This window comes from Malania oleifera, chromosome 1 (genome assembly GCF_029873635.1).
Source record: "Malania oleifera isolate guangnan ecotype guangnan chromosome 1, ASM2987363v1, whole genome shotgun sequence".
NCBI classification, from domain to species: Eukaryota; Viridiplantae; Streptophyta; class Magnoliopsida; order Santalales; family Ximeniaceae; genus Malania; species Malania oleifera.
In genome coordinates, this window is record NC_080417.1 from 72,297,329 (window position 1) to 72,369,417 (window position 72,089).

The 72,089-nt window shown below is 35.6% G+C and overlaps 1 protein-coding gene and 1 non-coding gene across 2 annotated transcripts in view; one reads left to right on the top strand and one right to left on the bottom strand.

The window, feature by feature from the left end:
* LOC131143468 (DNA replication licensing factor MCM7) overlaps positions 1 to 2,804 on the top strand; it is an 8,883-nt gene extending 6,079 nt beyond the window's left edge. Inside the window, exons 13-15 of the mRNA XM_058091792.1 lie at positions 1 to 154; positions 788 to 1,009; positions 2,397 to 2,804. The exon at positions 1 to 154 is cut by the window's left edge and continues 12 nt beyond it. Coding sequence (XP_057947775.1) covers positions 1 to 154; positions 788 to 1,009; positions 2,397 to 2,501 — 481 coding nt within the window. The 3' untranslated portion in view covers positions 2,502 to 2,804. The remainder of the gene's footprint in view (positions 155 to 787; positions 1,010 to 2,396) is intronic.
* A 15,736-nt stretch (positions 2,805 to 18,540) lies between these two features.
* On the bottom strand, positions 18,541 to 18,647 carry LOC131147386 (small nucleolar RNA R71). Its single transcript, XR_009134771.1, has one exon. It is a non-coding gene; the product is annotated as a small nucleolar RNA R71 (small nucleolar RNA).
* Positions 18,648 to 72,089: the final 53,442 nt, after the last annotated feature.

Here is a 72,089-nt window from a genome sequence, read left to right on the forward strand (position 1 = left end):
AGCAGCAAGAAAATTGTCTCCCTGTGTACCAAGGGAACTGGAAGAGTACATTGCTAGTGCATACTCCAGCATCCGGCAAGATGAAGCTAAAACAAATGCTCCTCATTCTTACACAACAGTGAGAACTTTACTGAGCATTCTCCGGATATCAGCTGTAAGTCTATATTTTCATTTATTATCTCACTTTTATTATGTGATGCTACCCTAGTTATTTGTTACTCATTTAGTTATTTGTTCAAAGAGAGAAGGGGTGCCATGGTATCATATTCCACATACATTGCATGGATACTTTTAGACAACAGTTTTATGACTATATTCAATGTTTCAAAGTGCATCAAATACTTGAATAATGTGTATCAATCATGTGTTGTACCTATAACTAACCTTTAGGTATAAATTAGGAAAAAATTTACGAACAAAAGGCACAAGGAGAATATAATACAACTTTTAGCTTGTTTATAAAGAATTGTCGTATCATGTGGCATAGATATATGCAAATGTATCTGCTTCATAGTGCTCAGAAAAGACTTGGCTTGGGCAAAAGCATATGCATGACACCGTCCATGCCTAGATTTTAGATAAGCTCATTTTAATTTTCTGGGTTCCAATTGAGTTCGATATCTGCATTTGCTAGAAAGTGGGTTTTGGTGCTCTCTTAAAGCTTGCTTTTATCGGTTGAATGGATTGTAACAAATTGCCATGCGTAGTATGGTATATTAATTCCATAGTAGATATGATCAACTCATTGGCAGTTGAAACTTTATTTTTCTATTTTTCACTTTTACAGGCACTAGCAAGGCTTCGGTTTTCTGAAACTGTTGCTCAGAGTGACGTGGATGAAGCACTTAGGTTAATGCAGATGTCAAAATTCTCCTTGTACTCAGATGATCGTCAAAGATCTGGCCTGGATGCCATCTCTGATATTTATTCAATCTTAAGAGATGAAGCTGCGAGGACAAACAGAATGGATGTGAGCTATGCTCACGCACTCAATTGGATTTCTAGAAAGGTTAGCTCCCAAAATTGAAAGTTTAATTTTGTTAGTAATATGCTGTTCTATAAGACTAGAGATTAAAACCTTAAAGAATATGCTCATCATTCTGCTGTGCATCTTTTGCGACGAGAATAGAATAATGAAATCTTCATGCAAATTATTAAGATCTTAAATAAAATAATGGAATATATTGGAGAAGGTTTAGAATAAAAAATGATATTTTTCTACAATATTATATGGTAAATTTGTTTTTGGGAAAATATTGGTTGTTTTGTTGAACCAGGATGGTGACCTGTTCTTACAGGTCAGTTGAGTTCAATTTCCAATTTGAGCATACATGTTCAATTCAAATCTGGAAAGGTGGTGCTGATGTTTAGAATTTATTCCTGTCTAGGATGAATGGATGATAATTTGATAAATGCATGTGTGAAGAAAGACTTCCATTATTTCTAATGGATGTTGTCCAATTCTCACCTTGAAAGACTGGCAAGAATAATCCTGCATGCTTGGTCCCAACTTCACGCCATTCCCTTCAATAAATAAATAAGTGAATGAATATACTTGTTTTGCACGTTGGTACTTGAGGCATGATACTATTGCAGATGTACCCTTCTATCCCCTGAATAAAATTGAAGGCCTCAAAAGGTGCCAGTTTATAGGGTATGGTTAGGAATGTCCTGGATTCTGAGCCTTGGGACCCCTAAGATTGTTTCTAAAGAGCCAAGAATTCTGTGGTGGATACATTATTGGTGGTATATGGCCCCATCAAGAAATTGTTAAAAGGCTGAACAACCATGTAATCATTTCTAATTGATTTGTACTACCTGATTTGAGAACTCTATGATTTTTATTTTACTATAACGGATAGGAAGGAATGCAGGATAATATCAATTGGTGAAAGTTCAGTGCTTCTTTCCCAATGCCCCCACTATCTTGTATTTCATTACTTGATCCTCTTGGATATCGAGTCTTTCTCTAACTCATTAGGTAGGCAAGAATGGAATGAAATGCAATCAATTTGATCTTTATATTTTTATGTTGGTCATGTAATTTTTCATTTCACTCCACTCCCAATCTATTTCATTCCATCATACCAAACAAGTTATTATGGTACTAAGCTAAGCACAAGAAAAAAGTTCTTTGGAGACCTAGCATATCATAAAAAGTAGAGACTATTTTGAGGGTAGATATTAAGATGTATTTGACGCTGCTGTGGCTGGAGGAGGCATTTCAGATGCCAAGGCCCATGAAAGCTATGGAAGTTAACTAAAATTTAGATGGAATGAAACTTCCTTTTTAAAAATGTTGCAATGGTGGGGCTGCTTCTAAAGAAAGAGCCATGTTTTTGTTTCTTTGTGTAATGCTACAGCCTAATTGTATTGAGTTATTTACTTGGTAACAGGGATACAGTGAAGCGCAGTTAAAAGAATGCTTGGAGGAATATGCAGCCTTGAATGTGTGGCAGATCCATCCCAACACCTTTGATATCCGATTTATCGATGCATAATAAATTGTAACTTAGTAAACTCCCATGCAGCTGCAATGCCTTCACTGAAACTTGGAGAGTTCTTGATCCGTATATAGTCTCTAAAAAAGATATGCCAGTGGGAGGCTTCCAGGGATATTATGGTTGAATTGAGTCTAAATTGATAATTCTTTTGGGCAATTTGTTTAGTTGTGAATTATGTGTACATTATTTTTAATGTGGTAATTTAGGGGAGATGAGTTTGTTATGATGGGATGTAGGAATGTGGAGCATTGGTTCTGTTGGATGACTAATATGATTATTGAAACTCATGCTACCCTGCAATTGAAATGTTGATTACTGACATGAGAGGATACAGGGTGTTGACTTTCCTCTTTTGCAATACCATTCGAGAGCCTATCTAATGCTCAAAATTATGTTTGGCTCAAGGAATGGCAATTCCTTGTAAGTTTTAATATGGAAATTTTTCAACTTCAAAAGTGAAAGTTGGTGCCACTATGAAGGAAAAAGAAAACATTATTAGTCTATAACTAGGAATTATTTTTTTAATTTTACTGTGGGATTGTCTTTTTACCATCTCACGTTTGATGGAATAATATAAACTATTGTGTTATCATTCCTACTATTGTGTTATTATGATATGAATTCTTATAGATTATTTGTTGGACCGTTTTTCACAAACTATGTGTTGCATTTATATTTTTGAGAGTAGTGAAAAGTGGGTGAGAGTGGGTTGGGTTGTTGCTCGAAAGTAAGGCACTATGTGCGGACGTTGAGGGATAAAATGTTAGTTCAAGAAATTAGGATTAGATTAACAACCTGTAATTTGCTTTCAAGAAAGTAAGTGGGTAGGGGAGAGTTAGAGAAATTGATAAATTAAAATTTAAACTATGGTACACTAGGAAAACATAAATATGGGATAAGAATTATTGTAGGCAAAAACTTAAATGATAGTATTATAGATGTTAAAAGAGTAGGGGTAGGATTATAAAAATCAAGATGGTTTTATGCCAAGAAAAAATAAATGTTATTAGTGCTTATGATCCTTAAGTAGGCTTAGTAGAAAACCTTAAGAGATAATTTTGGAAAGATATGAGTAGTATGATGCAAGGCATATCAGAGATTGAGGAAAATATTCATAAGAGCATATCTGAATGGACATGTTAGAAGGGATAATAAAGGTTATGATACATGGAGGATATGGTTATCGAAATAAAAATGAGTTTGGGAGATGATCTTATATTTTGTTACGTCATATGATTCTATTACAATAAATACTTGCTTTAAGAAGAGAGAAGAACACTTAATATCTTTCGAAGGTGGATCAAATAAAAGTCAAATAGATTTTTTTTTTCATTATAAGGGTGAATAGTTTATCGTGTAAGGATTGTAAAGTTATCCCAAGTGAAAGTTTACCACACAACATAGAGTTTTAGTGTTATATATATGTATTAAAAAATGAAAGAAAAATGATAAAATAAATCAATGTAAGAGAACTAGGTGGTGAAACCTAAAGAGAGAAAAAAATAATAAAATTTAAAAGATAAAATGACCAAAGATAGTGATTGGACTACAGAGGATGGTGTAAACACAAACACTCTTTGAAGTAGAATAATTAGCTTTATTAAAAAAATAATAAAAGAGATTTTAAATGACTTGAGAGGAAGATTCTCAAATAATAAGGAAAGTTGATGGTGGGATCAAGATGTCTAAAAAGCTGTAAAACAAAGAATTTGGTATAAAACACAACAAAAATATAGAATTATGGATAACTTTGAAAAGGATAAAGAAGTGAGAAAAGATGTAAAAAACGTCGTTAGTGAAGTTAAGGATAGATCATTTAGTAATTCGTATGCTAGATTAGATACAAAAGAAGAAGAAAGAGATATATTAAAACTTGTTAGAACTAGAGAAAAAAAGAGTAAAGAGGGTAATGTAAAATGTTTAAAAAGTGAGGATGATATTGTCTTGGTTAAAGAAGAAGACATAAAAGAAAGATAATAGAGTTACTTTAGTGAGAGCTATTTAATGAAAACTAAGTAGAAAACTTAAACTTGGAATTGAAAAATGAGGAAAAGACTAAAAATATGAGATTTATTCTCAAGATGAGAGTTAACGAAGTTAAGTTTGCACTAAAAAAAGATAAAAAATGGAAAAGCTATAGCATATGATAAAATCCACTTGAAGTTTAGAAATACTTAGGTGATAATGGGATTATATGGTTAACTAATTTATTTAACATCATTATAAAACTAAGAAAATGTTAGATGAATGTAGAAAAAACACTTTAATACCTATATACAAAAATAAATGAGATATTCAAAATTGTAATAATTATCGTGGAGTCAAACTTATGAGTTATACAATAAAACTGTGAGAAAGGGTAGTTAAACAGAGATTAAGGCTAGAAATGAGGTCTTAGAAAATCAATTTGATTTTATGTTTGGGACATATACTACTAAAGTTATATATCTTTTATGAAGATTAATAAAAAAGTTTAGGAAAAAGAAGAGGGAGTTGTATATAGTATCTATTGACTTAGAGAAAGTGTATGATAGGATACCTAGGGAAGTTCTATGATAGATTTTAGAAACAAAATGGTGTATGTAGTTGGTTGTAATTTCCAATCACAATAGGTGTACATCAAAGGTATGCTTTGAGGCCCTATTTTTTTGCTTTAATGATAGATGAATTGACTAGGAGTATCCAAAATAACATTCTATGGTGTATGTTGCTTGCATATGATATTATTTAGATGGATGAAAGTAAAGGTGGAGTAGAATCCAAGTTAAAATTATGGAGAGAAGCTTTAAAATCTAGAGGCTTTAAATTTAATTTTAGTAATAGTAGGAGGAATATTAGAAATTATTGTGAAAAACGAATATGACACGAATGGTGTATTCCCAAGAGAGGGAGGTGGGGTGAATTGGGTATTTTAAAATTCCTAGATCAAGTATGTCCTATTTTCAAAATCATAACCAGTATTACACAACCTAAGGTCTTTCTAAACAGACACCAATCCCACAAATAATAATGTATGAAAATATTTGAAATAAATAAAATAATCACAACAAATTAAATATAAGCATACAAGTGCTGAAAGCAAGTAGATAAGGGAAGAGAAAGCGCAGACACAATATTTTTATCGAGGTTTGGCCAACGTCCCCACCTCAAGCCAACCCGCTTGAGGATTCCATTATCTTGGTCACTTAATTGGGCGGAGCAACTCCATTTACAAATTCTCCTTACTGGGCAGAGTCTCCTTAGCTTACTTATAGGGTGAAGCCAAACCATTTCTCCTTACAGGGCAGAGTTTCCTTAGCTCACTTACCGAGTGGAGCCAAATCGGTTCTCCTTACAGAGCGGAGTCTCCCTAACTCACTTAACCAGGCGGAGCCAAACCGGTACACCTCACAGGATGGTGCCTTCCTTTTTCGACGATCACACACACTGGGAATACAAAGATATGAAATGAAATTTTCATACAAATAAAGTGTTTCTCAAATAAGCAAAGATGTACAAGTCGAAGTTCAATGCACTCTTATATAATATGAAATAAAGCTCAATAGAGTATGGTAATTTTCTCAATGAAACTCTTGCAATCTTTGAATAAAATATATATGATGAATACTTCAAAGATTTAACCCCAAGAGATTTTCCCTAAAATGATATTCAAAATATATAGTTCAAGGGAAGCTAGGGTTTTTGCTCCAAAATATTTTTACAATAAAGAAAAGTGAGCTTTAGAATCTTGCAATAGATGTGCACAAAGATTCACAAGCTAGAATAAGTTTCTCCAAAAATATTTACCAAGAAAAATATGTGGGAGAAACTTTAAGCTTACTCTCAAAAAAGATTTAAAAAAATAAAGGCTTGAGTGAGAGTAAATTCTTTTGCATGATACGATAAATGCTCACTAGAAAGATTATTCAACAATCTTCAAGAGCAATAAATTTGCTAATGAAAAAAGTGAGAATATAATCAATGCTCTCTTTCAAAAAAGTTTTCAAAGAATATTGGAAAGAGAGTAAAATCTTGCTTGAATGTAAAGATATGAGAATATAAAGCACAAATAATTTGAGAGGATTTTCAATCTAAGCATTAGTTAATAAAAGAGTTAGGAGGGGCTATTTATAGAGTTTTCCCAAAAGATGATCGTTAGGGACACGCTGGGCATTAATTAATTTTTTAATTACAAATTAATGATGTTTTTGCGCTAAAAAAGTGACCAACTCGAGAGGTCCGGTTGATTGGGGAAGATACTGGTCGACTAGCCTTTAGCCAAGTTCCAAATCTGTGAAGAACGACATGTCGCCGCCAAGATCCAGTCGGTCGGACTTAATAGCCGGCCAAAAAAGGGCAGTCGGCTAGGCTTTAAAAACAAGGTAAAATGCTAAGGCCGGTAAGCTGAGCTTTCATGCTTGATGATGGTCGGTCAGCTGGGGCGTACTCAATATAGGCCAAATGAATGGCTGGTCAACCGAGGCACTTTGGCTTTAATCAAGGTCGGTTAGCTGGGTTATTCAATTCTGGTCAATTTGACCAGGCTGGTCAACTAGGGCTGTAAAGCACCGAGGTTGGCTAGTCGGGCGGGGCCTTTGAAAAATTTAGTTTTGGCCTTTTTTTTTGTCCTTAAAACAATTCAAAAACCTTTGTATGATTTTATCATTTTTAGAAAATGGTTTTTCATGAAAGGTTAAGTCCCCTAAGGTCTATCTATGGTCATTTGAGCTTTTGTATCATACCATGCAAGATATGCATTATTAAAGGACCAAATCTAAATGCATTACAATTTATAAGTAAATATCTTCTCTTCTTTTGCACTTAAATTCTTCATGGAATACACCAGATGATGTATTCTTTAACTCTCTTTTGGATTCCATTTTTCCTTTATCATATGTGCATGCTAAGATATAGATTTGTTCAAACACTAGACGCACACATGAGATACTTGTGCTTTATCAAAATCAACACAGGGATCGGATTTAAAAAGTCAACAATCTCCCCATTTTGATGATGACAAACATATACAAGCAAAATGGGTTTAGTCTGAAAAGGCTAACCCTAACAATATGCATAATTTTAAAAAAAAATAGCTTAAGCATATCAAATATAGAAGATATTTCAAATTAATCATGCAATTAGTTTTAGCAATAAAGCACCGGTACTTGATGCTTGCAGCTCAGATATTTATCCCATTTAAGATTATTTACCTATTTACAAAAATATTTTCTAAATATTTTTCATTTTGCTCAAAAAAATTCTCCCCCTTTTGGTATTAGCAAAAGGGTTAAGATAAGTATAAAACTATATGAGCAAAAAAATCCCTCAGCTTAAGAGAACTCCCCCTCTAAAAATTTTGACTTAAAAACTGGGCATAACAAATAGTCTTATAACTGTTTAAAACATTTGACATGTTTGCACACAAACAATATAACTGGTCATTTAAGAAAAAAAATGACATGATAAATATGGTCAGACTAGAAATATCCACAAACCATTGCAGTCCAAACATCACATAGGACCCGTAAAAGATTGTAATTCAAAGCATACGACATATGATAACTTAATGTAGGTTTGAGCATAAATTTAGTCTAACTATTTCACATGCATTTTCATATATAATCAATGAGCCAACTATGCTATTTTATATATATATATATATATATATATATATATATATATATATATATATAAACAATAAGGTAAGATGTAAAGAATTTTAGTTTTGAAAATATTTCTTGCCATAAAACATTTAAAAATATTTCCCCTTTTGATATCATCAAATAGTTTTGGGGATGATGCTTGCTGAAAAAGAAACTTTAATTCAAAGTTCAAGCAAGCATTAATTTTACTAGTTAAGCATTTAAGAGCATTCCAAAATATAACCAGAAAATCAACCACATAGATCCCAAATATAGCAGAAAATTTTAAAATAGGGATTATATGGCTATGAGCAACTTAGCATTCCAAAATATAACCAGAAAATCAACCACATAGATCCCAAATATAGCAGAAAATTTTAAAATAGGGATTATATGGCTATGAGCAACTTATTTTCCTTTGAAATTTACTGTGAGCAACGAAAAAAAATTTGCTTTAAGCAAGCATGCCACAATAAACTATAAATCTAAGCTAAAAGTAGAGTGAGCATAAGAAATATGATTTTATAAAATCTCCCCCTTTAGATTTGAATACTAGTTTAGATGAAATGAACTACTTATACTAACCAAAGATTAATTTCATTAAGCATGCCAAGCAGTGTAAGCAATCATCTTAAATCTCTTAAACCAACTATACTAAATACTTATCAACCAAATTTCTCATCTGATCAGTATAGTCGTCCTTATAGGCCACAAATGTACATACTGTAATGCTCATAAACTTGAGAACAATCCATATCTATATACAGAGCTTTAAAAGTAGGATATGATGTTTAGGGTTTGCAGAAGAGACTCAATATTCAAAAAGCGAAACATGATGCATATGGGTCCTTTATGCTCTTTCTTTAGAGATAAGATTTAGCTCCCTTGTTAGTTTTCATGCATGCAATTTCTAATCAAGGATGAAGTTCAGTTATCTATTCATTTATCATTCATTCATCCTTTAGAAAAAAAAAAAAAACCTTTAGCATGCATCATCTCATTGTCATTTTTGCCTATGGTTTGGAAAAATCTAACAAAATTTCAGCAGCATGCCATCTATAAATAGAACATATTCCCATCAAGACATGCACTACAACTTGGTTGTTTTCAGCATGTAATTCACTTTAAGCATGCAACAACCTAAAAGTATCTACTAACATACATTTCACAAAATTGCCTCATCCATGCAGTTGACGTTCCAGATAAAGCATGTAATCAAGTAGTTCAATGAGCCCAAAAATAGCTCATGATAAATATAAACCATCCATCAAAGAAATTTAATCATTTAATACATTATGGATAGTAATCTGCAGCCCTGTACTCATAAAGGCATACAAGTATAAACAAAGTAAGGTCATAAGAGCATTTAATTAATATAGTCATGGAAGGGAAATGCTCCCCCTTAGTTATGCACTCTACTTATTATTATCTTATGCTTTTTCCTTCTTTTCACTTTTCAAGCTCTTAGAAAAATGTTCTAAATTTTCAGTGATTTAAACTTGACTATTAATGCCTAGGCTTAGAGGACCAAAAAGTCACAATGAATACCTTCTTAGATGTACTAAGCTTATTTTGCCTTTTTTCTTATGAATTGCATTACGTGAGAGGCTTCAAGTTCGAATGACCTTTAATTTTAACTACTCGTGCATAGGTTTCTTAGACATTTGCATTCTTTTAAAGATTGAAACCTAGTGCATTCTTCTTAGCCATTTGATACCATTCTAGGGAAATGAAGCTGTCCCTACAAAAAAATTTGTTTTTAGTGACGAAACTATTAGTGACAGATTCAATTTCGTCACTAAAAGTGGATATTAGTGACGGATTTGAAATCGTCACTAATAGTTTCGTCATTAAAAATAAAAAAATATCGCGTGAAAATATTTTTCGTGCATAAATTATCCCAGAAAAATATTAACGATAATTTCTACGATATTAGTGACGAATTATATCCATCACTAAAAGATACTTATTAGTGACGAATAAATAACCGTCACTGCTATTATTTATTTCACAATATTAGTGACGAATTTAATGATTCGTCACTATTATCCCCTTATTAGTGACGGATTTGGGAGTCATCACTAATACTTATTTTACTGAAAAAAAATAAAAAAAATTTATTTCACAATATTAGTGATGAATTTGTAGATTTGTCACTATTAGTTGTTGACCTTATTGGTCATATCTCGTTTTGATTATGACAAATAATCTAATATTTAATGGTTGATAAGTTTGTGTGCATGACTAATCGGAAGTATCATATGGTGCAAGAACATGAGCTTAAAGAAGACGAAGACTCAAAATGTTTATTCATTGTAATTTAATCCTTTATTTGGGTATGTAATAGTAACATAGGAACATGGTCTGTAATAATTAATGCTTTACTTGCATGGTAGGATGGATAAGCTTAATACCATAGATGGACCTTAGGGTCGATTGACTGACGCCAGATTTTTGGCGTTAATTCTCAAATGCCTTAGATTAACCTTAGGACCCACAATTCTACATGAAAAAAAATTCCCTATTGTATTAAAAATAAACATCATATGAATAGGGTGAATGTATAAGGGAGTTGGAACTGAAATGCATTAAAAATGCATGTTCGGTTGACCGAACCGGTCAAGCGGTCAACATTTTGACCATAGCTTGGTCGACCGTACTGTACCAAGTTCATATGACTTAGTCGACCGAACTCCCACCAAGTCAACTTTTGACTCCTCGGTCGACCGACCATATTTAAATGGGCAACGCGTTGGCCGATCGAACCCACACGTGGGAGAATCCAATGCCCTGGTCAACCGAACTTCATAATTCAAAATCACATGGTCGACCAAATTGCGCAAAAATGAAAAATTGCCTTTGGGAACCCTAGTCTGCTCGACCGAACTTTCAGTTCAAATTTTACCCGGTCGACCGAACTTGGACACTTGGTCATCTGAACCTCATATTCGGTCGACCGACCCTTTCGGGTTGCTGAATTTTTACCGAGAGTTAAACTGGGTTAATTTTTATTAAACTCACTTAATATTTTTCAAAAATACCCAGCGTGTCCCCAACGGCTATATTTTCTCCCATTTCTATATATAGCCCCTCATTTGCTAAAATTAAGTATGGATTAGGATTTGAGATTAAGAAAAATTCTCTAAAAATATTTTTTCTCCAAATCTCTATATTTTCATATCTCCTCAATCCTAATGCAAAAATCTACCTCCTATACTCATTTAGTTATTTATCTTGAAGGAAGGTAGTATTCTTTATACTCTTTGCATAGGCCAAACTCTCCATAGTTTTATTTGATTACGTGTTGATTTTTGGAGAGCTAACTAAGGTTTTTCCCATAATATTTCTTTCAAAAATATTTGATTGGGAAAAACTCTTGTGTGGCTTAAGATCTTGCATCCTCATTGCAAGTATCATAAGCTTGATTTGTGCTTTGACGATAACATCTATAGCAAGCTTATAAACCCTATTATCTATTGTATTTAATATTTGAGAAATATTTTTTGTGATATCTATTTAGGGTTGTAGAGACTATTTGATTGTTCCCACAAGAAGCATATTAACTTGATATCAAAAGTCTCACTCTCACACACATACATTGATATACATTTTATTGAGAGTTAATACATGAGTTAACAAAATCTCACTTGAGCTTAATATCCTATCATATGTGAGTGCATTATTTGATTGAGCATATTGGTGCAAATCTGCTTAGTGTAAGAAGTACTTTACTTGTATGAAAATTTTTATATTCGTTATATTCCAGGAATGGGCTTGAAGAGGGAGACTAGCCTTGGTAAATAGTCCCAGACTGACTTAGACCCAATTAGGAAAGTTAGGTGCACCATCCTGGTAAGGTGTGTTGGTTGAGGTCAGCCCCTTGAATTGACCTGGTTGTAACCGATGCCGCTCTACCTGTGAAGTGAGATATTAGTGGAATCCTTGGGCTTGCGAGCTAAAGGTAGGAACGTAGGCACAGTTGGCCGAACTCCGATAACATATCATGCGTGTACTTTATATTCTCAGCACTTTATATTTCTGCATTTGTATGTTATAGCGCATGATTTAATTTTCGCATATTATCTGCGCATTTGGGTTTGTATATATAGAAAGACCCTAGGTTGTGAAATACTGTTGCTGAACTAGTTAAACCTAGGAATAAATTTTAAATACCCAATTCAACCCCCCTCTTGGGAATACACCAAAGCTAACATTAGCCCCTTATTAGTGACAGATTCTGGAACTGTCACTAATAGTCCTTTTATTTTTTTTAAAAAAATTTCACAATATTAGTGACAAATTTGAAGATTCGTCTCTATTATCCCTTTATCAGTGACGGATTTGGGAGCCATCACTAATACTTTTTTTATTGAAAAAAAATAAAAAAAATTTATTTTACAATATTAGTGACGAATTTATAGATTCGTCACTATTAGCCCCTTATTAGTGATGGATTTGGGAATCGTCACTAATAGTTCTTTTATATAAAAAAAATAAAAAAATTTATTTCACAATATTAGTGACGAATTTGAAGATTCATCACTATTATCCCCTTATTAGTGACGGATTTGAGAGTCGTCGCTAATACTTCTTTTATTGAAAAAAAAAAAATTATTTCATAATATCATTGACGAATTTGAGATTTGTCACTATTATTCCCTTATTCGCAACGGATTTGAGAACTGTCACTAATACTTCTTTTTTTGAAAAAAAAATTAAAAAAATTTATTTCACAATATTAGTGACAAATTTGAAGATTCGTCACTATTAGCCCTTTATTAGTAACGAATTGGGAACCGTCACTAATACTTCTTTTATTGAAAAAAAATAAAAAAAATTTATTTCACAATATTAATGATGAATTTGAGGATTTGTCACTATTAGCCCCTTATTAGTGACGGATTTGGGAACCGTCACTAATACTTCTTTTATTGAAAAAAAATAAAAAAAATTTATTTTACAATTAGTGACGAATTTGAAGTTTCGTCACTATTATCCCCTTATTAGCGACGAATTTGAGAACCATCACTAATACTTCTTTTATTGAAAATTTTTTTTTTAAAAAATTTCAAAATATTAGTGATGAATTTGAAGATTCGTCACTATTAGCCCCTTATTTCCTGGGTTCCCCCAATCTCTCCCTCATTTCCCTCCTTTCCCTAATCTTTTTCCCTCCGCTCCTTTCGCCCGTCGCCGTTCGCTCCTCCCATCACCGCCACTGCCGCTGTTGTAAATCTCCTCCTAGGTTTTCTTCTTCTTTTTCTTGATCTTCTTTTGCAAACTAGTGTGCGTGTTGTGTGCGTTTGTGCATGTGTGTCGTTCGCCCGTCGCCGTTCACTCCTCCCACCGCCACCATTGCTGCTGTCGTAAAGCTCCTCCTAGGTTTTCTTCTTCTTCTTCTTCTTCTTGATCTTCTTCTGCAAACCAGTGTGTGTATTGTGCGTTTGTGCGTGTGTGTCTGCATGTGTGACCGTGTGCATTTGTGAACCCCCTTGAAATCTGATTCTTAGTATCTAAAGGTTGATAATTGGCTTCAAATTTGTGCAAATTTGCATGTTTGTGGTTATTTAGTTTGATGATAATTTTAGGATTGACTGGGAAAATCTAGAAGTCATTTAAGAATTTCATTGTACATAAAGAATGTTGGGCAACATTGATGCAGTGGATTAGGTAATTGTAATTTTCAAATTTTATTATTTTATATAATTTTTAATAATTATCTGGTAATGGTGGATTTGCACCTAGAAGTAATGGGGCTGGGTTTGGTGATTGTGGTTTTTTATGGTATATTTGTAAGGTGAAGACAGTTATATTACTGGATTATTCTCTCGTTACAAAGTTAAATCATCTCTCATTCTATTGTTCTTTTTTTCAATTCTCTCTCTTGAAATTTCTATTCTTGTTGAATTTGGTCTGTCTAACGATTTGCTTATGGTCATTGTGAATTTTTGATTGTGTGGTTTGGGGAGATAGTGTTTAAATATAAAATTGGATTTGAGTTGGTTTATGATGTCCAAAATTCTCTGCCTTTAGCTATTTTTATTTTTAATTATGAAAGACAACTATTTATGGTGGATTTGAGGGTTATATTTTCTTAAATGTTTTGTAATTTGTGTAGCTGAATTGCTTTTTCTATGTGTTTTTTTTGTTTGAGTATTCTAATTTTATTGATCGAGGGGAGTGATTTTACTAATATTGAGGTTACAAAGATTTGCATTAGTGTGTAATCATTACTCCTATTATTGTTTTTTCCTTGTACAATTCTTCTAAATGCACAAATATGCTTAAACATTAACAAATACATACTTTTATGTATTCTAGATTTATAAAAATACGCATATGATTATTTTCTTGTTTATATTTTCAAAAAATATGTTAAGCACATTGTATTTGTCAAAGTTAAAAATGACAACTATATGCATGTCTATGTTTGAGTTGGCCACAGTTGATCACTTGACGACATCTACACATGTCTCCAATGGTATGAAAGGGGTGAGTTATATACGTCTACCTATTAATTGAATATTTTCTTGTAATGTTATTGTTAGATGAGATTACAATCAAGTCAGTCCAAATCGAGTCGACTTTTAACATACTTTACTTATTTAGTAAATGAGTTTTAAAATTAAATTTATGTTGAACTTTTTTAATAAGTAGGGGTGAATATTTTCTCGTAATGTTATTGTTAAGTATGCCCCTCTGAAAAAAAAATTTGTTTTCAGCATAAATTTTAGGGTTTTGTCTTTCCTGGCCAATGCCTCCGCGAACGAAGCCTCGGGCTGCCTCAAAGCACGGCTACTCGCCACGATGCGCTACCAAGCGGAAGAGGGTCCAGGACCTGCCAAGGGGAGCGTCTTCTTCCAATGGTCGAGCGGCCTTGAGTGAGCATGAATGGATTTCAGATAAGACAAGAGCACCAAGGGTGACTCTTAAGGATGTACAGTTGCCCTCGGCACATTCTAGTGCGCCACCCATTAGAAAGTAGTTTGCGAATGTTATCCCAGGGCTTACAAAGGACATGCCTACTCATCCACTGTTGTTCTATATGATTAGTCCGACCATGTCACATGATGTTGCCGCGAGGCCTCTAGCGCCACCCATTGGAGGATCGGTCCAATATCGTTGGATGTATCCTATTGAGAGGTAAAAATATATTTATTATGCATCCATCCAATATTCGTACTACTTATATTTACTTGTCTAATATTTTGCAGACATGACACCAGGAGATCGTCGTGGCCGACTTCATTCTAGGCTCTCGACTACATCGCATGAGGATGATCCAACATCCTCGAGACCGGTGGAGCACATCAGTCCTGATGCAGCACCGTCATTGTCTGAGCCATCGGGACCTCGACCAAACATGGATACCATAGCTGGGAATGAAATGCAGGGTGAGTTGCCCACCATGATGAGCAGCGTTGGTAAGGTTATGATTAATATTTTTAGATTTAAACTAATGATGGTTATTCACGTGTATGATTAAAATATTGTTCTTATTTTAACTCTTCTTTCAACATCAACATCCACGGTGAGGTCAAGTCGTGGCGTAGCGAAGAGTGTGGTGCTTAAGAAGCACCTCGAAAAGACAAGGTAGCGGATTCGAATTGACATTCTCCAGGCTTCACGGCCCCGCTTGACAATTGGTGCCCAGCATGGACATGGGAGCTCGACATTATATACCGATAGTATGCTCCAGTCACTGCCTTCAGCTGGCCGCAAGTGACTGAGGCGCAACGCATGGTTCTTTACATGCGCATCTTGGTAAGTAATCCCAAACTTTTTTTTTTTTTTACTTTTAATATACTAGCCAAACAACTGTCTAACATTCTAACTGTATTACCTATGCAAGAGGAGTTTGATATGGACATTCTCCACGCAGACCATGTGAAGAAAGTAGTGGACGTGCAACTGTGCAATAAATATAAGACCTATCGTGCCAAAATGGGCAAACATTTTCGGGCGATGGAAGATCAAGTAGAAGCACACCCATACGATAAGATATCCCAAGAGGATTGGGAGGTGGTGTGTCACCATTTCCAAGACCCACACTATCAAGTGATGTGTTTGTATTACAATAACTACTTTTTCACATTGATGTGGCTAATAAAAAGTCATTACATTTTTTTATAAGCTATATGTGAAAAAAATACTGTGAACTGCAGCAAACTCCTTACGACACATTGTGGTGGGTCGAGGTTATTTGTAAATCATAAAAGGGCAATTTCTATATATAAAACTATCTGACCATTGCCTAAATTAATATTAATGATGTTTTATATAATAATGTAGAGTGATCCTGAGACTGGCGCAGAGGAGCCGCTTTCGGATCTTTATCAGAGAACACACCAAAGGTGATCGAGGGAGTGGTGCGAGGGTGCGCAGGGGCAAACATGTAAGTCAAAGAAAATATTTAGTTTATAATTTGATTCAAAAAATTGAAGTTGTATTCTTATTTCTTACTTTTTATCATTTTCATGACTGAAAATAGGAAAAGATGGTCGAGCTGAGGGATGCACCTATTTTAGAGGGGATTCAGCAAATGATGGATTACCAAATAATCGCTCAGGTGCTTGGGGAACAAGCGGGGGGTTGGGTGAAAGGTTTTGGAAGTGGATACATCACCCCAATAGCATCATCTTCTATGGGTGCGATGTCTCGTGCTGAGATGGAATGTGCGCGTCGAGATGCAGAGTCTCAGGCGGAGGAGATGGTTCAGCGGATGCATACGATGGAAATGGAGAACTAGTAATTGAAACACATGGTGTCTAACGTTGAAGTGGTGAACCAGCAATTGAAAGACAAGGTGTCCAACGTTGAAGACACACTCGTAGCAATTCTAAATAGGCAAGCGCAGTTTCGAACAGATGATGCGCCAATATTGACCAGATGATATAGGTGGCTCCTCTCATTAGAAGGTATGTAAAACGTAGTTTAAACTGCATGCTAGTAGTTCTGTTGCTTGTTTAATTCTATTCATATGCTGAATTGTGAATTGTTGGGAGATACTGGAACTGTATTTCTTATGCTGTTAGAACTTGATTTACCTTTTCTACAATTTCATATATGCGTAGACAGACCCTAGGTTGTGTACTACTGCTACTGGCTTAGCTAAACCTAGGAAGAACTTTTGTGACTTGCAGGTTTGGAAAATGTTTAATTTACAGATGGCATGTTGTCGAAAATTTGTTAAATTCCAACGCTTTCTTAACCTCCTCCCAAATAAATCTTCCAAACACTATAGCCTAGAAGTAATATAGAAGCCTCCCAACTCCTTAACTAAAGATCTAACAATATTAAACTCCCAACTTAAGACCCAATTAGGGAAAGGAAGATCAATAACATTCATAAAATCTAGTTAAAATAAAGATCTATATCCATAACAAGTAGGTCTATTGATTTTATGTTGAATTGTGAATTGTTAGGAGATACTGGAACTGTATTGCTTGTGCTGTTAGGACTTAATTTATCTTTTCTGCAATTTCATATATGCACGGACAGACCCTAGGTTGTGTACTACTGTTGCTGGCTTAGCTTAACCTAGGAAGAACTTTTGTGACTTGTAAGTTTGGGAAATGCTCTATTTACAGACAGCATGCTGCCAAAACTTTGTTAATTTCCAATGCTTTCTTAACCTCCTCCCAAATAAATCTTCCAACCACTATAGCCTACAAGTAATATAGGAGCTTCCCAAATCCTTAACTGAAGATCTAACAACATTAAATTCCCAACTTAAGACCCAATTAGGGAAACTAAGATCAAAGGCATGCATAAAATCTAGTCAAAATAAAGATCTTTATCTATGTATGTATGTGTGTGTGTGTATAAATTTAAATATATCATAGTGTTTCAAAGCTTACTTTTTTTTTTGGTTTTTTTTTATGTATGTATGTATGTTTTGTACCACGTATAAGATGCAGTCATTACTGGTTGGATTATTCAATACTGTTTAGTGTAAAGACCCAAGTTTGGAACATATCTCTATGGAAAATGTCCTATTTACAGGGGAAATGCTGTCAAAATTTTTCAAAACTTCTATAATTTTGGAAACATAATTTTATGGACTTTCATGTATATCATTGTCTTTATTTTTGAGTCATAAGGTTGTCTTGAGCACATTGAGCATCTGTATGATGCAAAAATCTTTTGAATGGTATGCTTTTGTGACTTGCAGTTTTGGGAAATGTTCTATTTACAAATGACATACTAGCGAAAATTAAAGAGTTTGAAGAAGTGTGTTCCACATTCATGGATAGAACATGCACTGAAAAAGTAATAAGACTGAAATTGTTTCCATTTTCCTTAAAATACAAGGCAAAGACCTGTTGAATTCCTTAAGACCAAGATCCATAGGGACTTGGCAAGAAATGCAAACTGAGTTTTTAAATAAATTTTTTCCCATGCAGAGAACTAATGCTTTGAAAAAACAAATCATGAATTTTTTCCAAAAGGATGTGGAAACATTTTATTAGTGTTGGGAACGTTTCAAAGACCTATTAAATGCATGTCCTCACCATGGATATGAGAATTGGAGGGTCATCAGTTTTTTCTATGAGGGGTTGCAACCAAAGATGAGGCAATTTGTAGAAACAATGTACAATGGTGAGTTTTTCAATAAAGGGCCCAAAGAAGCTTTTGACTATTTTTATTATTTGGCTAAAAACGCCCAATCCTAGGATGTCTCTGATGTGTATGATAGATCTGAAAAGAAATAATGTATTAGTGGGGGTGGTAAATATCAACTGAAAGAAGCTGATGATTTTAATGCTAGGCTTGCACTGATTTCTAAGAGGTTGGATTCTATTGAGCTTAAGAAGGTAAATGAAATGCATGTTTTACCATCATCTTCTGAAAAATGTAGCATATGTGAGGATCCAGGGCATGTGATTGATGCATATCCAACTATTCTTGCTTTTAACGAAGTTTTTCTTGATCAATCTAACCCAGTGCATATGGTTTCTAAGAATTCTTCTGGACTTTATTCTAATACTTACAATGCAGGTTGGAGAAATCATCCAAATCTCAGCTGGAAAAATGACCAAGTGGGGCCATCTATGTAGGGAACAAGTCAATATACTCCTTATGCACCAGTTAGCCAAGGCTTGGGACCACCTCATTTTCCAAATCAACCACCCCCAATGTAGAGAAGAGGAGTGGAAAACTCCATACAATAGCTAAATGTTAGCTTGCAATAGTTTATACAAAGTCAGAGTTCGATCAACAACTAGAATTCCCAGGCCATCAATGACATCAGAGGGACTCTCACTAGAGTAACCACCACTTTGAGTAACTAGGAGAAAGGAAAATTTCCAGCTCAACCCCAACCCAATCCACAAGGGCACAATCAATCATCTCAGAATACTGGTGAAGGGAGCAATGTGAAATCAGTGAAAGCTATTACAACTTTGAGGAATGGTAAGGTTTTGGGTGACCCTGTCCATAGTGCAGGAAGTTTAGGTAAGAATGCTAATGTAATGACCCAGAAAATTAAGTAAAGTATCGTTGACAAACACAGGGAATTCGTCGATGAGAATATAAGAGGGTCTCATTTATGAGGACATGTCTTGTCAATGAGAAGATACCGAGAAGGGGGTTTTAGCAGTTTGAAATTCGTCGACGAGGGGTTCATGTTCGTCGATGAACTTTCTTTAGGGATCATCGACGAGATGACGTGTCTCATTGATGAATCTGGGTCTATAAGTACTTTTAAAACCAGATTTTCACAAGGAAACCTACGCAGGAAAGCTCTTTCTTTCTTTCTCTCTCTCTCTCTCTCTCTCTCTCTCTCTCCCTCTAAAACGTCCCTCTTCCCTTCTCTCTTTGATCCCAACTTCGTTTCTCGCCAGATAGACGATCTGAGGCCACCGCGACGCTCCTGGGAAAGTTCTCTACAAATTTACTGGAGTGGATCGTTGGTTGAAGTGGTTTGAAATTTATCCCAATCTCAAGGTAAGATATTTTATTTAGTATTTGCCTTTCCCACAGTTATAAGAAATGTAGAATACGTACTGATATTTTGTTCTGGGAGATGTTGTTTTCAGGGTGTGGAGTGGGGAACCCTATAGGTGTAAGGCCAGAATACAGTAGGGGCTTTTCAGAAATTAAGTAAGGGAAATATGCTATGCTAGGGAATTTGTAGAATGTATAACAGAGGATTATGTATGTATATTTTCAAGCATGTTGATTAGTTTATTTTTCTAGAATATCATGAGTATTGTTATTTCAGTGAAATTACTGATATGAAGCATGGGATTTTAATTACGCAGTAGTGTGGCTTGAGTTTATTATAGTTTAATATGTTGATTATGAAATTTTATAGATATCCAATTATACAAGTTTGTTAGTAGAAAGTAAGATTTAAAACAATAACATGATTTCTAAACCAAAACACTTAGACAGATATTACAGATATTTCAAAAAGAAATTACAGATATTATAGACAGATATTACAGATATTTCAGAAAGAAATTACAGATAGTACAGACAGATATTATAGATATTTTAGAAAGAAATTACAGATAATACAGACATATATTACAGATATTTTAGATAGATATTTCAGATATTACAGCTCTGATTTATAGTGTTATGGTTGCTTTAAAATCATGTTAAAAGCTGCAAGATAAGTATATATATATATATATATATATATATATATATATATATATATATATATATATATTAGTATTACACAGTATCAGATCCTTGAGGATATTACAGACAGATACTGACTACAGAGCACGGTACCTTTACTATTACAGATAGAGTGCAACCACATAACTCAGAGAGTATGTGGATTCCGTCTAATCGTGCTAGGAGATATTGCAGTCTCCCCAGCGAGATGGGTTGAGGTGGCCGGTTAGACGACGTTAGATTTGGAGATTGCTCAGAAAGATTGCAGTGGGCTAGATTGGCGGATGATAGAGATATAGATTGACTTGCTTGGTAGGCCAACTAGAGTAAGTCTAGCCTACGGGCCGCACAACCCTATCATGAGGGGTTAAATCATGACATACAGATCCCAGAGTATTAGCAGAAGTTCTTATATACAGATATATCATATAACAGTAGTTTATATTATCATATTAGTAGTATGTACAAATAGTAAACTTAGATACACAATTTTATTTTAAACTACATTGCATGTGTTTTGTACAGTTTATCAGCTTACTCATTTTACAGTATCAGCATTATTTCAAGTATACTATATGTGCAACTCAGCCGCCACACACTAGTAATAGCATATTTCCTCTTACTGAGCATTGTCTTATCCCAGTGACTTACTATTTTTTAGGAGATCTAGCTAGGTGAGCAGATCAGGCTCGCGGGTAGGGATTATCTTGCACTGCCTATACTGGAAGGGTAGGTGTTTTATAATACTAGTGGTTTGGGGTAGATTCCAGGTTTTGGTGATGTCACTAGGAATTTTGTAATATTTACATACACTCTGGGATTTATAGTTTTTTGGTATTATGTATATGACAGTTTACAGTTTCTTGTAAACCGTTGCTTAGATATCTATGACGTACAGAGTTTCCTCAGTGCTCCTTTGAGCCTGAGATATTTTCAGTAGTATTTTAGATAGATGGTATTTATGTTATGTATATATGGAAAAAAAAAATTCATATAAGTAGCAGGTCGTTACAGTTTGGTATTAGAGCCTAGGTTGCTAGGTTCTGTAAAGTTTAGAATGCAGCGGAAACAATACCAGAATGTAGGAAAAGAATTTGAGTTTTATTTTATGGTTTGAATACAGGATTTTCGTGGTGGTTTCAGTGTTTTTCCTTGGGTGACAAGTTCAGGAAAGCCATAGTAAACTACCAACGAGTCATGTGTTTAGGTTATAGGATTGGATTTTGGATTAGGAATAAGGGGAAATTGTTAAAAGAGAGTCTGAAATTTTAGTTGAACATAATAAATTAGATCTGTACAGGAAATAGGATTCTGAAACAGTGTCCTATGTATTTTCAGGATGGGTCCAGGGAGCAGTGGTATAAATGCAGGAAGTGATAGACCAGGACCCTTCAATATGGGAGGTGGAGATACAGATGCATTATTGCGCAGCGTCACCCAACATGTGATGGTTGAGATGGCTAGGAGCGGAGGAGAGCGTGGTTGCACGATTGAGCAGTTTATGCAGATGAAGCATCCATATTTTTCTGGAGGACCTGACCCGATTATAGCTGAAAACTGGGTTCAGGACATTGAGGGATTTTAGCGGTGCTGGCATGTTCAGATGAGCCGAAGGTGTCATTTGTGTCATTCAAACTAACAGGATAGGCAAAACACTGGTGGAGATCAGCGCGGTTGATTGAGGAACAGAGGTCCGATCCAGTGCTAGTGTCGTGGAGTAGATTCAAGGAATTATTCTTCGAGCGATATTTTCCTGCTATCGTTCGGAGCACAAAGGTAGTAGAATTTCTGCATTTAGTTCAGGGGCAGATGATGGTGTCGCAGTATGTTGAACAGATTATTGAGTTATCTCATTTTGCCCCACATTTGGCATCAGATGAGGAGAAGAAAGTGAGGAAGTTTGAAGAGGGCCTGTGGCAAATTTTTTTCGAGCAAGTCATTGGCTTTCGGGCTCAGACATTTGCGGAGGTGGTGGATAGAGCTGCTATTATTGAGAGTGGTATGCAGAGAGGTGCCGTAGACCAGAGTTAGAGGAAGAGGCCCGTGCCTCGGGATTATCAGGCAAGTTCCAGTCAAGGGCCATGAAGAGGAGATCAATATGGAGGTAGCCAGGGCTAGATGACTCGTGGTGTTTATGAGGGTGGATGGGTTATTCCTACCTGTCCTAGATGTGGCCGGAGACAACCAGGTGAATGTAGAATAGGAGAAGATGTCTACTACCGTTGTGGGAGAGCCAGACACAAGTCATGGTCGTGTCAGGGATTGCTAGCTCAGACACCAGCTCCTAGACCGTATTGGGGTGGTTATCCGGCACCCCGCGGAGGCCAGTAGTGGAACACTACACCGGCGAGAGTGTACGCGTTAACGCCGGGTGACGCCGATGCAGCTGGAGACGTAGTTACAGGTACCCTTACTGCTTTTTCATATAAAGACGTTGTTTTATTTAACACAGGTGCCACCCACTCTTTTATTTCATCGGTGTATGCTAATTTAATAGGGTATGAGGCACAATTTTTGGATGTTGTGTTACGCCGACTGGATTAGTGGTGAAAGGTAAGAGGGTACTCAGGAGCTTTCCAATGATCATTTAGGGGAAAATATTGCCAGCCGATCTTGTGATGTTAGATATGTAGGGGTTTGATATAATTCTGGGTATGGATTGGTTGACAGTTAACTATGCTAGTATCGATTGTCACTTAAAAGAAGTGATTTTCAGACCTCCAGGTGAGCAAGAATTCAGATTTCTTGATTCACATGTCCGTTCTTTACCACAACTTGCGTCAGCCATTCAGGTGAGGAAATTGATTCAAGACGGTTGCTAAGGATTCGCTGCCTACATAAAGGAATTACCAAAAGAAGAATTGAAACAAGCTGATATTCCTGTGGTCAGAGAATTCTCAGATGTATTTCCATAAGAATTACCTAGTTTGCCACTAGACTGTGAAGTTGAATTTATTGTGGATCTTTTACCGGGGCAGCACCAGTATCTAAAGCACCTTACCATATGGCTCTAACCAAGTTAAAAGAACTAAAAGATCAATTGCAGGAATTGCTGGATAAAGGTTTCATTAGGCCTAATGTGTCGCCCTAGGGAGCACCAGCTATATTTGTGAAGAAGAAAGATGAGACCATGAGGATGTGTATAGATTAGAGAGAGATAAATAAATTGAAAATTAAGAATAAATATCCTCTTCCCAGGATTGATGATTTGTTTGATAAGCTTCAGAGGTCCCAGTTCTATTCTAAAATTGACCTATGGTCAGGTTATCATCAGGTGAAGGTGAGGGCAGAAAATATTTCAAAGACGACATTTTGAATGAGATATGGGCATTACGAGTCCTTAGTGATGCCATTTGGGTTGACTAATGCACCAGCAGTATTTATTGATTTAATGAACCGAGTTTTCCATCAGTGTTTGGACCAGTTTGTAGTGGTATTCATTGATGATATACTGGTCTACTCGAGAAGTTTTGAGGAGCATGAGCATCACTTGATACTGGTATTGCAAACATTGAGAGAGAGAAAGCTTTAAGCAAAATTCAAGAAATGTCAATTCTGGCTGAGGTAGGTTTCTTTTCTCAGCCATGTGATCTCTGAGGTAGGCATATCAGTTGACCTGAGTAAAATAGAGGCCGTAGTGAATTGGGTAAGGCCAGGGAGTGTCCAAGAAGTTAGAGGTTTTATGAGTTTAGCAAGCTATTACTGACGCTTTGTTAACGATTTCTCTAGTTTATCAAGTTTGTTGACGCGACTTACGAGGAAAAATGTAAGGTTTGAATGGAACGATGACTGTGAGCAGTGCTTTCAGGAGTTGAAATAGAGGTTGGTTATTGCCCAGTGTTGGCTATTCCATCAGGAGAGGATAGGTTTGTGATATACAGTGATGCGTCCATGAAGGGACTTGGGTGCGTATGGATGCAGCATGGCAAGGTTATTGCGTATGCTTTTAGACAGCTTAAAGAATATGAGAAAAACTATCCTGTGCATGATTTGGAGCTAGCTGCAGTGGTGTACGCTCTCAAGATCTGGAGGCATTATCTATATGGTGGAAAGTGCAAAATCTTCACGGATCATAAAAGCTTAAAATACATTTTTACCCAAAAAGAGCTCAATATGAGGCAAAGAAAGTGGCTAGAGCTTTTTAAAGATTATGACTGTACTATTAGCTACCACGCAGGGAAAGCGAATGTGGTAGCAGATGCTCTGAGTAGGAAATCAGTGGAACAAGTACTGGCAGCTATGGAGATTCAGCACTCGATTTTGATGGATCTTGAGAGACTTGGCATAGAGTTAGTAGAGGGTAATCCTTAGACATTTATTTCCAGTCTAGTTGTGCAGCCTACACTATATGAGAAGATTAAGGACGCTCAGGGTGAAGACACGGAGTTAGCAGAAGTGATAACTAGAGTACATGATGGTCAGGGAGAGGAGTTCAGCATCTTTGATGACGGAGCTCTGAGGTTTTGCACCAGGTTGTGTGTGCCTGCAGATGATGATATTAGAAGGACGATTTTGGAAAAGGCTCACAGATCACTATACACAGTTCATTCTGGCAGTACTAAAATGTATAGGGATCTGTGAGAGTATTTCTGGTGGAGTGGAAAGAAAAAAGAAATTGCTGAATTTGTACAACAGTGTTTAACGAGTTAGAAGGTTAAGGCTGAGCACCAGAGACCAGCAGGGCAGTTACAACCACTCATTATTCTAGCGTGAAAGTGGGATCACGTCTCTATGGAGTTTATTACTGAATTACCACCAGTACGACAGAAACTGAATGCGATTTGGGTGATTGTTGATTGTCTGACAAAGATTGCTCATTTCATCCCTATTAGAATTGGTTATTCCATGAACAAATTGGCAGATATATATGTTCAGGAAATAGTTCGTGTCCATGGGGTACTGGTATCCATAGTATCAAATCGAGATCCTTGGTTTCCCTCATGATTTTGGAAAAGTTTTTAGGAGGCTATAGGTACACAGTTAGCATTCAACACCGCATTTCACCCTCATACAGATGGTCAGACTGAGAGGATGATCCTGACATTAGAAGATATGCTTCGGTCATGCGTGCTAGATTTTAGGGGTAGCTGGACTCAGTTTATGCCGTTAGTTGAATTTGCTTATAATAACAGCTATCAGGCTAGCATCAACATGGCACCTTATGAGGCACTATATGGTAGAAGGTGTCGTTCATCTCTTTTATGGGATGAAGTAGGTGAGAGGCAAGTTTTGGGTCCAGAGATAGTACAATAGGCATGTGATAAGGTCCGACTAATTAGAGAAAAAATCAGTACTGCGCAGAGTCAGTAGAAAAGCTATGCAGACACTCACTGCCGGGAGTTAGAGTTTGATGTGGGAGATCGAGTATTCCTGAAGGTAGCTCCTCTGAGACGGGTTATGAGGTTTTGGAAGAAGGGCAAGTTGAGCCCTAGGTATATTGACCCTTTTGAGATACTTAAGAGAGTAGGGTCAGTTGCCTACATGCTAGGTTTGCCACAAGCTTTATCTAGAATATATGACATATTCCATGTAGCTACGCTGAGGAAATACGTCCTAGATGCATCCCACATAATCAGTTATGTAGAAATAGAACTTAAAGATTCATTAGCTTATGAAGAAGCACCAGTACAAATCTTGGGCAAAAAAAGATACAAGAATTGAGTACCAAAGAATTCCATCTAGTAAAAGTTTTGTGGAGAAATCATGCTATAGAGGAAGCTTCTTGGGAGCTCCAGGAATAGATAAGACAAAAATACCCGTAGTTATTCCAAGAGATTTAGTTATAACCAGGTAAATGTAATAAGTTAAGTAATGTTTCTTTTGCAGGTACATGTAATAATTTAGTTAGTAAGTAGTTTTTTTAGTTTTATATGTGTATCTCCAAGAACATAGAATGTAACCATGGTATTCCTCCGCTATAAGTGAGGGTAAGTAATAAATTAAGTAGACTGTTTACTTCTAAGGGATGGTAAATTGTATGGATGGTGTTCGACACAGGAAGTAAATTTTGAGGATGAAATTTTATAAGGAGGGGAGAATGTAATGACTAAGAAAATTAAGCAGAATCTTGTCGATGAACACAAGGAATTCATCGATGAGAATATAAGAGGGTCTCGTCGACGAGGACACGTTTTGTTAACGAGAAGATACCGAGAAGGGGGTTTTAGCAGTATGAAATTTGTCAACGAGGGGTTCATGTTCATTGACGAGATGATGTGTCTCGTCGACGAATTCGGGTCTATAAGTACTTTTAAAACTAGATTTTCACAAGGAAACCTGCGCAGGAAAGCTCTCTCTCTCTCTCTAAAATGTCCCTCTTCCCTTCTCTCTTTGATCCCGACTCTGTTTCTCGCTGGATCGACGATCTGAGGCCACCGCGACGCTCCTGAGAAAGTTCTCTACAAATTTACCAGAGTGCATCGTTGGTTGAAGTGGTTTGAAATTCATCCCAATCTCAGGGTAAGACATTTTATTTAGTATTTGCCTTTCCCACTGTTATAAGAAATGTAGAATACGAAGAAATACTGATATTTTGTTCTGGAAAATGTTGTTTTCAGGGTGTGGAGTGGGGAACACTGCAGGTGTAAGGCCAGAATATAGTAGGGGCTTTTCAGAAATTAAGTGAGGGAAATATGCTATGCTAGGGAATTTGTAGAATGTATAACAGAGGATTATGTATGTATATTTTTAAGCATGTTGATTAGTTTATTTTTCCAGAATATCATGAGTATTGTTATTTCAGTGAAAATACTGATATGAAGCATGAGATTTTAATTACACAGTAGTATGGCTTGAGTTTATTATAGTTTAATATGTTGATTATGAAATTTTATAGATATCCAATTATACAAGTTTATTAGCAGAAAGTAAGATTTATAACAATAACATGATTTCTAAACCAAAACACTTAGACAGATATTACAGATATTTCAGAAAGAAATTACAGATATTATAGACAGATATTACAGATATTTCAGAAAGAAATTACAGATAGTACAGACAGATATTATAGATATTTTAGAAAGAAATTACAGATAATACAGACAGATATTACAGATATTTCAGATATTACAACTCAAATTTATAGTGTTATGGTTGCTTTGAAATCATGTTAAAAGCACCAATATAAGTGTATATATATAAAATAGTATTACACAGTATCAGATCCCTGAGGATATTTCAAACAGATACAGACAGCAGAGCACAATACCATTGGTATTATAGATAGAGTGCAACCACATAACTTAGATAGTATGTGGATTCCATCTAACCACGCTAGAAGAGTTTGCAATCTCCCCTGCGAGCTGGGTTGAGGTGGCCGGTTAGACGATGTTAGATTTGGAGATTGCTCGGAGAGATTGTAGTTGGCTAGATTGGCGGATGATAGAGATATAGATTGACTTGCCTTGTAGGCCAACTAGAGTAAGTCTAGCCTACAGGCTGCACAACCCTGTCATGAGGGGTTAAATCATGACATACAGATCCCAGGGTATTAGCAGAAATTCCTATGTACAAATATATCACACAACAATAGTTTATATTATCATATTAGCAGTATGTATGGTTAGTAAACTCAGATACACAGTTTTATTTTAAACTACATTGCATGTTTTTTGTACAGTATATCAGCTTACTCATTTTACAATATCAGTATTATTTCAAGTATACTATATGTGCAACTCAGCCGTCACACACTAGTAATAGCATATTTCCTCTTATTGAGCATGTCTTATCTTGGTGACTTACTATTTTTCAGGAGATCCAGCTAGACGAGCAGATGAGGCTCGCGGGTAGGGATTATCTTGCACTACCCATACTAGAAGGGTAGGTGTTTAATGATACTAGTGGTTTGGGGTAGATTCCAGGTTTTAGTGATGTCATCGGGTATTTTGTAATATTTACATACATTATGGGATTTATAGTTTTCTGGTATCGTGTATATGACATTTTAGAGAGTCTTGTATACCGTTGCTTACATATGTGTGATGTACAGAGTTTTCTTGGTGTTCCTTTGAGCCTGAGATATTTTCAGTAGTATTTTAGATAGATGGTATATATGTTATGTATATATGGAAAAAAAAATTCATATAAGTAGCAGGTCGTTACAGCTAACCCTCCTCTTGATAGTGGTGAGTCAAGCACTTTAAATTAAAATAATGATGCATATCCCATACCTGCAATGTTTCCACAACGTTTGCTTTCTTTGTGCAAGGATAAACGACATGCTGAAATCTTAGAAACTTTTAAGCAAGTTAGGATTAGCATTCCACTTATTGATGCTATAAAACAAATTCTTGCTTATGCTAAATTTCTAAAGGATTTATGTACTGTGAAACGCGAACTGAATGTGCAGAAAAAGGCTTTCCTCACTGAGCAAGTTAGTGCCATTATTCAAAATCACACACCACCTAAGTACAAGGATCCTGGGTTACCTACCATTTCATGTGTCATTGGAAATTCTAAGATTAGGCAGGCCTTGCTAGACTTAGGTGCGGGGGTTAATTTGCTACCTTATAGTGTGTATGAACAATTAAGGCTAGGGGAATTGAAAACCACATCCATTATTTTTTAGCTTGCTGATAGATCCATAAAAAATTGCTAAGGGTATTGTTGAGGATGTCTTAGTCCAAGTGGATAAATTTTATTACCCTGTGGATTTTGTGGTCTTGGATATGAAAGTGTCATCCCATGCAAATTCTTCACCACATGTGATTTTGGGAAGACCATTTTTAGCAACTTCTAATGCCATAATCAATTGTAGGAGTGGTGTTTTAAAATTGAGTTTTGGGAATATGACTTTAGAACTAAATATCTTCAATTTGTGTAGGCAAACTCAAGAACATGAAAACATTCAAGAAGTCAATTCATTGGAATCCCTAATTGTAGACACTCCTTGGTTAAATTATGATTGTGATGAGCAGTGGGAGGATTTAGAAGACTCCCTTGATTTAATTGAGTCCACTGATCATTTTTTCTCTCTTTGTGCTGTAGGTGATTCAACTTAGATGCAATGGAAGCTCAAATTTGAGCCACTACCGGTAATACAAACCTCAGCACAATCATCCAATGAGAAGACACCAGTGCTAGAATTGAAGCCATTACTGCTGGAGCTAAAATACACCTACCTTGGACCAGAGAACTCATCCATAGTGGTTATTTCTACATTGTTGACCCTTGACCAAGAGAGTAAGTTGTTGAGAATTTTGACACAACACAAATCAGCCATTGGTTGGTCCATTGCCAACATCAAAGGTATAAGTCCTCTCATTTGTACACATAAGATATATTTGGAAGAGGATTAAAAACCCTCTAGAGAGATGCAAAGGAGACTAAACCCCACAATGAAAGAAGTGGTAAAAAAGAAAGTCCTGAAATTGTTAGACATAGGCATCATATATTTAATTGCAGATAATAAATGGGTTAGTCCTATACAAGTTGTTCCAAAAAAAATATGGTATAACTATTGTAGAAAATGATAAGGGAGAATTGGTGCCTATTAGAGAGACCACAGGCTGGAGGATGTGTGTAGATTATAGGAAATTGAATGCCGCCTCTAGGAAGGATCATTTTCCTTTGCCTTTCCTTGACAATGTTTTAGAAAAAGTGGTAGGGCATGAATATTACTAATTTTTTGATGGATTATCCAGTTATTATCAAATAGAAATAGCTCCATAGGACCAAGAGAAGGCTACTTTCACTTGTCCCTTTGGAACTTTTGCCTTCAGGAGAATGCCACTTGGGCTATGCAACGCCCCGACTACATTTCAAAGATGTATGTTAAGTATTTTTAGCAACTTGATTGAGGACAGTATAAAGGTTTTCATGGATGACATTCAGTTTTCGGGAAAGGATTTGATGCATGTTTTTCTAATTTGTAGGTTGTTTTGAAAATAGGTGAAGAAAAGCAATTGTTGTTAAATTTGAAAAAATGCCACTTCATGGTCCAACAAGGAATAGTTTTGGGGCACATTGTATCTTCTCGAGTCATAGAGGTGGGTAAAACTAAAATAAACTTGATTTCAAATTTGCCTGCACCTAAAAATGTGAAAGATATTAGATCATTTTTAGGACATGCTAGTTTTTATAGAAGATTCATAAGGAATTTCAACTTTATCTCTAAACCTCTTTGCAAACTTTTGATGCATGATGTTAAATTTGAATGGACCCAAGAGTGTCAAAATAGTTTTGATGAACTAAAAACATATCTCACCACTGCACCTATCATTCGATCTCTTGACCGATCACTTCCTTTTGAATTAATGTGTGATGCAAGTAACTTTGCTGTGGGGGTTGTTCTTGGACAATGAAAAGATAAACTGCCATATGTCATATACTATGCTAGTAAGACTTTAAATGCTGCACAAAAAACTATTCCACCACAAAAAAAGAACTATTAGCTATAGTATTTGCATTGGATAAGTTTAGATCGTACCTTCTTGGTTCTCCTATCATAATATTCACTGACCATGCAGCTTTGAAATTTCTACCGTCAAAAAAGCACACTAAGCCAAGACTGGTAAGGTGGATACTTTTGCTGCAGGAATTTGATCTCATAATAAAAGATAAAAAGGGAGTGGAAAACGTGGTGGCGGATCACCTTTCTTGGCTTCAACCAGAAGTTTCTGAGAAGTTTTCTTTAATTTCTGATTATTTTCCTAATGAAAAATTATTTGCAGTTGAATCTTTACCATGGTATGTTGATATTGTGAATTTCTTGGTCACAGGGAAAACTCCACCTCGTTGGAATGCTCAGGACATCAGAAGGTTGAAAGATGAAGCTAAGAATTTCTTTTATGATGATCCCTATCTCTTTAAATATTGTTCAGTTCAAATCATTAGGAAGTGTGTGCCTAATAATGAAATTTCTGGTGCCCTAAATATTTGCCATACAGAAGCTTGTGGTGGGCATTTTTCAGTCCACAAAACAATGGCTAAAGCTCTTCAAAGTGGGTTTTATTGGCCAAGTATGTTTAAGGATGCTTTGAGAAGCTTGTGAACATTGTCAAAAATTAGGGGGAATCACTAGGAGAAACATGATTCCTTTGCAACCTATACTAGTGATTGAAATTTTTGATTGTCAGGGTATAGATTTCATGGGACCATTTCCTTCTTCTTATGACTATTTATACATTTTGCTTGCCATTGATTATGTTTCTAAGTGGGTTGAGGTAGTCCCTTACAGAACTAATGATCATCAAGTGGATATAAAATTTTTGAAAGAAAACATTTTTGCAAGGTTTGGCATGCCTAAAGCCATAATAAGTGATCAGGGCATGCACTTTTGCAACAAACATGTTTTAGCTTTATTGAAGAAGTATGGTATCCACCACAAAATCTCTACTGCTTACCACCCTCAAACCAATGGACAAGCTGAATTAGAAAATAGAGAAATTCAAAACATCCTTGAGAAAACATTTGTCCAAGGAACGAATGAAGAACTTCCAAGATAAACACATTCAGCGTAAGACTTTTGAGCCCGACCAACAGGTGTTATTGTACAACTCTTGATTGCACTTGTTTCCTAGTAAGTTAAGGTCTTGTTGGAGTGGGCCTTTTGTGGTAAAGATTGTTTTTCTTCATGGTGCTATAGAGATTACAAATCCTCATAATGGTAACTTTTTTAAGGTTAATGGTCAAAGGCTCAAACCTTTTATCTCCAACTTTGTACTAGAGGAATTTCACTCTACATCTGCTTGATCCCACTTAGTATAGGTTTTTTTTTTTTTTATTTGTATTTTTATTTCTCTCATTGTTTTCTTTTGATCTTTAGTTGTTATTTCTTATTCCCTAGGATTGTGTTCTTTTCAAAGCGGTTCAGGTACTTCTTTTTCCTCTGTCTTGTAATTTTTCCTTTACTGTTTTGCTCGTCTTACAGTTGTTTTGCTTTACTTTTAACTGCTCTCTTGGGTAAATTCTTTCATTTCTCTTGCATCATTGAGGACAATGCTACATTCTACTTGGGGGGTGGAAGAGAATTTACCCTATGGTTTGCATGCTTTAAACATATGTTGGTTTACCTTGGGAAAATATTGTCATAGAGCTCAAAGCATGCTAAATTCCTTAATTGTGAACGTTACATGCCAACATTTTTTTCTTGAGGATATGGAACATGTAGCATGTAGTGCAATCAAAGTTTAAATAAAAAGAGATTTTTATCCATTTCACTTAATTTCATCCTAGGGAAGGAGGCTGAAAGTCTTTCTACACACACTACACAGGTTAGAAAACTTAGAAAGACCACCTTTAGTTCATTTTTGGTTGTTGTACTTTAGTTGTTTGAGACTCTAATGAACCATATCCTAATGGCTTAGAAAAGAAAAGGAAAAAAAGTTTGAAGAAAATGAAAATAAGAAACAACCCAGAGATTAACTGCAAGAAGGAAAAAAGAAAAAAAAAAAAAAAGGGAAGCGATTGTGTATTGGAAAGGGCGACCTATTACCGGGATCCTAACTAAACAAAAAATGGGTACCTTGTACTAGCATGACCTACTATCGGGTTCCTAACTAATCAAGAAAGTGAGTGCCTTTCAAAGTGCAATAGTATGAAAGCCGCCAATACAATGGTTTTGAATTAGAGTAGGACCGGGCGGTTGTCTTAGACTAATTGATTGTGATTGAAATTGTTAATGTCTATTGGTAGTCAATCTTGGAATTCTAGCCTTATTCTCATAACATGTGAGCTTTGTTACTTTTTAGTAACTTGGTTGTTTTACTAAATGGTGTATAAATCTTTCAGTTGAGACTTAACTTGGGTTAATCTATGTCTTGTGTTTCTAAACTCAGTAAGCATATTTCATGGCATGTAATTTTCGTAAGTATTGGAATTTTAGTTGCTACTCCCTTGGTTTGAATGCATTCACATTATTTGCTAGAGGCTAACAAAACGTTAGTTGGGGGGGGGGGTGTGATTATGCGTCAAAGTTGTGTAATTTGGCATTTAAATTCATACATTAAATATTATAATCTCAATTAAATGTCTGATTATGTATATTATTTTAATCATTAGGCTTGGTTGAGATAATTATCCTATTTTTTCCATAAATTTACGGATGTTCGTGTTTTATTATTGTTGGATAATTTTTTGGAAATCAATACCGAACCATGCATGTAAGGAGAGGCTGTGTACGTGAGCCATGTGTGGGTGTGTGCAAACACGTGTTTGCGTCGAAGTGTGCATGCTTGAAGGCCAAATGGTGGGCATGAGGCAACCAAATACACTACAAGAACCGTGGGCCATGTGGACTTGAAATTGGGCTTGCGTGCGTGCTTTTGGAGGCCTATGGCCGTATATGAGTCGAAGAACAAATAGGAGTCAAATTGAAAAAAAATTGAAGAAGGCTTAGTGTAAGTGTGCAAAAAGAATTGTGGGCTAGCTGTAGCCCATGAGATGTGGCAGTGTGTGGATTTTGTGTGAAGAGTAGCTCAGCTGGAAGGAGCCCAAATGAAAACTAACAAAATAAAAAGGGGTGTGGGCTGGGTCCTTGATGTGACTTGGCCATGCAATTCAAAAGGAAAGCCGTGTGTGTGTGCGTGCAAGGAGGCGCTGGGCGTTGGTAGTGGGTAAGTAGCCGTGTGTGTTTTTCTGGCTAGGAGAGAAGGGCGAGAAAGGAAAAGGGAAAAGCAAAAAAAGAGGGAAAGGAGAAAAAAGTGGGGCTAGATTTGAAAAGTAGCGAGGGTTTTTGTAGGTTTTTCTTTAGGTTGTTTTTTAGGGCAGTAGCCAGGAGCTTTGGAGGGGGGGCTCTCCTGGGTTTTTGTGCGGCAGCAAGGGAAACACACAGTAGCCGTAGCTACTGTGTTGGGGTCTCTTTTATGGCATCTCCACTTCTCTCTCTCTCTCTCTCTCTCTCTCTCTCTCTCTCTCTCTCTCTCTCTCTCTCTCTCCCTTCTTGTTTATTTAATGTGTTTTGTTGAGTTATTATTTATGTTTCTTTGTCATTCCCCATAGATATTTTAATGTGTTTTTTGGGTTATTTATTAATTGAGTATTCATATTTTAAGTTATTGTTGGGTTTATCACACTCTTTCTTTTATCTTGTTGCTTTAATGTTGTTTAAGTACATTGGTTGAATAGTTAATGTTATATTCAAATACTAATTTTTACTTTGTTATTGCAGTGATTTATTAGATGAAATGAAGTTCTTATCTTTTAGTTTGTTATTTTAAAAGTTTCAATGTTGAAGTAATTTGTTGTTTTACTTTGTTGTCTTTTATTTTTTTGGTGGAATGGGTTATTGTGGAATCCGTTTGACTTGAAAATTTTGGATTGCAAGCATGAGTGGCTAAGTTTTGTAACTTGGGCTGCGGGTCAATGTCCGTTGTTTTGCATGATTTATTAATTTCCTTTTCATTTTAATGTTAAACTTTTATTTGGCTAAAACCAAAAATTGAAGGCATCCTTGATAAATCGTTGGCTCTTATTTCCTGTTTTTGTTGTTGACGTTAGGCACATCAAAACCTTAATTTAATCTAAGATTTTTGTCAATTAATTTTACCTGAAATTCAGTTGATGCTTAATGAGAGTAATTATTTTCTTTTGTTTGGATGTGGCATATTTACTTGAACTTTAGTATGAAAATTTTATCTTATTAATGCCTTGATTGGATTAACAAGAAGAGGAGTAAAACCGAGGGAATTAGTAAATTGTAGAAGCAAAAGGACGTTGAACTCGTAAGCCAAGTGTTTGGAAAATTCTTTTAGTTAATCTGTTTAGTTTTGGATGCGTTACTAGATTTATATTTTTGATATTTTGATAAAAGTTTAGTCTCATTTTATTTCAAGCACTTCCCACCTTGTTTACTGTTTTCAAAAACATAAAAAAAACCAAAAAGATTTTCACACCACATTTTACAGCAACAAGATTTCACTAAACTTTTACAAATACTTTGATACCCAGTGGTCCCTGTGGAATATGATCCTGGACTCATCCTTGATACAACTTGACACTTCTGCACTTGGAGGCACAACTCAGAACAAGTCATTAGCTATTTAAAATAGTATCATTTTTTTTTTAAAACTTTGTCCAAATGTCAGATTATTTTTCTATCAAATCATTGATACTTATAGTACGTATATGGTCAGAAATCGTATACTAATTTTTTTTTATAATTCTTAATTTGTAGGGTTTGCGGCTATCACAACATCAACATGATGCCACGCCAAGAACATATGGGATTCATGTATGAAACATTCAGAATTTGTATAATGTATTTTTATTTGATTTTGAATTAGAGTTTTTAATAATTTATGAATCTTTTTAATAATTATGGTTTAATGTTATCTATGCGAAAATGTAATTACAGATTTTCACAGGAATAAATGATTAAAAGAATATTAATTTTAAATTATTAGTGACGATTTGAAAATCGTTACTAATAATTGTCTATAGATATTAGTGAAGGATCAAAACCATCACTAATACTATACTATTAATGACGAATTTTGATCCTTCTCTAAAGGCCAAGTATTAGTGACGATTTTGATCCTTCACTAAAGCCCAACTATTAGTGATGAATTTAAAATCGTCACTAATATTATACTATTACTGACGAATTATGATCCTTCACTAAAGACCAAGTATTAGTGACGGTTTTGATCCTTCACTAATACTACACTATTAGTGATGATTTTGAAATTTGTCATTAATACCCCACTATTAGTGTCGAATTTGTGCCGAGCCAATATAGAATTTATAGTGACGGTATTGGGATTTTAGTGACGATTATAATCCGTCACAAATACTACATTATTAGTTACGATTTCAAAATTTGTCACTAATAATTAGTAGTAACGGCAGATATAACAACTAATTTAAAATCGCTACTAATACTAATAAATTCGTTACTAATACTATTAGTGACAGTTTTATGATTATTAGTGACAATTTTGATCCTTCACTAATAACCTTAATTTTTGTAGTGTCTAAATGATTTGATTTCTATTTGAGAACTTATGAAGGGATTTTGAATAAATACTCTTGAAAGTTAAATTACTAACGAGCTTACAAGAGCATCCATGAGAGATTATGGGAGGACAATATTCAAGATATTTATGCTGCTGAATGTGTCCTAACCGATTGGGCAAAGAGCATTTAAGAATATATGAATTTATGAACATGGCTCTTTGGTGATTTCTGATTTTTCATACTTGGCGGGCATCCTCTAGATATGATCATAATTTAGAGCAAGGATACAAACCAATAAAAGGATGAATATTTACCTAATATGATCGTGGTTTGGTAGAGATTTCCTGTGCAGGAGAAGGTGAACCAAGATTAGAGGATTTTTACAAATTAAGCTCAAGGGAAACATTTTAATTTGATAATAAATCTCGAATACCTTAGTGGATGCCTGTAATTTGATTATAACAGGATGACTTTAGATGAGCACTCAAAATATTAGCAATTTATGATCATTAGCGCTTAAGATCGAAGAGATGACTAAATTTAGATTTTGGCCCTAAAGCTCAGGCTTGTGCGATGGACAAAGTATGCGCTTAACTATAGATTTTCATGTTTGTGCATGAGTTAAGAAATAAGAAATATATATGAGGTAAAAATACCTTTGTCCATTTGGAAGTGAATTTTACTCGAGCATGCTTTTGAGATATTGTACATGATAATGATTTATGGTTTTCGCCCAAGAATTATAAGGTTTCAGATGATACAGTCAGTTAAGCTCTCAATTTTTACTTTGAACAAATCAGAGGAATGATATGAAAAATGTGGAGATTAACATCCCATTCAAGTAGAGATTAGCTCATTCCTTTTTAGTTCAAAGGTTGCATGCTATAGCCAATAATTTCATATTTTAACCAAATATTATTGTTAACTTTTTGAGTCCTATCCCTTCTTTGATTATGACAAACAACAACATCTTGTGTTTGTGCTTAGTGCTGAACTGGTTAAATCCTAGAAAAGCACAGATGATGTTGCAATATGGAAGCCTTAAAAACCTCTTACACGATCATATTTCCAAGACGTATTACAAAGTCACCAGAGAGTAGGAGCAGAAGAGTTGTGTAATCTTATAGTGTAATAGTAATTAGGGTTTGGATGTGCATCCATTTCACTTGATTTATATTGAAGCTCATCAAGACCTAGGCTAACCATAGGAACCCTTTAACTGAACAAAAAAACCTTCCATACTTAAACATTTTCTCAAAAGGTTTAAAATATTTTAAAACACAAGACAAGGGCCAAAACTAAAATTTATGAAGGCCCGACCGACTGGCCTTCCACAGTTTATCTGGCTCCGTTGACCAGAACATGTAAAGGGACTGATCTTATAATGGCTCGGAAGGCTGACCCTCACACACCATTTTAGCTCGGCAGACCTGAAGGGCATAAATGTCTTTTACATGGGCTTGATAGACCAATCCTTTTATTGTCAAGCCCAGTCGACCGACCTCTTATTCTGGCTGACAAGTTTGTCATGGCCGGCATGTTGAACTAACGAAGGTTTGTAAAATCGCCTTAGGTTGGCCAACCGAACCTTAGGCCAGCCAATCGAAACTCTTGGGCAGTTAAAATTTTGAGTAAATAACGGCTAGAAAATTCAAATTTTAATATTTGTTTATTGCCCAACGGTCACCTAATGGCCATATTTGAAGTTTGGCTATAAATACAAGCCCAAACCACTTTGCAAATGTTAGAGAGACATACCAAAAAATTCATTTCATTATTCTTTGACTATTCTCCCATTTTATACTATACTTTCAAAGATCAAATCTTACTCTTCCCATATTTCTTTCTTTGAAAAATATTTTTTGAGAAATCTTGGGGTTTATACAAGTTGGCCTTGAGCATCTATTCATTCAATATATTTTTCTTGACAGACCTCTTGTTCTTAAATATTTGAAAGATCAAATCATTTTCTCCAAACACTCATTGTTTTTAAAAATATACTTTCTTGGAGAAAATTTGTTTTGAGTTCTTGAAAGAGACTTAAGCTAGTATTCAACTTCACACATTTGGCTTGAAAGTCCTTATTGATTTTGCGGTCAATTTCAAAGATTGGATTCTCCTATACGCATCATCAATTGAAAATTGTTTGTGGAGAATATCTTTGAGTACATCAATAGTGCTTAAGCAAAATATTAACTCATATATTGTTTACTTGAAAAGCCTCTTGTATTTTTGATTTTATACAAGGTCAAGCTTGAGGAAAAATATTTTCCAAAACTCTCTGGATTTATTTGAAAAATATTCTTGAGAGGCAAATCATATACTCTACAGAGCTTCATTTGTAAATCATTTGAGAGTGCATATAGTACTTAATATTGTACATCATCTGCTTGTTGTAGAAGCATTCCATTTGTACGTAATCTTTTATCATTGTTGTATTCCTGACATGTGATTGGAAGAGGATTGCACTATTTTGCAAAGTGCACCAGATTGGTTCAGACTCGATTAGGAGAACTAGGAGCACCATCCTGTAAGGTGTGGTTGTAGGTAGTGGCTCAGCCCCAAAATTTGAGTTGCGGTTTACCTCGCCGGGTAAGGAGAGGTTGTAACGATGTTGCTTCACCCGATAAGTGAGCAAAGGTAGTGGAATACTCTAAGTAGGTTTGGCTTGAGGAAGAGACGTAGGCACTATTGGCCAAACCTTGATAACATATCTTGTGTCAATTGATTGAGAAATACTGGAACTGTGGTACATGTGTAAATTATTTAAACAGTTATATACATCTGCAAGATTGATAGTTGATTAGACAAGCCATATGTTGGGTTATATTGATTGTGCATATAAAAATAGGACATTTGACCTAGAAAATTTTAAATTTCCACTTCACCCCACTCTTGGGATTACACCTAAAACCACATTTGGTATCAGAACCCGATTGCAATTTGGTATCAGAGCCAGGTTGCAATTAACTTAACCACATTTGAAAAAAGATTGCAATGACTCATTTTGGTGTATCTCAGTTTTGTGAGGGTTGTTCCTTCTCAAGACCTCCATTGTTTTGTGGTGTTGAGTACACTCCTTGGAAATAATGAATGACTATCTTTATTCAATCTATAGACTGGAAGGCTTGGAATGTAATCAAATAGGGGAACTTTGTCCCAATGAAATTTATTAGAAATGTTGGGCTTCCCAAATATTTTGATGAAATGAATAAGCACGATTTAAATTTAATGCAAATTAACTCAAGTGCTATGAATATGCTATATTGTGCTTTGGATGCAAACATTTTTGATGAATTATGACATGTCAAAATGCAAAGGAGATCTAGGAAACACTTGAAAAGAAATATGGAGAAATCAAAAAGGAGGAATCCTATACTCCAAAAGCATTTAGCTCAAATGTTCAAGGAATAGACAAGTGCTTTATTGCTTTAGCCAATGAAGAGGTGATTTCCTCTCCCTCTTCTTCATATTATGCTGATGATTCATTTGCAAAATCGTGTGATATATCTGATATTGAATCATATGATAGTTCTGATAGTGAAAGCATGCCTACTTATGAGGAATTACATAAAGAATATGTTAAAACTCATAAGTCTCTTGTGAAAATACCTAAATGATATTCTGATTTGAAAATTAAGAATATGGCTTCACTAAAGGAGCTAGAATCAAAAGTTCTTGTTATAAAAGAAAGGGATTTCAAAATCATTAGATTAAGTAATAAGAATGCAATGTTAGAAAAAGACCTAAAAGACTTAAGATCCCAAGTTTCTATTAAAAATAAAAAGGATCTTCAAATATCTAAACTTGAATGCAAAGCAAACACAATGACTAAAGAATTCATAAAATTACAAGGTGTTTGCAAAGGATTAAAAGATCTAAAAATTCTCAGCCTAGAAAGAAAACTAGAGGATCAAGCTAAGGTCATTTATAAATTCACTAGGGGCTAAGAAAACTTTGAAAAACTACTAGGCTAAAAAATGACTTTAGGCAAGGAAGGCATAGGACACAATGGCATTGAAAACAAGAAGAGAAAGAACCTATACATGAGATATTTTGTAAAAGAATCAAAGCACTATGCCAGCTCTTCCTCTGGTCCATATATTCACACCACATGTTTCCTTTGTAAAAAGAAGGGGCACATCAAGTTTGATTGTCCTTTCAAAAGAAAAGGTGTAAAACTAAAATAGATTTGGAGAGTCAAAGAAATGTTGGAGTCTAAACTCCAAGAGAAATGGGTACCAAAACAGATCCCATCTTTCCCACCTTAGACTGTATATCTTGAAATCCTGGATAAAACCTTCACTTGGTTTAATAGATACATGAATTTGTTGAAGGGTTCAATTTCTAATGATTGTGCTTAAAGATTAATAGCCAAGTATCCAATATTGGCAACTTACACCACCTTGGCTAAATATGTAAAATAAGAAAAAGGTCAAAATAGGGGTAAACTTAAGAATTACACTGACCTCGATCGACCAGCACTTAAATGAATTAAAAGGCTAGTCGACCGACCCACTATATTTGACCCGTTTAGGGAGCCTCGGTCGACCGACCATCTTAGAACAAAAATGACTTAGCTGACGGATGTCTTAGCTCGGTAGACTGGACTTGAGCGCCAGCTGACCGACATGTGGAATCTAAAACGTCATCAAAAGGTCAGCCGACCGGCCTAGTTATGAACAACCTTCATTAGCCGAGCAGCCTTTAGAATTTGTAACTGTTGTCATTTTCTCATTTGATTTGATTCCAGGTGTGAGGAAATAGAGATGAAGAAATTATGTAGGCATAAAAAGAAATTGTGGGAACTTCCAGCTTAGCACATTTTCCATACCTTGATTAACTAGCAAGCCTTGTAATTACAATTTTAAAATTTTGAATAACTATCACATACTGTATTTGCTATTGTATAAAGGTTCATTGTTCCTTTTTTTTTATTATCATTTTATTTTATTTTATTTTTGTTTTGGTGCAACGGTAAGGTTGTCACTGTAAATAGCCTCTCGCAAAAAATGCAAGGTAAGACTGCGTACTATAGACCCATTGTGGGAGCTTTGTGTACTGGACTGCCCTATTATTATATTCTCATAGGTGTATTTACATGGATTGAAAGGACTCCAAATTGAAGGAAAACTTGAAAAAAGTGATGGTCTGCTTTTGTTGCTTTAAAGGGGAGTTTTTGGAAGGGGTATTAATTCGTTATCATTGACTTAGTTATTTGACAGATGGACAAGGTTGGCACTCCTATGTTGTGCAATTGAATAGAATTGAAAAGATGAATAGTCAAAAGGTAATATGCTTACCATCAAAACTTAGCACATCAAAACTGTGATGTTTTGTTTGATACCACCAATACCCTTTACTATTGTATATTTTTCATTTGGCTACTTGAAGAGTTACAACAAATATATGTGTATGCTAAGAAATTATTTCTATATATAATTATTTTTACACTATACAAAAAACAATCTAATACTGATTAATGTCACTTGTGGAGTTAAAATTTGACAGGGCTAGGCAATTGATAGAAGGTGAAGATGACGCACAGAGAGCAACCACAAATACAATGGATATTTGTTGGTTAGATAAGGATATCTAACCACCAGAAAAAAAAACACAAAATAAATGGGGGTGTGTGACAAGTCAATTTCGAATCCTTTCAAATGCTTCAGCAATCAAATTTTCATTATTGACCATTTTGGAGGGCATCAAATTCGAGTAATTTTTTATTATATATTGTATTATAGTATGTGTTTGAGGCGTAGTAAAAACTCTACTCGAGGGCTTGCTGAGAAAGGCGAGTGCCTTAATAGGTATACGATGTAACCATATTGGGATGCATAACATTTTAGGGCAGAGGGAAGCCACTTGTATGAGCAGGTAATGTTCCCTATTCTTGGGAACTTCTGCCAGTAAACCTTTGTGTGAATGTGTGAGTACGAGATAAACTAACCACCTGAGGACTTGCTATGAGATAAACTAACCACTTGAGGGCTTGCTGAGTAAGGTAAGTGGGCTGATATGCTTTAGTTGTGAGCGTAGGTTACTTAAGGTATCAGAGCAGAGGGGTACTACTTGTATGGGCGGATAATCACCCCAATCCTTGGGAACTCTCATTGATAAAATACCTTGCATGTGTTTGAGTAGGAACAGAGAATGGTTTCGTAATTTTGGTTTCATTTGCAAATGATGAATATATAAGTTGTACACAAACCTCATGATAGCCACACACTGATTTAATGTATTCATTCCTTACTGAGATGTGTCTCACCCGATAGTTGAATTTTATCTTTTTCAGGACCTCAACGTGATTGAGCTTAGAGAGTTCGGGGCTATTGTAGCATTTTTGAGAGGGAGGGTATATATTTTTGGATGAGTATATTTTTGGGCTTGTTTATGTGTTTTGAGATGTATGATTCAAAATACTAGTTGTTGGAAGATGATTTTGAGATGTATATCCTCTAGTATATTATTGTAGAATTATTATTATTTCCACTGCATTATTGAGATAATAGGGTATCAGATACAACTAAATGGTTAACATGACATCCGGGCCCCATTAGGCGGGTTTGGGGCGTCACAGAGTATAATTTTATTTACAATAACACTCTGGACCCCATTTTAGGGTTCGGGGTGTTACAATTTTGTATCAGAGCATTAGGTTTTAGGTTCTGCAGACTTAGAGATGATTAATACCAGAGTATAGGAATAGATGATGGGGAGGATAGGAGATGGGTAGACTAGGGATTGAGAAGTATAGGATTTTGTCTTGTAGTATGGAGGCGGAAATGCGTTGACGATTTCCTGTGATTTTTATGAAGTAGTCAATGGCCTCAGAAAAGCCACAGTAAACTTTAGATGATTTTGTTTCTAAGCTATGGGACTAGTCCTAAATTTAAAAGTTGGGAGTATATTGGGATTTAGATTAATGATTGTGTTGATAGGGTTATGATAATGGAATTTTTTACTCTTTTTTGTCTTATTTTCAAGATTGATCATTGTGGTAAGAATGTAGTGGCTGAGGGAGAGTATGATTCGGAGGCTTCTAGTGAGGAGGATTGTGAAACCCCCACGATGCTGCAAGGTATAGGCTGTTAGGTTAGGGCAGAGATGAGGCATGATACTAAAGAATACTGTTCGCCTATAGGTCAGGGCTGCAGCATCAAGGATTTTATGCGACTGAACCCTCCAACTTTCGTGACAGGACCTGATCCAGTGGTTGCAGAGAACTGGGTACAGGAGATTGGGGAGATCATGACTATACTCGATTGCACAGACGAGCAGAAAGTCATATACACCACATTCAAGATGATAGAGGATGCAAAACACTGGTGGCTTTCTGTGAAACTGCTAGAGGAATAAAGGTTAGTAAAGATAGCTCTGACGTGGGATCGATTCAAAGAGTTATTCTTTGACATGTACTTCCCCTTATCCACTAGAGAGAAAAAGATTGAGAATTCGCTAACCTGACATAGGGGAGTATGACTGTCGGGGAATATGCAGCTAAGTTCATTGAACTATCTCGTTTTGCTCTGTTCTTGATCCCGAACGAGGCAAGAAAGGCCAGAATGTTTGAAAAAGGCGTAAGACAAAGGGTTTATGAGCTTGGAGTAGGGCTCCAGGTCCAGAACTTCTCTGACTTGGTCGATAAGGCTTCGGTGCTGGAGAAGAGCATTCAGGGTAGTACAGAGTCGACAGAGCAGAGGAAGAGGCCTGCAGCTTCCAGTTTTCAAGCTGAGGGTAGTCAGGGATCGTGGAAGAGAGAGAAGAATACTGTGGGCCTGAGGCAGGTGACGGGAGATTGGGGTTATTATTGTTATCAGGATAATCTGTCTTACTCTTTATGTCAGAGATGTAATAAGAGGCATAGGGGTGAATGCCTGATCGGGATTCCTAACTACTATAGGTGCGGTAAATCGGGGCACATTAGGAGGAACTGTCATGAACCATTGCCTATTGCACCTGTACCAAACCCGATCAGGGGAAACCAACAAGTATTCTGAGGTGGAGGTGGTCCAGCACGAGTGTATACGATGATCCCGACCGAGGTAGATATTGCCAAAGGAGCAAGTACAAATTTATGTTTAAGATAATGAAGATTTTATTTAATTTTAGTTAATGTAGGAATTCAGATGGTGGTATATACTGAATTGTATGAGATATAGTGAGTTAATAAATTTTAGAAATATGAAAAATGATTGGGTAATGAATTTCGAGGACGAAATTCTTTTAAGGAAAGGAGAATGTAGTGATCCAAAAAATAAAAAATAATAAATAAATAAATAAAAATAAAAATTGAATAATTAAAAAATAGTAATTATTAAATAATATAATATAATATAATATAATATAACATAATATAATATATTATATGTAGAGACCCGAATAATTATCGTAATTGAATAATAGGAGGGGGAGAGAAAAATGAATTAAATTTGAAATGTAACAGAGGTCTCGTCGATGAATGCTACATGTTCGTTGACGAACACACTTAAGGTATCATTGACAGGGGCACGTGTCTCGTCAACGAGAAGATACAGAGAGGCTATTTTTTTCAGTTCTGAATTTTGTCGACGAGGAATAGCCATTCATCGACGAACTTCCTTCATGGCCTTGTCGATGAAGTGACGTAGCTCGTCAACGAGTACAGGTGTATAAATAGCCTAAACTCAAAATTTTCGGCAAATTTACGCGCAGAAACCCTTCTCTCTCTCTCTCTCTCTCTCTCTCTCTCTCTCTCTCCTGTTCGTCCCTTCCCCCTTCTCTCTAAGATTTTGGGCTGAATTCTTCCCGGTTTGATGATCCGAGGCCACCACGACACTCATGGGGAAGTTCTCTTCAAGTCTGCTGGAGTGGATCATTGGTGGGGCTGACTTGAACTTCATCCCAAATTCAACGTAAATCTTTTTATGAAGTATTTGCCTTTACCACAATTGTAGGAAATGTAGTACTCAAAGAAATACTAAAGTTTTGTTCGGAGAGATATCGTTTTCAGGTTGTTGAGCAGGGAACCCAACGGGTGTAGGGCTAGACATTGTAGGGACCTTTCAGTAGTAAGGTAAGGGAATAAACTAAAGCAGCAATTTTTCATGAAAATTATTATTATTTATTAGTAGATTTACATTGAGAAAGCATCTATTATATATGGGTATTATTAAGAAAATGTATATTTGGAAAAATACTGCTATTATACAGGAATGATCATTTTAATATGAAATTTTAGGAAATATGATTTCAGAACAGAATGTATGATTTTATTTAGCATTGTGTGGCATGAATATTATTTTACGCATAACATATTATGTTAAGACAATTTTACAGTTAAAGTATGTTTCAGTGATTTTCAGGAATAATAGTATAATGCAGTACATTATGATTTCAGAATACATGATAAATAATACATTTACTCAGATCAGTATGTATGTTACGTTCGGCGCAAGGCCGTGATTGATAGTTGGTGCAAGGCCGTGGATTATGCATGTTTTCGGCGTAAGGCCGCAATTATAATATATTCGGTGCAAGGCCATATTTATTTATGTTATTAAAGAAATTAGAAAATGCTATCAATCTATTTACGTTAAATAGTATATTATCATGTACTATGTGTTATCAGAATGCGGATGATGGTTCAGATTAGTTTCAGGAGCACGGAACCATAGCTATACAATTCAGTTCAGTTCAGACTTGTGCTAACCACCCCTACTAGTAGAGGGAGTGGGAGATGGATAGTTAATGTGGTTTTTAGTGTAGAGTTGTAGACGTCCACTTGGAAGTTCGAACCAGGGTGTGGCGGGCTCATCGTACTTACAAACATTTTTGACTCAGTAGTGGTCGGCCAGCCATTGTCGGGTCCCTCTTTCGGGCTGCACAACCCGTCGTGGGGGGTTATACATGACATCAGTTAGCTATTCATCCTAGGTAAATTTCAGAATTACTAGTTCTATTAGATGATTTTATGAACAGTTATATGCAGTATGATTTAGTAAAATTATGAAATTATATGCTTACTCAGTTATGATATTATTAGTGTTTCCAATTATGTGACATATATTATAGCACTAAATATTCATGTTGCCACACAACTGTATTTAGTTTATTTTCCCTTATTAAGAGGTGTCTCACCCCAGCTTAAACCATTTTAGGGAACCGAGAAAGACCGACAGACCGAGGCCGTTGAGACAGCTTTTACTACCCTGCTAAGAGGGTAAATTTTGAGCTAGGATTAGTTGGTTTTTATTATTAGAACCTAGTTTTATATTTTGGTGACTCTGAGGATTGTTTATAAATAAATAGTATATGGTGGAATATAGGTACTCTGGTATATTGTATTTTATGGTTGAGTGTATGAAATTTATATTAGCTACTACTTAGGTTTCCGCTGTGTATGATAGGTGTGTCCCCGTTACCCACGGGTTTAGGTTGACTTTGTTTTGTTTTAAGTTAATGATAATTAATATGGTTGATTATGTAGTAAATTAAGCAGGTCGTTACAGTTTGGTATTAGAACCTAGGATGCTAGGTTCTGTAGACTCTAGAATGCAGTAGTAACAATACCAGAGTATAGGATAAGGGAATTTGAGGTTTAGATTGTAGTCTAGATGCAGGACTTCCATGATGGTTTGTGTGTCTTTCCTGGGGTGATGATTTTAGGAAAGTCATGGTAAACTATTATCGGGTTGGGTATCTAGGTTGCAGGATTGAACCTTGAATTAAGATCAGTGATAATGAAATAGTTAAGGATATAATATACTTGTTTGATGGTATGTTATGGTGATAGGGTCCTAAGTTAAGTTCATTGTTTTTTCAAGATGGACCCTGGAGGTAGTAGCACCCATGCTAGTGGTAACGAGGGTGCTGGACCCTTAGGTGCTACGGGTGGTGATTTAGAAGCAGTATTGCATAGCGTGGCACAACAAGTCATGGCTGAAATTGCCAGGAACTCTAGGGAGTAGGGTAGCCCATCTACAGGCCATGGTAGTTCGATTGAGATGTTCATTAAGATGAATCCTCCGACTTTCTCAGGAGGAACTGATCCTGCAGTCGCTGAAAATTGGCTGCAGGAGATTGAAAAAGTGTTTTTAGTGCTTCAGTGTACTGAGGAGAAGAGGGTGTTGTTTGCTATATATAAACTGAGTGGAGAAGCCGAGAGATGGTGGACAACAGTGAAACTCCTAGAGCAGCAGAGGATAGTGCCTATAGAGTTAACATAGGAGCGATTTAAGGAGATATTTTTCAATACGCACTTTCTAGCCTCGTCTAGGGAAGCTAAGATTGAAGAGTTTTGAATCTGAAGCAGGGACAGCAGACAGTGCAGTAATACGAGGCCAGGTTCATTGAGTTATCTCGTTTCGCCCCATACATTATTCTAGATGAGATGAAGAAGGTACGATAGTTTGAAAGAGGTTTAAGGAGAGAATTGTATAAGCAAGTTTTGATACTGAAATTGTAATATTTTTTCAAGCTAGGCCGGGAAACTATGGCAGAAGTTGGAGAGCGGTTGGAGGCTGAGAAGTAGAGATAGAGAAAGAGATTCATGCCTTCTGGTTCCCAACAGGGGTCCAGTAGGGGTTCGTGGAAGAGAGGTGGCTACTACAGGGTATGCAACCTTTTCTAGCTTGTTCGACTTATGGGAAAAGACACTCGGGGGAGTGTTGTGCCGGGCGAGGTATCTGTTACAAATATAGGGAGCCGGGACATATGATGAGAGATTGCCAAGCTCAAATTGGAGGTGCTTCCACTCCTAGGCCGGCTCAGGGAGGCTATCAGGTGCCACATGGAGGCCAGTAGAGGAATATGGCTCTAGCCAGAGTTTTCGATTTGACGCCGAGTGATGTTGAGACAGCTGGTGACGTGGTGACAGGTATGGTTAGCATGCTTTCCTTTAAAGTTATTATGTTATTTGATTTAGGGGACACACACTCATTCATGTCAATGGGATGTATTAAATTGTGTGAGGTAGAAACACAGTTATTAGACACTGCATTGTTCTACACCAACTGGGTCAGCAGTGAGGTGTAGTAGGGTGCTCTGAGGTTGTCCAATTGATATTCATGGGAGAATTTTGTTTGCTGATTTGATAGTATTGGACATGAACGAGTTTGATGTTATATTTGGCATGGATTGCCTAGCGGCTAATTTTGCTAGTATAGATTGCCATTTAAGAGAAGTGATATTTAGACCTCAAGGAAGATCAGAATTCAGGTTTATAGGGTCGCGAGTGCGATCCCCATCTCAGTTAGTTTTAGCTATTCAGGCAAGGAGACTGCTCCTGAGTGGTTGTCAGGGATTTGTGGCCTTTGTGAAGGAAATGTCAGGGAATAAATTAAAACTCACTAGTACGCCAGTAGTAAAAGAGTTTACAGATGTGTTTCCAGATAAGCTACCAGGCTTGCCACCTAATCGTGAGATAGATTTTCTGATTGGTCTACTTTTAGGTACAACGCCGATCTCTAAAGTACCTTATCAAATGGCGCCATCAGAGTTGGTAGAATTAAAAGACTAGTTGCAAGATTTGCTTGATAAGGGATTTATATGGCCTAGTTTGTCTCCATGGGGAGCTCCAGTATTATTTGTGAAGAAGAAAGACGGGTCCATGAGGATGTGTATAGATTATAGGGAAATTAATAAGGTGACAATTAAGAACAGGTATCCTCTACCCCATATAGATGATTTGTTTGATCAGCTCAGGGTACACGGGTGTATTCTAAGATTGACCTTAGATCAGGCTACCATCAAGTGAAGCTAATGGCAGAAAATGTATCGAAGACGGCTTTTAGGACTAGGTACAGGCATTATGAGTTTCTTGTTATGCCTTTTGGTTTGACGAATGCTCCAGCAATATTTATGGATTTGATGAATAGGATCTTCCACCAATATTTAGACCAGTTTGTTGTTGTTTTTATTGATGATGTACTGGTCTATTCAAGGAGGTATGAGGAGTATGAGACGTATTTGAGGCAGGCTTTACAGACGCTCAGGGAAAAGAAGTTATACGCCAATTTCATCAAATGTGAATTCTGGCTCAAGAAGGTTGTGTTTTTGGGGCACGTTATTTCAGGGGATGGAATTTCTGTGGATCCTAGTAAAATTGAAGTGGTAGTGAATTAGGAGAGACTAAGGAACGTCAAGGAGATCAGGAGTTTCTTGGGGCTAGTTGGTTATTACCGTCGTTTTGTTGAGGGATTCTTAGCATTATCAGGGCCTCTGACATGACCGACTAGGAAGAACATCAGGTTTGGATGGGATGACAGCTGTGAGCAGAGCTTCTAGGAATTGAAGCAAAGGCTTGTTACGAAACTGATACTGATCATTCCGTCAGGGGGTGAGGGTTACATTATCTATAGTGATACGTCCTTCGAAGGACTTGACTATGTATTGATGCAGTATGGTAGGGTGGTAGCATATGCTTCCATGCAATTGAAAGAGTATGAAAGGAACTTCCCTACCCATGATCTTGAATTGACTACAGTAATACATGTATTGAAGATTTGGAGACATTACCTATACGGCAAGCGATGTGAAATCTTCTCCAACCATAAGAGTTAAAGTACTTCTTCACTAAAAAGGAACTGAACATAAGGCAGAGAAGGTGGTTGGAGCTTATTAAATATTTTGACTGCACTATCAGTTACTACCCAGGAAAAGCAAACGTCGTAGTTGATTCACTGAGCAGGAAATTTGTAGGACCAACGCTGGCAACTGTGGAGATTCAGTATCCAATTATGATGGATTTGGAGAGACTCGGTATAGAGTTGGTCGAGAGTGATCCTCAGGCATGTATTGCCAGATTAGTGGTGCAGCCTACTCTGCAGGAAAGGATTAAAGTTGCTCAGAAAGATGATCCAGAATTAGCAGAGGTAATGGTCAGAGTACAGAGTGGTTAAGGAGAGGGGTTTTGTATTATAGATGATGGGGCTCTATAGTTCCGTTCTCGATTATGTGTTCCTTCTGATGTTGATATTAGAAAGACCATTTTAGATGACTCTTATAGATCTTTATACACAGTTCATCCCGACAGTATGAAAATGTATAGGGATCTGCAAGAGTCTTATTGGTGGAGTTGTATGAAGAAGGAGATTTCCGAGTATGTAGCACAATGTTTGACGTGCCATTAGGTAAAAGCTGAGCACCAGAGGTTGGTAGGTCTGTTGCAGCCACTTTATATCCCAGAGTGGAAATGGGATCATATATCTATGGATTTTGTTTCGGGGCTACCATCAGCATTGTACGACCAAAATGCGATTTGGGTAATTGTAGATCATTTGACTAAGACTGCCCATTTCCTTCCTATTAAGATTAGCTACTCCCTTAACCGATTGGCAGAGATTTATACTTAGGAGATAGTCCGTTCTCACGGAGTGCCAGTGTTTATAGTGTCAGATCGAGACTTGCGTTTCATGTCACGTTTTTTGAGGAGCTTGCAGGAGGCTCTAGGGTCTCAGTTATTTTCAGCACGACATTCCACCCTTAGTAAGATGAGCTGACTGAGAGAACGATTCAGATATTAGAAGATATGCTTCAAGCGTGCGTACGGATTTTGGGGGTAGTTTGACACAGTTCATACTGTTGATGGAGTTCGTGTACAATAACAGTTATCAAGCCAACATTGGTATGACACTGTTTAAGGTACTTTACGGGAGGAGATGTCGTTCTCCTTTATATTGGGACGAGATGGGTGAGCGGCCAGTTGTGGGACCAGAGTTAGTGCAGCAAGCGTATGATAAGGTTCAACTCATCAAAGATAGAATCAGTGCAGCTCAGAGCTGACAAAAGAGTTATGCCAATAATTGCCGCAGGAAATTAGAATATGATACTGGTGATCATGTTTTTTTTTGAAAATAGCTATGTTAAAAGGGGTTATGAGATTTGGAAGGAAAGGTAAATTTAGCCCTAGGTTCATTGGCCCGTTTGAGATTCTAGAAAAAAGTGGGGTCGGTTGCCTACCGGTTAGCTTTATCACTTGTGTTGTTTAGGATACATGACGTATTTCACGTTTCTATATTGAGGAAATACGTCCCAGACCCTTCTTATGTGATCCGTTATGGTGAATTAGAACTCAATTATTCGCTAGTTTACGAGGAGGTACCAGTACATATCCTGGACAGGAAAGAACAAGAATTACATAATAAGAATATTCCTCTAGTGAAAATCCTGTGGAGGAATCAGGTAATAGAAGAAGTTTCTTGGGAACTTGAGGAACAGATAAGGGAGAAATATCCACAATTGTTCAGTAAAGTTCAATTATAGACAAGTAAAGTGTATGTGAATTATGTAATATCTCTTTTGCAGGTTAGTCAGTGTATATATTAGTTTAGTTAGTATGTAGTCTTTTAGTTTTGGGGGAAATTTTTATTTTATATATGTAATCTCCTAGAACTTTGAATGTAACCACGGTATTCCTCTGCCATAAGTGAGGGTAAGTAATAAAATAAGTAGACTATTTTCTTTAGGGGGATGATGAATCATATGGATAGTAAATTTCGAGGACGTCATTTTATAAGGAGGAGAGAATGTAGAGACCCGAATAATTATCGTAATTTAATAATAGGAGGAGGAGAGAAAAAGGAATTAAATTTGAAATGTAACATAGGTCTTGTTGACGAATGCAACATGTTCGTCGACGAACACACTTAAGGGTATCGTCGATGGGGACATGTGTCTCGTCGATGAGAAGATACCAAGAGGCTATTTTTTTTAGTTCTGAATTTCATTGACGAGGAATAGCCATTCGTCAACAAACTTCCTTCGTGGCCTTGTCGACAAAGTGACGTGGCTCATCAACGAGTGCAGGTGTATAAATAGCCTAAACTCAATTTTTTTAGTAGATTTACACGTAGAAACCCTCCTCTCTCTCTCTCTCTCTCTCTCTCTCTCTCTCTTGTTCGTCCCTTCCCTATTCTCTCTAAGATTTCGGGCTGAATTCTTGCTGGTTTGACGATATGAGGCCACCACGACACTCTTGGAGAAGTTCTCTTTAAGTCTGCTGGAGTGGATCATTGGTGGGGCTGACTTGAACTTCGTCCCAAATTCAAGGTAAGACTTTTTATGAAGTATTTTCCTTTCCCACAATTATAGGAAATGTAGTACTCGAAGAAATACTAAAGTTTTGTTCAGGGAGATATCGTTTTTAGGTTGTTGAGCAGGAAACCCTGCAGGTGTAGGGCTAGACATTGTAAGGACTTTTCAGTAGTCAGGTAAGGGAATAAACTAAAGCAATAATTTTCCATGAAAATTATTATTATTATTTATCATGAAAATTATTATTATTATTATTTATTAGAAGATTTAAATTTAGAAAGCATGTATTAAACTAGGATTTTTAAGGAAATAACTGGCGAAAAATGGAAATTTTATGTGAATATGTATATGATTTTCACGTGAGTTCTGAAAAGCCAACTGTTTGAATTGTAAATTTCTGAGCCTAGGGTTGTGCTACTAGATAGTATTTACGAAAATGGAAAGTTAAAACAACAAATTTTTGGATAATTGTGTAAGAAATTAAATGTATATTTTCAGTATATTAATGATGAATGTGGGTTGGCTTATTTTATAGTAAACGTATGAAATATGTTGTTAAATTGTGTGACATGAGCAAAATGAAGTTTTTGTGTTGAACTATGCTATATGTATGAGATGCAGGAAATACATGATATGCATTGTGAATTTAAAATGTGATATGATTTATTCTGCATGTGTTTGAGAATGTTAAATTATAATATATGGTTTGAAAAGTCCAGTGGATCAGAATAGGCACAATATTGTTGCGGGTAATTTTTGGTAGTGCTAGTGCACCCACACGTCTTAGAGAGAGTGTGGAGACAGGATGGTCGATTGTGCTGGGAAGGGTAGGGTCCCCCTGGAGTCTAGACCAATTTGGGAACAACCAATCTGACCTACAAACTCTAGAGTGTGGTTGATTTAACTCTAGAGGGCCGATCAGAGTTAAGTCTAGCCTACAGGCCGCACAACTCGTCATGGGGTGGAAGCATGACAGTGATTTCTCCATCAGTATAGAGAGTTCTAAATGCATAATTGTTAATTTAACCAGTGATAATATGAGAACAGCAGATATGAGAATAGCATATATGAGAACAACATATATAAGAACAGCAGAAGAAAATGATATAAAAGCAGGGAAATGTGAAAGTTGAGAACATGAAAAGATGAATAATACAGAGATAACAGCATACAGAGGAATGTAGTAAAGAATTATCAGTATTAAATATAGTAGTATTATATGCATTAGGGGCGAGGTATACTCTCCGCCTGAGGGCTTACTGAGAAAGGCGAGTGCCTTGATAGGTATCAGATGTAGCTGTGGGCTACATAATGAATTAGGGCAGAGGGAAGCTACTTTTATGGGCGGGTAAATTTCCTTATTCTTGAGAGCCTTTGCGGTTAAACATTTGTGTGAATGTTGTGAATATGAGATAAATCATTCACCTGAGGGCTTATTGAGTAAGGAAAGTTCCTTGATATGCTTCAGTTGTGACCGTAGGTTGCTTAAGGTATTAGAGCAAAGGGGTGCTACTTGTATGTGTGGGTAATCACCCCAATCCTTGGAAACTCTCATTGGTAAAATACCTTACATATGTTTGAGTAGGAACAGAGAATGATTTCATAATTGTGGTTTCATTTGAAAATGATGAATATATATGTTGTACACAAACCTTATGATAGCCACACACTGATTTAATGTATTCCATCCTTACTGAGATGTGTCTCACCTGATAGTTGAATTTTATCTTTTTCAGAACCTCAGCATGATCGAGCTTAGAGAGCTCGGGGCTGTTGTAGCATTTTTTAGAGAGAGGGTATAGATTTTCAGATGAATATATTTTTGGGTTTGTTTATGTTTTCTGACATGTATGATTCTTCTGAATATTGTTAGAAGATGATTTTGAGATGTAGATACTCCAGTATATTATTGTGGAATTATTATTATTTCCGCTATGTTATTGAGATAAGAGGGTATTAGATATAGGTAAATGGTTAACGTCGCATTCGAGTCCCACCAGGTGGGTTTGGGGCGTCATAGAGTATGATTTTATTTACAATAATACCCCAGACCCCATTTTAGGGTTTGGGGTGTTATATAAATTTACCCTTCATCATGAGTTTTTATATGATAAATAAATAAATAAATTTATACCACTTGCTCGGGTTACATATAGATTATAGATACTTTAGCACAAAGGTGACCACATCACCAACACATGACGAACAAGCTCATCGTCATGAAAATTAGTCACGCCTAAATGTGTGCACTAAAGCATTGATGTAACTAGATTTAGCACAAGTTTAAATTTTCAAGACACTCACTGGTTATATTTAAATGGTAAAACAAACATTACTTGTGAGAGAAGAAAAAGGGACTAATGAGTGTAAGTTGTAAATTATTTTTGTGCACTTTATTCATCACAAGTAGTCATCATTAAAACCTGGTCCGATGATGGGTTCAAGCCTCCACAATCACAATACTCTTTGAAAATGCTCCAAAGTTTTTATTGCTCATGCCACGCACGCAATTTATTTATGTAGTGTTGCAGTTGTACTTTCACCCGTGATTTAATCAATGCATACTAAAATTTTTTTCCTCTCTCCTTTCTATTTCGAGAGCGGACAAATTGACCTCCACATGAATTATCAAAAATATGTTATTACAATGCCTATAAAAAAACATGCAATCGTTATTAATGAATAAAAAATAAATAAAATCTCTCAAGCATTTCACAAAATTAAATTCATCAATTTATGATTATATTTTTAATAAAATACAATCAATTTTTGTGACTATCCACCCCCATTTAATGAATATGTTTGCTTTTTTTGAAAGAATCTATTAAACATACATATTAAAATGTGTAAGTCATTATAATAATAAATTATTTTTTATTTATTTATTCAATTAGTACTCATATAAATGAAAATTTGCATCATAATATTTAGGTGCGGCTTAGTACATATATTTCTTTTTAAGTCATATAAATTATTTTCTATAAATTGTACCAAATTACTGTATGGAATGTAAATGACATGTAATTAATTTGATATATTGATTCTACTTTATTCTTCTTCCAGCAACACGAGGGAGGCAAATGCTAAACCACAAACCATAAATTGTAAACTATAAATCTTAAATTCTTAAAGCTTAAACCCTAAATAATAATAATAATAATAATAATAATAACAACAACAACAACAACAACAACAACAATAATAATAATAATAATAATAATAATAATAATAATAATAATTATTATTATTATTATTATTATTATTATTATTATTATTATGTGTTGGGGGTAATAGGGAAGGAAATACTATTTGGGCAGATTTTTTATTTTTTTATTTTTCGTGTGGTTTGTATTTGGTGCCGTATTTACAGTGCCCCTACCCGCAATGTGGGCCTGGGGTGCTACTTTAGTGACGTCTGTGTACCTGATACCATAATCATTATATAATTGTAGAGGAAATAAATAAAATAGTCTCTATAATCCATTACTAGAGTTCTATGTTACTAATATACATCAAGGTCTCCCAATGCTCATAATACAAACCATAGTACAATACCAAAAACTAACTCTGTCCATACACTCATATTACAAACTCAGGGCTTCAAACCCAACTTAAATACAGAAGAGTTCTTACTGACACTCACAAAAACTAACTGGCTATCACCCCACCCAGAGTTCGCTAAACTTGACCTCGAGATGGTCCTAAAAAGATAATTTGTATATTAGGGTGAGACACTTCTTAGTAAGGAAGATTATGTTAACATCAGTGTGTGGTCAGCATGCATTTAGTGTTTATAGAAAAAAAACATCCATCTTTCATTTAACCGAAAATAGCTATTTTGTATTGTACTTACTTTATACAGTTGAAAATACTCGTCTCGTTTCCATAGTATAAACAATTCATTTAATAGTAACATCATTTCATAAATCTACAGATATGTATAAAAGACACTCCCTGTGACTAAACACCATTTACTTCCCCTATGGTACGGGTTGTGCGGCTCGAAGGCTAAACTAAGCCTGGGGGTGATCAACCCAGAATAAATCAAATCATATGTTTATTAATACACTTGCAGGCATCTGCAACTTGCTTACGGGTCTGATTGCCTTACCACTACCTGGTCTAGACTTCCAGGGAAGGTACACCCTCTACAGAGGCTAGTCGGCTGAAACCACCCTACACTTCTATCCAGAACAATATGGGCGCACATGGCCAAATACTGAATCTCTAACAACGGTGTCGTGCTCATAACATAACTGGTCCTTAGGGTTCCTAAAGTGTATCATGCAATTTAAGTAATAAAAACTGTATTTCAAACTCATTTCATATAAAACCTGTCATATTATAAAATCTTGGCCCTCGACCATTATATAAAACTCGGCTCACAGACACTATATCAAATCCCAGCCCTCAGTCATTATATAAAACTCGATTCAAAACCACTATATCAAATCCTGGCCCTTGACCGTCCTATAAAACTTGGCTCGCAACCTCTATATCAATTTCCCGTATTTTTCACAAACAGTTCAAGTATTTCACGAACATTCACAAACTCGGTTATACAATAACCTCAAAATACCATCCATCTTCCACACAATTTTAGTATACAGTATATTTTATTTATGACATCAAACCAAACTTTCCACCGTTCATTTTTACTCAAAATACCATATCATATATCCTAGGTTTGAAAAGCCCATTTTGAACGGTTGGTTTTTGAAATAACAACTGAAAACATAAATATACATATATAGCATTTTAATCGGTTCAACTTTAGAAAAATCCTGACTTAACATAATCCCCTTACTTGTTTACTGAGAGAGTTCCTATAATGCTCCTATAGCCGACCCTATGGTGATATGGAGCCCAAAACCCTGAAAACACATTTCTCAAGTTGAAACTACTACACCCCAAAATAAGAATCATTAAACACCCCTAGACCCATACAACCCACTTAAACAGTTAAATGCTAGCCAACAAGCCCATTTCTACCCTTACCTCAACTTTGGGGTGATGCTTGGAAAGACCCTATTCAAAAATCTACTATACTAGACTTGCAGAGAATTTCCCCTAGATCCTCGTGGTAACTTCCGATCGTCGATTTGGGCGATGAATGGTGAAGAATTGTAGAGAAAAAGTGAGGGATGCAGTTTTAGAGAGAGAGAGAGAGAGAGAGAGAGAGAGAGAGAGAGAGAGAGAGATTTCTTAATGAAGAAGTAACTTAAAAATAAATTTATAGGTCATTGACCGGGTCACATTTGTCAATGAATAGGAGTTTTCATTGACGAATTACAGAAGGGCGTTCTTCGATGAAAGGAAGGGTTTGTCGACGAACTTGAAGTCTAAAATTTCCTGTCATTTGGAATCTCTTCGTCGACGATGCCTGAACTTCGTCGACAAACCACAGAAGGGCATTCATTGACAAAATTAGGGGATTCGTCAACGAACTACTGCTTGCTTTTGAATATTTTCCATTTTTCCTTTTCTTTATTTATTTCCTTTATTTTCCCTCAAGGGTGAGTTCTTGAAGCTTACTGAGCCATGAAATACTGAGAGCATCGACCAAGTGGTCGACTAAGAGACTTTGAGGGGCGACTATGACAAGTTCCTAAGATTTCCTGAAGGTCAAGATCTTGCAAGCCTCAACCATCAACTTGATTAGAAGCACCCAACTGTGCGATCAAGTTGAAGAATATTGAAGTTCAAATTCCTGCTTTCCCAAGAGCTTTGAGCAGGGCGTGATCAAGGGAAGCATGGGTTTGACTTGGTCAGCAACGACGGTTTGCCACCCGAGATTTCCTGCAAACTTTCCTATTTTAAATTTTAAACATTGTAAACCCTACGAGGTATAAATAGTAGCTTCGAAGATGTGCTCTGGGTTCCTCTTTGGCTGATTTTAGGTTAGTGACTGACCTAAAACACCAAGAGAGCAAACTTGAAGATTAGCCATCATTCACCTGTAGAGACAATCGTTTGTGAGAGAGAACTCGAATACGAAGGGCTTGAGGTTTACTTGCTTTGTTAGATTTGGTGATCATCCATTGTGTTGACTCTATGAGTCCAATCCGGTTTTGATAATAACAAATCACTTGGTATTTGATCTTTGCATTGAGATTGTGAACATGAACAATATATAGCATGCACGGAAGGATGACAAGTCAGGGAAGCCATGAAGATTAAAGCATACATATCTTGGCACAATCCATGGAACTAAAAGAGTAAAAGAATGAAGATGCAAGCGGCAAAGTTCAAGATCGCCATGAGAATGGGTACTTAGAACTTATGTATTCACATACTTCATATGATTTAATTTGAGGCTCAGCATATACCCTAGAATGACCTTAGGACTCATGCATCTCATAAACATCATTAGAGGATATTTATGGACTTAGAAATATTTTTAAAACCCCAAAAAATATTTTTATAAAAGAGTCAAGATGGAGAGTAAAGCAAATTTTTTGAACTAAAAAGAAAAAAAATCAGGAATTGGTCACTTCAGAAGACCAAACTCAACGTTCAGTGGTCTGAAGATGCAACTTCAGACTACCGAAGTTAAGCTTAGTCGTTTGAAGAATTTCTTTAGAAGACTGAAGATTAAGTTCATTTGTTTGAAGAATTAATGGTGAAACACAGATCATGACAGAAGCACCTCAGAAGACTGAACTTAGACTTTAGTTGTCTGAACCCAACACTTCTAAAGACTGAACCCTAACCTCAGTCGTCTGACCATTTGTCCAGGTTAATTTTTAGAAGTTCTAAGGAACTTCAGTCATCTGGGCCTTAACCCTCAGTCGTATGAACCTATGGGGAAGTTTAAAAATTTAATTTTTAATGAGAAGACATGCGAACTATTTTTTGATCCAACAGTTAAGATTGATTCTAAGGGCAAGATACCTATATATTCAACATCTAAACCCTAGTGCCCCAGACTTTTGGCATAGATTTGAGAGGCTTGAACATAATGCTATTCGATTGCTTGCACTCCAAGTTATACTCATCAAGTTTGGGCAAATCAACTCAGAAAAACAAAGGGATTTCATATACACATCTTTATTTCTATTTGGTATTAAGGTTTGGTAAATCCATTTATTATTTTCAAGAGTTTCTCATCTCATCATTTATTATTGAATATTATTAGAGAGCTTGATATTGAGTGTTCATATACATATAGAGATTTTTTTTGACAAGATCATTACTTGAGAAAGGTTTTTGCCATTAGTTAAATAGTTTTTGATTCAAGTGTGTATTTAGTTAAAGACTTGATATTTTCGATACTACAAAACAACTTGATTAAATATCCTTAGAAGTTCATAACTATATATATTATTGAGGGATATATTCTGAAAAATCTTATATTAGGTTTTGATCTTTGGTTATCACATCAAATATATATATATATATATATATATAGATATATTAATTTGCATATTACAAAGATCATATTGTGGTTGAAAATTTGGGAGAAAACTTATTGATTTAGATCTTTATAATATTCAAGACAAACTTTTTAACAAGATCATATTTGATATTTGTGCATCTTGTCTTCAAAGCTATTACTCATACAAATATTTTGGGAGATTTGATAAAAGAAAAATTTGGTGAAGCATATTCATTCACTAATGATTGTATCATTACATACATATTGAGGTTCAAGTTTCATCATATGGATATGTGTTAGAAATTTCGATTGTACTCACCAGCTTTGTTAGAAGTGAATCTTGAGTTGTTTTTGCAGATTTGAAATTGTAATTGTAATCACGATTCGAATTGTGAACCGAGTGAGGAGGAAGTCGTGCCTTTTGTAAGCAACGAATGTAAGGGAAGATCTATCCCAATTTAAGGAGCAGGGATTTTAGTGGAATCCTTGAGTGGGTTGCTCAAGGAGAGGACGTAGGCCGAGTTGGTTGAACCTCGTGAAAACTGTGTTTGCCTTCTCTCTTCCTTTACTCCTTTTAATTTTTGCAATGCATTTCACTGCTTACATTGCATGTATATTTGTTGAATAATCTCACACAACCTTGATAAGTAATTGGTTAAATATAGAAATAGGGACTAAGTGGTAAATAAGTTTCAAAGAATTTTAAAATACCCAGTTCACTCACTCTTGGAATTACACCTAAATCAACATTTGGTGTCAGAGCAGGTTTACATAGACTTATAAGTTCCTTTGTAAAAAGATCACATGACACACATCGGTGTAACTCCATTTGGTGAGGGACACTCGTCCACTAGACCACCTATTTTATGCGGTGTAAATTACACCTACTGGAAAAAAAGGTTGAGTATATACCTTTTAAATGTGGATTGGAAAGTGTGGAAAATTATTTCTAAGGGAAACCATGTCCCTATGAAAGTAGTTGATAAGGTTAATGTACCCAAAACTGAAGATAAGTATACAGAGGAAGACTGGAAATTGGTACAAATAAATGCTACTACGATGAACTTGCTGTTTTGTGCACTAGATGTAAATGAATTTAATAGGGTAATGGCATATAACTCTGCTAAAGAAATTTGAAAAAAATTAGAAGTTACATATGAAAGTACTAAGGAAGTAAAAAATAGCAGGATAGACATGCTCACCAGTGAATATGAAGCATTTAGAATGACTGTCGATGAATATATTCAGTCCATGTACACTAGATTCACACACATCACAAATTCTTTAAATGCGCTTGGAAAATCTTACCCTACTTATGAGTTGATTAGGAAAATACTCAAGGGACGACCTCCACTTTGGGAAGTGAAAGCTATGACAATAGCAGAAGGAATAAATCTCAAGGAGATGTTAGTTGACGAACTTATTGGATCGCTCATCACCTATAAGCTGGCAATAAATGAGAGGAAGAATGAGCAAAGTAAAGCAAAGAAAGCGACAACACTTAAGGCATCATCAAACAACTCTAGTGAAGAAAGTGATCCTGATACAGAAGATGACATGGCCTTACTAACAAAGAAGTTCGGGAAGTTCTTGAAGAAGAATAAGAAGTTCAACAGAAAATTCCAGAACTCAAGTCAGAAAAAGGAGAGTCAAGCATGAAGAAAAAGAAGGTAGATCCACTAACATGTTACAACTGCAGAGAGGTTGGACACATCAAGCCTGAGTGTCCCAAACTAATGAAAGCCTCCAAGAAAAAGAAGAAGGCGCTAAAAGTCGGTTGGGATACGCACAACACAAGTTGTTCAGAATCTGAATCCAGTGATGACGAGACTGCAAATCTGTGTCTAATGGCACATGATGACCTTGAGGTACAATCATCATTCTCATCATCTTCTTATTATTCTAGTGATTCTAAAAATGAGAATGACATGCTTTTATATGATGAACTGAAACAAGAGTATTTGTACACTATTAAAATGCTTGAGAAGAAAACTAAGAAAATTTCTGATTCGAAAAATAAAGTCAAAGAACTTTCAAGTTTAGTTGAACTTCAAAGTGAAACTCATGCATCTCTCATGAAAGACAAGGATTTGAAAATTGAATAGTTAGAAAAGAATTTGAAAGACAAATCTAAGATTATTGGTAAGTTTACAGAAGGACAAACTAATTTTGAAAAACTCCTTGGAATTCAAAGAACCTCCCTAGAAAAGGAAGGTCTTGGTTATAATGGAAAGGATAACATAGAACAGAGACACCTTTACATGGGACATTTTGTAAGAGAGTCAAAATCGTATGTTCCAACTAAAGACTATCATAGAAACATTACATGTTTTAAATGTAAAAGGTTGGGTCACATAAAATTTGATTGTCCTTTCAGAAATAAAGATATCAAACTTAAGAAAGTTTGGAACGTCAAAGGAAAATCTAGTACTAACCCCCATGGACCCAAGAAAATATGGGTACCAAAACTAGTTATTTGATTGTGTCTTACAGATATGCTTAAGATCATCCTCCTCAAGAGATAGATGGTATATGGATGGTGGATGTTCACGTCACATGACCGGGGATAAAGAAAAGTTCACATCCATCACACCTAAGAATGGAGGATTTGTCACTTTTGGGGATAATGCTAAGGGAAGGATCACATGTGTAGGTAAATTTGGTAACGATTCATCACTAATTATAGATGATGTTTTACTAGTTGATGGTTTAAAGCACAACTTATTGAGTATAAGCCAACTGTGTGATAAAGCCTACAGAGTGTCTTTTGATCATGACAAATGCATTGTTGAACACAAAATAGATAATAAGACACTATTCACTGCTGAGCGTCATGAAAACGTATATACCACTAGTTTTGATAACTTAACCTCATAGAGTGTGACATGCTTCTCTTCTATGAATGAAATTAGTTAGATTTGGCATAGGAGACTAGGACATGCAAACATGGATTTAATATCTAAACTAGTTAAGGAGACTTAGTTAAGGGATTGCCTAAGACAAAATTCGTCAAAGATAAAATTTGTGAGGCTTGTCAACTAGGAAAATAAGCAAGAATGAGCTTTAAGAAGAAGAAATAAATCTCCACTACTAGGCCACTTCAAATGCTACACTTAGATCTATTTGGTCCAAACCCAATTCAGAGTTTAGAAGGAAAATCATACGCATTTGTCATAGTTGATGATTACTCAAGATATACATGAGTACTATTCTTAGGTCACAAAGATGAAGCATGTGAACAATTCATAAACCTATGCAAGAAAATCCAAATGAAAAGGGGTATACTATCACTAAAATTCGAAGTGATAGGGGTAGAGAATTTAAAAATCAAGGCATGGAAGACTACTGCAATTCATTAGGAATAGCTCATAATTTTTCGACTCCTAGAACACCACAATAGAATGGTGTAGTTGAAAGGAAAAATAGTTCTATACAAGAAATGACTAGAACTATGCTTAACAAACATAAACTACCTAACTACTTCTGGGCTGAGGCAGTAAATACTGCCACTATGTTCTAAATAGAGTTTTGATTAGACCATCTCTAATAAGACTCCGTACGAATTATGGAATGGCCATAGACCAAACATATCATATTTTCATGTCTTTGGCTATAAATATTTTGTACTTAGAGACAATGAACATTTAGGAAAATTTGATGTGAAATCAGATGAAGGTATCTTCTTAGGGCATGCCTTAGATAGTAAAGCCTACAGAGTATACAACAAACGAACATTAACTGTTATAGAATCTATTCATGTAGTGTTTGATGAGTCAAATCCATTCTCTAAAAGGACTGATGAAGATGAAATTGAGATAAATAAGGAATTGGAAAAAACTATCCATCAAAGATGATTTAGAAAAGAGAAATGAAATTAAGGAACCATCCACTGAAACGAGTCAAATTGAAAATAAGGTTAATGAACTACCTAGAGAATGGAAGTACATAAAGAATCATCCCATCTATCAAATAATTGGTGAACCATTATACGGAGTAGCCACACGATCCTCACTTAGGAATATGATTAGTCATTTTGCCTTTCTATCTCAAGAAGAACCTAGGAATGTGACTGAAGCAATTGAGGATGGATCGTGGGTGTTGTCCATGCAAGAAGAGTTAAACCAGTTTGAGAGAAACAAAGTATGGACACCAGTTCCTAGACCTAAGGATAAGATAATCATTGGAACAAAATGGATATACAAGAACAAGAAAGATGGACATGGGATAGTTGTTAAAAATAAGCCTAGACTAGTAGCCCAGGGATATAATTAGGAAGAAGGAATAGATTTTAAAGAAACCTTTGCACCTGTAGCTAGAATGGAAGCCATCCAAATGCTTTTATCCTATCCTGCTTTTAAGGATTTCAAGTTATATCAAATGGATGTCAAAAGTGCATTTTTAAATGACTACATAAGTGAAGAAGTGTATGTAGAACAACCCCTAGGCTTTGAAAACCATAAAAAAGCCTTGTACGGTTTAAAGCAAGCTCCTAGAACTTGGTATGAGAGATTAAGCGACTTTCTACTGGACAATGGATTTATCAGAGGAAAGATAAACACAACACTCTTTATAAAGTCTAAGAAAGATGGCATGCTCCTAGTTTAAGTATATGTAGATGATATCATATTTGGAGCTACAAATAAAGACTTGTGTAATGAGTTTGCAAACACTATGCAAAATGAGTTTGAGATGAGCATGATTGGTGAACTAAATTTCTTCTTAGGACTTCAAATCAAACAAGCTATATATGGTATCTTTATAAATCAATCAAAGTACATTAGAGATCTGCTCAAAAAGTTTAATATGGAAGATGGAAAAATACTAGGAACACCTATGAGCGCTACTTTGAAATTATACAAAGATGAACAAGGTATTCTAGTAGATGTCAAGCTCTATCGTGGAATGATCGGTGGCTTACTTTATCTGATTGTTAGTTGACCTGACATAATGTTGTTTGTGTGCAAGATTTCTGGTTGCACCAAAAGAGTCACATTTGTTAGCTATCAAACAAATACTTAGATACCTGATAGGAATTGTTGAACTTGGGTTATGGTATCCTAAGTATACATATTTTGAGGTTTTTAGCTAATCAGACGCTGATTTTTCTGGTAGCAAAGTGGATAGGAAGAGCACAAGTGGTACTTGTCATTTCTTAGGACATTCGTTAGTCTCTTGGTTTTCCAAAAGGAAGAATTCTGTTGCTCTTTCCACAGCTGAGGTAGAATACATAGCGATAGGTAGTTGTTGTGCTCAAATGCTATACATGAAGCAACAATTGACAGATTTTGGATTAAGCTATAAAAAAATCCCCATAAGATGTGACAATATGAAATACAATAAACATTTCAAAGAATCCCATATTACATTCACGAACTAAGTATATAGAAATACGACATCACTTTCTTCGCGATCATGTGCAAAAGGGATGTGTGACACTTGAGTTTGTATGCACGGATGAACAATGGGTAGACATATTCACGAAACCACTTGTAGAGGATAGGTTTATCCAAATTAGGTGTGAATTAGGCCTGATGCATAGTCGAGATGTTGCCTAGAATTATATTTGATGACATAATTCAGGGGAAGCAATGTCACATAATATTCACAATTGGCTAAAAATTTCAAATTGGGTTCATTTGTTCTCATTTGGTATAACATTAGTTAACATTTGGTATTAACATTTGGTATTAACATTTGTTCACATTTGCTAATCATCACATAATCTTTGAAATTTTCCACACTGTGTATGTTCACAATGCAATTTACATTCAACAACACAACTTTATGCATAAGCAAGGGGGAGAAGTAAAATTTTTCAAATCTGATGGTTGAATAAGTTCAAAACTTTAAGACTAAACAAGGGAGAAGAGTATAAGGTTTTTTTTACTCATTTCTAATTATTATACACCTTTTTGTTGATGTCAAAAGGGGGAGAAAAATTAGGAGCAAAAATTCTTGGCAAAACTAATTGTGTAAAGAGTGAGAAGAATCAGGTTATAGGAGAAGTGTTAAGGGGGAGAAGAATCAGGCTATAGGAGAAGAATCAAAATATAGCAAGTAAAAATGGGCAAAAATGGTTTGACAAAACTAATTGTGTATGAGCATGAGCATGTCTTATTTGACATGCGCATATTTCATATGTTGAATATTTGATGCATTATTTGAGGGGGAGCCTTGTTAGGCGTAACCCATTTTATATTTTTGCTCGTGTATTTGTCATCATAAAAAAAGAGGAAATTGTTGACTCTATGAGTCCAATCCGGTTTTGATACTGACAAATCATTTGGTATTTGATCTGTGCAGTGAGATTGTGAATAGGAACAATATATAGCATGCACGAAAGGATGATAAGTCATGGAAGCCATGAAGATTAAAGCATACATATCTTGGCACAATCTATGGAATTAAGAGAGTAAAAGAATGAAGATGCAAGCAGCATAGTTCAAGATCGTCATAAGAATGGGTACTTAGAACTTATGTATTCACATACTTCATATGATTTAATTTGAGGCTCAACATATACCCTAGAATGACCTTATGACTCATGCATCTCATGAACATCATTAGGGGATATTTATGGACTTAGAAATATTTTTACAACCTCGAAAAATATTTTATAAAAGAGCCAAGAAAGAGAGCAAAGCAGATTTTTTGAACTAAAAAGAAAAAATTCAGGAATTGGTCACTTCAGAAGACCGAACTCAAGGTTCAGTCATCTGAAGATGTAACTTCAGAAGACCAAAGTTAAGCTCAATCGTCTGAAGAATTTCTTTAGAAGATAGAAGATTAAATTCAGTCGCTTGAAGAATTAATGGTGAAACGCAGAACCTAGAAGAAGCACCTCAGAAGACTGTTAGACTTCAGTTGTCTGAACCCGACACTTCAAAAGACTGAACCCTAACCTCAGTCATCTGATCCTGTGTCCAGGTTAATTTTTCGAAACTCTACGGAACTTCAGTCTTCTGGGCCTTAACCCTCAATCGTCTGAACCTATGGGAAAGTTTAAAAATTTAATTTTTAATGAGAGAACATGTGAACTATTTTTTGATCCAACGGTTAAGATTGATTCTAAGGGCAAGATACCTATATATTCAACATCTAAACCCTAGTGCCCCAGAATTTTGGCATAAATTTGAGAGACTTGAACATATTGCTATTCGATTGCTTACACTCCAACTTATACTAATCAAACTTGGGCAAATCAACTCACAAAAAAAAAAAAAAAGGGATTTCATATACACATCTTTATTTCTATTTGGTATTAAGGTTTGGTAAATCCATTTTTTTATTTTCAAGAGTTTCTCGTCTCATCATTTATTATTGAATATTATTAGAGAGATTGATATTGAGTGTTCATATACATATATAGATTGTTTTTGACAAGATCATTACTTGAGAATGGTTTTTGCCATTGGTTAAATAGTTTTTAATTCAAGTGTGTATTTAGTTAAAGACTTGATATTTTTGATACTACAAAACCACTTGATTAAATATCCTTAGAAGTTCATAACTATATATATTATTAAGGGATATATTCTGAAAAATCTTATATTAGGTTTTGATCTTTGGTTATCACATCATATATATATATATATATATTAATTTGCATATTACAAAGATCATATTGTGGTTGAAAATTTGGGAGAAAACTTATTGATTTAGATCTTTATAATATTCAAGACAAACTTTTTAACAAGATCATATTTGATATTTGTGCATCTTGTCTTCAAAGCTATTACTCATACAAATATTTTGGGAGATTTGATAAAAGAGAAATTTGGTGAAGCATATTCATTCACTAATGATTGTATCATTACATACATATTGAGGTTCAAGTTTCATCATATGGATATGTGTTAGAAATTTAGATTGTACTCACTAGCTTTGTTAGAAGTGAATCTTGAGTTGTTTTTGCAGATTTGAAATTGTAATTGTAATCACGATTCGAATTGTGAACCGGGTGAGGAGGAAGTCGTGCCTCTTGTGAGCAACGGATGTAAGGGAAGCTCCATCCCAATTTAAGGAGCAGGGATTTTAGTGGAATCCTTGAGTGGGTTGCTCAAGGTGAGGACGTAGGCCGAGTTGGTTGAACCTCGTGAAAACTGTGTTTGCCTTCTCTCTTCCTTTACTCCTTTTAATTTTTGCAATGCATTTCACTACTTACATTGCATGTATGTTTGTCGAATAATCTCACACAACCTTGATAAGTAATTGGTTAAATATAGAAATAGGGACTAAGTGGTAAATAAGTTTCAAAGAATTTTAAAATACCCAATTCACCCCCTTCTTGGGATTACACGTAAATCAACACATTGTAGGGACAGGCGTTAGTGACAGATGACTCGAATATAAAGGATCGATATTTACATGCTTTCAATTTATTGCTTTATCTTTATTGCTTTAATTTATCTACTTTCATTTGCCGCTTGGTTGTGATTGTGTATTGAGAGATAGGATAGCACTTCTACAACTTCAGTTAGGTACATGTAGTAGGCTACAGTTTCTTATAGTGGTTCTTGTGATCATTGTGATAGAGTATTAACTCACTTGAAAAATGAGCATGTCATAAGTTGTCCCAAGTATAGGAGTTCTGTTGTGTAATAGTTAGCCCAAAGGCTAGATCGTCTCCTTAGGGAATGCAGTTTAATTCCAAACTTAGTTTAATTCCAAAAGAAAATAAGAAAAGAAAAGTTTACTGAACATAGTTTAAATTCAGTTTCCTAGGATTTTTGAGGTTTTTGCAATAGAATTTAAATTATAACTAAAAATTAAATATGCATGAAATAACTTAAATAAATATCAGATTCAATGTCTTTCAACTAAATAAAAATATTAACTTTAAATCTAAACCCAAGCAAGCATACACTCTAAATAAAAACACCAACTTTAATAATAAAAACACCCCAAGAAAATAATTAAATCCCTATAAAAACTTTAAATAAGAAGACAAATTGAAATTAATAGTAATAATGCTCAAACAAGAATTTAAATGTAAGAGAGAGAGAGAGAGAGAGAGAGAGAGAGAGAGAGAGAGAGAGAGAGAGAGAGAGAGAGAGAGAGAGAGAGAGAGAAAGAGGAGAGAAAAAAAAAAAACTGGCCATAAAGGAGTTTCTTGGTGCGCATAGCCTCCCTAGCCCGTACTACTACTCCATCCAAAGAACTAAAAAAAACACAAAAGAAAAAACCTAGAATAATTCTACCTGCCCCCTTGAATTTTCAACCTCCTTCTTTCTTTCCTTTATTTTCTCTTTTCTTTCTCTCCTTTCTTTGCCTCCCTAGCGTATCACCCACGCCCACTAAGAGGACCCGGCTGCATGACCGGGTCACGTCACCTTTTATATATATATATATATATATATATATATATATATATATATATATATATATTTCTTTTCTTTTCTTTTTTCAAAAGCACCCGGTTTGCCCTCCACTTTCATGTCCAATTTCAACCATACTAAAGCCCATATCTCTCAAAGCTCAAAACATAAAAGTTGTATAACTCTTTCTCCGCTTTCCTAAAAATTTTGATTTGTATCGATCGAAGCTCGTACGAGAAAGTTATGCCCAGATTATGGAGTAATACCGAAACAGTCCATAAAAAGAGCATATGGTAACTTCACGCCTGATTTCGACCTTGATGCAGCCAGTATTTTTCAAAATGCAAAACATGAAAATTGTATAGAGTTTTCTTATATTTCTACAACATCTTGAATCATCAGAATTGGAGGTTGAATGAGAGAGTTATGCACAGATTACGAGGTACCATTGATTTTTAGCTTCCAATAGTTTCCCTACAATAAAAAATACCAAAAATTCATAAATTACTCAATAAAACCCAAATATTATAAATATGACATAATGTTAAAATATTGAGAGTAATTAGACATTTAATTAAAAATATAATTTATAATGCATGAATTAAAATACCTAATTAAGAAATTTAAGTGCGTAATCACACCCCCCTCCCCAACTAAAGTTTTTCTAGTCCCTAGAAAAATAAAAAATAAAAAAACTAAGAAAACTACAAAATCCTATCTATGTCCACTTTCGCGGGAAACACAGTTACATTTACCAAATGCAAGAAGACTTTAAACCCCTAGGTTGATCCTAGTGGACGAGTTGTAGTCTCGTGAGGGTTTCCAAGGTGACACCCTCAAATACCAATTCCAGTGAATATTAAATGAATGCGCATGCAACATAAATATACCATTTCACACACATGAATATTACCAGATTACACACAAGCTCACATACAATTCATGCAATTCCGAAACAAGTCATTCAGGTAAGTTTCATTATTATATAGTAATTAAGAACAGTATACTCACATACAGTTAACTAGCAATCACAATTCATAGTTAATGTAGCCATATAAATTCGAGTATAAACAGACAAAATCTCGAGGTATGTGTAATGTGTATGACTCGTTACACTTAGGATACCAGTGGACACCTATAGAACAACCGTTTTGACTCAGCCTAACTAGTATACCCTTAAAAACACTAAAAAAAAAGATGGGTTCACTCGTCATATGTGAGGAGAAGTGTCATTATCAAACATCCCACATATTGCAAGGAACAAAAGTTAGATTAATGGAGTGGACAAGTCTGAAAAGGATCCAGCCTATTTGTGAGGTGTCGGGTCCTTCACCCTATTATCTTCTCACCTACTCGCCATATCCAACCAAGACCATCCTAGATCAACTTATTCAGAAACTTGACGTAAATACATCTAAGGCATTAAGCGGTTGAAGAATCTACATGTGTGGAGAACATGTGTCGTGTCCTTGACTTTTTATGGTATTTGTGTGGAGTAGGCATTAACATTTTATTTCGTGTGTATTTATATTTTTCTTATTCTTTCTTTTGCCCATTCTTCCATTTATGTATTTTCTTGGTCAATTAGGACAATCATTACACTTCTTTTATTTTCTTTATACCACTAATGGGAATTAAGCTCGAATAGTAGTCCATGAACTAAGTCAATTTCTAGGGGTGACTTAACCTTCACATCTTGAGTTGGCTACAAGACCTAGGTTTCTATCTCCCCACTAGATGTCACCTCTAGGCTAGCAAGTCAAAAATCGAGACTAGTGTACAAAGAGTATCCAAAAAAAAAAAGGGAAATTTGAGTTTCATGAACTCAAAGCTGATGTCAAAAACTCCAAAGAACTATAAATGGCTCAATAGTACCTCACAATGTGTCATAGTCGTCACGGGCGCTCTCTCAGTGCTCACAAGGAACCCTAAGTGTTAGAAGTCATGTGAACATATATTTTTAGCCTCATGAGAAACCACGTAAATACAAGAGTTTATATGACCAAATTAACACGAATGAACTACCAATCAACCTTCATGGAGTTACAAAATCGTATAAAGAGAAACTACATATAAATGACTCGAGTGTGTAATAGGTTATATGCAAGTATGTGAAGGGTATACATAAGTGTTAATCATGACATAAGTCAGTGTAATTCCTCAATACTCTTTCTTTCTTTCTTTCTTGTTTTTTTAATTAATTAATATAAAACCCAGCAAGTAGATGTGCACAGTGTCATATGCAAATTATCACCCCCCAACTAAAGTGGAACATTGTCCTCAATGTGAAAGCATAGGGGAGATAGAAAAGATGTGCACGGGAGAAGTAGAGCGTACTTGGGTGGAGAATTAATGGAAAAGAAAAACTGAAACTACAGGAAAATGTACCTGAAAATTAACTAAAAATAAAATAAGGTATAACAAAATGAAAATAAGGGAAAAAGAACATCACAGTCTGTCTGGCAGAGGCTCTAGAGGAATTTCATCTGGTGGGTACAGGTCTATAAATTGAACCGCCGAGTCTCCAAATTTGAGTCGCCACAATGAATCTATCTTGTTGCCTGCACAAAAGTTAGCCTCAAATAAATCAATATGTTCTAAGGTACTAGACAAAATATGTGCAGATTGACTTCCTCGTTTTAACAAGAAGGGATCTTTATTCATTATATTTTCTAAGGATTTCACTTCTTTGAGAACCGGTATTTGAGGTAAAGGTGTC